The sequence below is a fragment of the Mesocricetus auratus genome, unplaced genomic scaffold (assembly GCF_017639785.1).
Source record: "Mesocricetus auratus isolate SY011 unplaced genomic scaffold, BCM_Maur_2.0 Super-Scaffold_6730, whole genome shotgun sequence".
In the NCBI taxonomy this organism is placed as follows: Eukaryota; Metazoa; Chordata; class Mammalia; order Rodentia; family Cricetidae; genus Mesocricetus; species Mesocricetus auratus.
In genome coordinates, this window is record NW_024429184.1 from 40,870,464 (window position 1) to 40,942,401 (window position 71,938).

Below are 71,938 nucleotides of genomic sequence, written 5' to 3' on the forward strand. Positions count from 1 at the left end.
CAGCTTGTGGGCCTGTTGGTTTGGCTTTCTCCTCTCGACTTGGGTACAGATCTTACTAATGGGCTTACAAACATTCAAGGCTCAATCCCCAGTACTAGTAAGCATGGAGGAAACAAATCACTTTAGCAACAATGGTATCAAATCATCCAAGATGTAACAATACATTTGAAACACAGCGTTGAAGAGAGTAACTACTGTAGACAGTGCTGTGCATACAGATATTAGTGTGGGTAAGAGCTGAAACATCAAATAAGTAAGGGGAGGGGAGAGAGAAAACAGAAAAAAACAGAGACAAATAGACTAAGAGGAAAAGAGCAGAGAAGAATATTATAGAAGATAAGTGAGCAAGAGAAAAGGAAATAAACAGGAAAAAGGAAGACACTGAAAGCATTGCAGCTCTAATGGAAAGGTTTCCTGGCAGCTGGAAGGCAAGGAATACCACAAAGTCACACCACACAACAAACCTCACGCAAGAGATTTATTGGGAGAGAAAAAGAAACAGAACTGTGGCTGCCTCTGCTCAAGTGAAAACTGAATAGGATAGAAGGCTCATATAGAATTTCTTGGGAAGGGAGTGGAATTTTTTGAGAGTAGAGCTTTCCAAGATGGAGATTGGTGAGATTTCATGACCAGAGATTGGGCTTTTTACTCTGTAGAATGGGGACAGGGTCCATCAGTTAGGGCAGTTACAGTATTCTGTGGGTGGGATCTGACAGGGTCCTGGGGTAGGAGCCTGGCCACTAGTGTGGCATGTGGCTTACAAACACTCCACGGAGTGAAAAGAAAACTTAAGGGATAAATGGGAGAACATAATTTGTGAAATATTTATATAACATGAAGTAATCTCCAAAATATATAAGCAACTCTTTAAGGTTTAGAGGTTGAGAGATGGCTCTGTCAGTAAAAGATCTACTGTGCAAGACAGAGGGGGCAGGGGACTTAAGGATGTCCCAGCACCCATGTAAAGAGTCGGGCACAGCAGCTTGCTTCTCCAATTCCTGTTCTGAGAAGGCAGACACAGGAGGATTCCTGGGGCTTCCTGGCTAGCTGCTCTAGACAATTCAGTGAGCATCATGGTCCCAAATACAAGGTGGAGAGCAGCTGAGGAAGACACCCAGCATCAACCTATGGCCTTCACATACATTCACACACCCATGCACCCACACGTAAACATGTAGACACAAAATGAATAAAGTAATAGAAAATGGTCTAAGCGACTTGTGTAGACATTTCTTATAAACAGGAAAAAGGAGACACGGAAAGCATTGCAGCTTCCATGCAAAATGTGGAAATCTGAGAATATTTTGTAGAGGAAAATGACTGGAAAGTCATAGATATATTCTCTACTGAAAGGGTTTCTTTGAGCCCCAGCAAGGATGACAGTGGCATTTCCTCTCTTATCCAGGTGGCACTTTCCTGAATGAGGACAGAATAGCTGCTTGTCATTGCACTGGAAAAGCTCCACAAACCTCCACGCAGCTCTAAAGGACAGACCACACTGAACACGCCAAAGAGAAGGGTCCCGCCCAGATGGGAGCTACACAGCCCTCTTCCATGTCACTTACAATGACTCGAAACCCTGATGATGTCACGCAACGGTGAGGAAGCAGAAGGGGCAGGCGGGGTCCTGATGTATGCCACATATGGAACAAGTTACTGTAGAGAGTGGTTCCGGCAGGGTCTGATAAAGCTTAGTTGGGGGCAGCACAGAAAAGATTGAGGGTGTGGTGGACAAAAATAGCAAAACAGGATTAAGATAAAACAAAGCAGAAGAGAAATATTGGGCCTGGTAACCTTTTACCTTCCCTACAATGATTGATGGACTTATAAAGAGCTATACTGGCCTTGATCTCTAGGGGTGAAGTTGCTGGTGAACCTGCATGAATCCATCATTTCTGCAGGAGTCCTGGGCAAAGCTGATATTCACTGGCAGTACCAATGGGATTCGGTGTTTAGGTGGGGCAAACCCCTGCTAACTCTTACGTGCCAGCACAGGACAGTGCATAGAAGGAAAGGAGAGGAACAGGAAGGGGAGGAGGAAGAGGGAAATACGCGGGGAAAGTGGCTCACTTTTCGCAATGCTCTGGTCTTTTATCTTTGGTTTAGAAAAAAACCACTGCGCTTGCCTCATCGTGGCTTGTTGGTATCAGAAGCCAAAGGAGAGTCAACTGTGGCTGTAAGCCCTGTGAGAACGAAGCAAGATCAAACTGACGTAGTTCATAATCATTTGGGCTAGAAAGGGTTGAGCAGCACAAAAAACAAGAAACAGTTTGTCAAGCCCATGTTGGCATATCTACTGAGAAAGGCAACTGCCAGGACCCTCCAGGAGATAAAGTGTAAAGTCATGTGTTGTGTAGCATGACTTTGCCTGGGAAATAAAAAATCATGTCTACATGGGGGAGGGCCTATGCCCTGCCTGGGATGATATGACAGACTTTGAAGATTCCCCATGGAAGGCCTCATCTTCCCTGGAGAGCGGAGTGGGGATGAGGTGGGGAGTTGGGAGGGGTTGGGAGAAAGGGTAGGGAGGGAGGGAGAGGGAGCTGGAGCTGGGATTGACAAGTCAAGCAAGCTTGTTTCTAATTTAAATAAAATAAATATTTTTTTAAAAAATCATGCCTATTCACCCTAGATCGGGAACCCACAGTCGAGCAAAGTATGAATACCACTTAAGTCCAGTTTGGTGAACCGTAATCTTCATTGGTGTTTCTTACAGGAATATAGGTTAGGGGTTACTTATAGGAGCAGAAATGACTCAAAGACAGCTGCATCTCCAAAGCCCATGCCATTGAGTGACAGCTCACAAAAGCCACTGGAGCACACTGCACAGCCTGCAGGCAGCTCTACAGGTTGGAGAGTGTCCTTTCCAAGTGACACAGTTGGTCTGAACCTCTTCCAGGCAGTTAGGCCAACCTCCTTCTTCCAGGCAGCTGGTCTGGGCTCAGCCTCTTCTCTGCACCGTAGCTTGTCTGAGAGTGAGTCTTGGAAGTCTACCGTTTACTCTTGGGAAGCAGGGGTCTAGTGAATCTGACCAGTCTCAGGGACTTCCGGACGCTGTTTTAGGTTGTTCACTTTCTGCCTTAAGGAGCTTCCCTGCAGGGTGGAATGTCTCAATCTCAGAGGACACTACTACAAAGGACCATGACATGTTGTTACTGCATTGTAGGCCGTGGAAGAGAAGGTCAAAGAAATGTAGGCTTGCCAAGTTCAAGGTCTAAAGAGACAGCCCAAGGTTAACCAGGAAGATTTTCCTAGAATTTCAGTTCCATGGAACAATTATGAAATTGAATTGTGTGGGTATTCTCCTGACTCTTTAGAAATAAAGTAATACAAGATGGGTTAAAATAGAATGTATATTCACTGTTAGGTGGTATAAGATAGATACTCTAGTTTGTATTTCTATACAAAAGTGTTATTTTATTAAGCTTTTAATTTGGACTGGATATACATGTGTGCTGGTTCATTATATAAAATATACATTTTCTTTGTTTCTTTATAGCAAGGTCTCACCATGAAACACAGCATAGCCCCAAATTTGTGATCCTCCTATCTCAGCCTTGCAAATGCTGAAATTGCAGGCATGTGCCACAACCTCTGTTTAAAATAGTTGTTTCAATCATGACTCAAAGGAACCAAAAAAAATAGGGCCAGATGGCGGCTCATTGAGTAAAAGTACTTGCCATACAAGCCTGATGACCTGAGTTCAGTTCCAGCACCCAAGTGGAAGGAAAGAATCAACTCCTGAAAGTTGTCCTCTGACCTACACACACAAACTTAATTTTTAAAATAATTATTAGCAAAGTAGCAAAATAAATAAATAATATGCCCGAGCATCTGGCATTCACCCTGCAGACACTGACACCTTTCCCTGGGGCCTTTTGCCCCACCTGGTAGGAGAAAGTGGGAGGGAAAGAACAGAAAGAGGAGGTCTGCAGATGATGCCGTTTCAGTTTTTGTCTTGGACCGGAACTACTTCCAAAGTCAGCGACAGAACTGGAATTACAACTCTCCACCCTGCCACCACCTAACAGGAGAGCTTGGACAGTTACTATCCTTCATAACCCTCGGCTTTTCCTTTGTAAATTAGCATCATCTATTTGGAGTGAAGACTGTTGAATGTTCCCAGTATCAGTTCTCCCTTGTGCTTCCCTAAGTCCCAACCTTGTTCATTCATCCACTCACGCCCCAGATGACCTAGTGAAAACTACTCCAGCCCTCACCGGGAGTAGATCCTGTCTGGTTATGCCAACCGCTGTATTCTCACTCTTCTGTGCCGGTAATTGGTTTGGTAACCACCCAGTTTCTGTGGGTTATTCCCTATGGGAGGGATAAGATACTTAAGCAGGAGAGACCTTTAGATGGAGTTGATGCCATTGATGGCAGGATGGGAAGAATTACCTGCATGCTTCTCAACCTGCTCGTTAATAGTCCTGAGACTCCTACACATCTGGAGTAGCTCTGAGACCGTTGTGACTTACTTTATTGTTTAGCACTGTTTGAATCAGGCTTCCTATTGCTTGCACCTGACTAAATAACTGCGCAGCAAGGCCAAGGTGAGGCTCAAACTAGATAATCTATCAGAAAACATTTTATAAACTATAGACAAAGCAAATGCAAAACGTTTCAACTAATTATAGAAAGAGATTTTTAATGACCATCCTTAAGTGTCATACGCTTCACCTTCTCTATGTTGGGATAAGCTAGTCCTCTCTCCTGTCCTCTGAGCTGAGATATGAATTCATGTAACATTTAGAGCATGATCAACACTTACTAAATGCAAATTACGCTGTGTTTACTAACAAATTGCCACCAGATGTTTAGAATTTTCAGGTGAAACTTGTCACATACAGTAGTAATTTAATGTCATCAGTTTATGTAATCCTGAGTATCTGTCTTGCAGTTGAAGTCTCATTAGACTGATGCTGCCCTGGTTAACAGGTTCTCCATACATCATCACCATCATTTATGTTGTTCAAAGGACAAAGTTCAACATCCAGAAACAAGATGTAAAAAAGATAAAGTTTCTGCAAATGACAACAAATGCTGGTGAGGATGTGGGGAAAGAGGAGCCCTTATCCACTGCTGTGGCCGTGGAAGCTGGAGTACCCATGATGGAAATCAGAGCGGAGGTATTTCAAAAGACTAAAGACAGAGCATCATATAACCTAGCTAGCCATGCCGCTCTTCCAAAACTGTCATGCAGACACTTGCACATCCACGTTGATTGGTGCTCTCTTCATAATAGCAGGAAAATAGGGTCAGCAGATGAATGGATAATTAAAGTGTGGTACATATATACAAATTGTCAGGAAATAGATGGAACTAGAAAACATTGTCTTAAGCAAGGCAACCCAGGCTCAGAAAAGCAAGCACTCACTGTATGCTCTGCCTCCTAGGTGGATCGCAGCTTCTAACCATTAAGTACGAATATCTAGGTAGGAGCAAAAGTGTGCACAATCCAGGAAACTGGAAGTAGAGGTGTGAGATAGGGAGGGAGGCTTCGATGGAGTGCTGTGGGAGGGCACACACGTGATATGACAACGGAAGGGGGAGTACTGGGACAAAAGGGGCTTAAGGATCAGAATGTGCATTTCCGCCACTCCCAAGCTATGCTGTGCAGTGTGTGTATGCTTTCTGTGACCTGAGCTCCAAACCGGCTACCTCTCCCCTTCTCAGCAGGGCCCCCTGGAGATCTCCACTGCTACTTCACTATTAGATCTAAGGACCCTCCCTAGGGTTCAAGCAAGCCTCTGGTATATGACTTCGTCCAGTGATTACAATTTCACTTTTTAGCAGACAAGAAAGTGACACAGAAGATAAATTATGCATTCAAGAGTCAACCTTCAGTTAGTAAATGGGGAAAACAAAATTGGAATCCAGCACCATACGACTTCTGAAGTCATTTGTCCACTACTGTTAGAGCACTTCCTTTTATTTATTATGTTTCCTTTAAAGTGTACAAGCTCGCTCTCTCTCTCTCTCTCCTCTCTCTCTCTCTCAATCTCTCTCTCTCTCTGTGTGTGTGTGTGTGTGTGTGTGTGTGTGTGTGTGTGTCTGTGTGCAGTTCTAGTCATAAAACCCACACCCTTGTACATGCTAAGCTGGGATACTTGCCCAACTCCAAGAAAACTATGTGGTTTTTTTGTTTGTTTGGTTAGTTTGGTTTGGTTTAGTTTTGGTTTTTCAAGATAGGGTTTCTCTGTATCGTTTTTGGAGGCTGTCCTGGAACTCTAGACCAGGCTGGCCTCAAACTCAAAGAGATCCACCTGCCTCTGCCTCCTGAGTGCTGGGATTTAAGGTGTGCACCACCAACGCCCAGCTGAAAACTAAGTTTTTTGGTTTTGGGTTTTTTTGGTTTTGTTTGTTTTTGGGGGTATTTCTCTGTAGCTTTGAAGCCTGTTCTGAAACTCATTCTGTAGACCAGAGTGGCTTCGAACTCACAGAGATATGCCTGCCTCTGCCTTCCGAGTGCTGGGACTAACGGTGTGCGCCATTAACACCCAGCCAATAACTATCTTTTCAAAATTCCTTTTCATTTAGGACCAGCAAGGTGGTTCAGAGGGGAAAGGTGCTTTCCAATCAATAAGGCTAATAACCTGAGTTTAATCCCCAGGGACCCACATTGTCAAGGGAGAGAAGTAACTCCGGCAAGTTGTCCTTTGACCTACATACAAACACACACCATAGCTTCCACATTCCTTATAAAAGAGTATATACCATGCATACCATGGTCTCCACATTTGTAAAAGAGTATACACACATACAAACATACATGCACACATATAAATGTAAAAAAAATAAAATGTATTTTCATTTGTTATACCACATAAGTCTAAAATACAAAAATCATGCCAAATGTTTAGTAGCCCGTTTCAGTTCAGGAAACTGAAAATCAAAAAGCTCTAGTGTCTCAGTGAATGGTGCAAAGGAAGCTCAAACGGAAACAAATAGAAAAGCCAATGACTCTAAGTCAGTCTAGGTTTGAGCATCTTAGTGTAAGTACTGAGGGCATGGCTATCCAATGAGGATCTGGACACTAGGGAGGGAAGTGTGAGACCAGTGGATGCCCCCTTCTTTGAAATGTGGACTTTAAGTCGTCCCCTGGATGTCTGAGCTGGCATTCTCCTTCATGCTCACATCTCGACATTCCTGTGTACGAGGTGACTGCTGGTCAGTGGCAGGGAGTCCAGGCTGATTCTGCATACAGAGCAGAGTGACAGCGAGTGTAGACCACGCAGGCTCTGTGTGTGTTAAAAACTCACATTCACTAAAACACCAAACTAGAAAGGTTCCCCACAGACAAGGTTCAAAAAGCTGTCTGGTTGAAGATATTTGTCTGCCAAATCCTCATAATTCGTTAGAAAATCAAATAATGCTAATTCCTACCTCGATTCGCTTTTGTTGGTTTGTTTAATGTATGAGAGCCAGTATTAACATAACTAACAATGACACTGTGTAGAGTGGCAAAATGAGTTTGAAGTTGGTAGTGAGTTTCCAGTTGGTAGTAAGGCACCTTGTAAACCAGTTGTAATGGTGAAATACAGAGAGTTCAGAATGTTGCAGTTATGTAATCAGTTACAGAATGGAGATGAGAACACCATCCCCAGAAGTTAATGCCATCAGACATGCAGAGATCTCAATGCCAGAGATCTCAGTGGAAAAGGGAGTGTGTCAGATTAAACCATGACATTTAATAGCAAGCTTGGGTCTAGTCCAGACCAGAACACATACACAGGGGTTAGAACTGGAGCCCTAAAATGGAAATAAGAATGTATGAGCTGTGGAGACAACCACAGCTAAGTAGGTAACAATTCGATTCCAGGTGGACTCCTTTATATTGAAACATAGCCTCCCCTAGGACCAAGAGAGAAAAAGAGACAATGTCCTAGAAGGAGAGGTCAGCAGAGGCCATAAGTTGGCCAGAGCTCTCATAGTACAGCAAAAATTCACCGCCACCCCAATGTATCCACACCAAGTCTTTGCAGCAGTGGTTACGGAATCTCAAGGGGTGAGCTTATCCTAAATGATCTGGATAAGCTCTAAATGTGATCACTTACATCCTTATAAAAGAGACACTTAGAAAAAGAAGGCAACATGAAGGCAGATCTTGGAGTGATGACGCTACAAGCCAAGCAACACTAGGAATTCTAACAGTCACCAAAAGCTGGGAGAGGCAAGGATCAAACTCTTCCTTACAGTCTTCAGAGGGAACACAGTCCTGCCATACCTGGATTTGGGACTTACAGTCTATAGAACTGAAAGAATAAACTTCCTGCTCTTTTCAATGGTGGTCTCTTTGGACAGCCTAGGAAACTGCTACAGCTCTGGACAAGAATTTACAGTTCAGACAAAGCTCCACAGTTACAGAGTTCTTCTGTGGGATAATGCTCTTGTACATGGTAGAGATTTGTCACTCATATTGGTTTAATAAAACACTGATTGGCCAGTAGCCAGGCAGGAAATATAGGTGGGACAACTAGACTAGGAGAAATCTGGGAAGAGGAAAGGCAGAAATGGAGCAACCAAACAGATGCAGAGGAAGCAAGATGAGAATGTCTTAGTCATGCAGCTAAACATAGATAAGAATTAAGAGCTAATTTAAGTTGTAAGAGTTTGTTAGTAATAAGCCTGAGCAATAGGTCAAACAGTTTATAATTAATATAAGCCTCTGTGTGTTTATTTGGGACTGAACAGCTGCAAGATCAGGTGAGACAGAAACTTCCATCTACAGAGTTCAATCTAAAACAAAGTGGTATTTTGCTCACTGGATACCAGATTTGGGCCATCCAGACTATTCCAAACCTTACCATGGAATAAGTCCTGGATTGACTCAGGAGTTGATGGGTTCATCACAGAACGGCAGGGGAAACAGAAATGACAAAGAATTCCATAACTTTTTTTGCAATAAATGACAAATGTCACCTAGAACTTGAACATATACAGTTACAGACAATGTCCAGTTTCAGAAAAACCAAAAGGTCATAAAACACACTGTTCCTGCTGTGGAAGAATCTGTCCCATGGTCTGGAATTTTAATTCCTTCATCCATTCATGTGCCAAACAAATGCCAGCACGTGGGAACAAGGACAAGACCAGGCTGTGCCACCCTGGAGCCCAGCAGCGGCTCTTGAACTCCTCTATAGCCCCAGATTCCTGCTGGAGCTCAGCCTCCTGAAGTAATCAGGAAGACCCTCCTTAGCCAGAGCCTCCGGGGCTCAAGAAGACCATCTTGTGCCCAAATCAATACAAAAGTAGAATGAGGGAAGAAAAACCTGATTCCTATGGCAAGTTCAAGAGTCAGCACAGAATGGGGGAGCTTCACCTACCCCAAAATAGTATGAAAATGGAATTTCAGTTTAGATATTCACAAAAGCCACATACATGTCGCTTATGTCTAGGTAGCACAATGCAGACATCAGTTACAGTTCCTGTCTTCTGGAAGCTTCTGTTCATGTTCATAATATGAGGTCTACGTAGTCCTTAACCTCCAGGGCTATGGGTATAGCTGAGTGACACAGACCATCAGACTTAAGAGAGAAAATTAATGTTTCAGTTCAGCCATGAAAATATTCTAACATGTGCCAATCTGGTATTAGATTGATGTAACCTACCTTGCAGCCACTGTAAGCCATCTTGTCCCAAGTAATCAGCATGATCCTTAAAATAAGAGGAGGCAATACATGGGCAGGGACAGTCCCCAGGGAGAAAAAGGAAGTCTCAAATATTCCATCTCTCCGGCCTTAGATCACTTCATTTGTAGGATGAAAGATATGTATGCATTATCACCTAAATTCCTTCCCAGCCCCCAAGTATCCCTTGAGTGATTCTCTGTAAAATATACAACATCTTCATTAAAGTATTAAGCTTGATCACCATACAAAAGGTGACTAAGAAGTAAGGTAAAATGGTTTGCTTAAAAGCTGGTGTTCCAACTGAGCTGAACTCCTGGAACCCAGTGACAGAGAGGGAGGACTGATGAGCAAAGGGGTCAAGACAGGGCTGGTGAAACCCACAGACAGCTGACCTGAACAAGGGGGAGATCTTGGACCCCAGACTGATGGCTGAGAGGCCAGCATGGGACTGATCCAGACCCCTGACTGTGGTTGTCAGTGAGGAGACCTAGGCAATCTATGGGGCTTTGGGAGTAGATCAGTATTTATCCCTGGAACACAAATGGACTTTGGGTGCCCATCCCACAATGAGAGATGTTCTCTCAATTTGACACTTGAAGGAGAGCCTGGGCCCTCCTCAGAATGAAATGACAGACTCTGGAGATCCCCCAGGGAGGGCCTTACCCTCCCTGGGAAATGCAGATGGGATTGGGTGGGGGGCTGGGGAGGCTGGGGGGGAGGAACGGGCGTGGAGGGGAGGGAGCTGGGGGAAGCAAGCTTGTTTCTAATTTAAATATATAATAAAAAGTGCTTTTTAAAAAAAGCTGGTGTTCCTCCATGGCAGACTGCATGACCTGTACAAGGAAACTGACAGTCCTCACTCCTAAGTTGAGGCCTCAGAGACATTTCCAGGCACCTCCACCAATACAGTTCTGTGATAGCTGGCTGGGATTCCTCTCTGGCTCCTGTATTTCTTGAATCAGATTAACTTTATAAAGGTTTAAAAAATAAAATAAAAACAAAAAGCAAAACCCAACATAAAGGCTGGGGGTACAACTCAGCAGTATATAGTTTGCCTAGCATACACGAGGCCCTAGTTATCCCCAACTCACACACACACACACACACACACACACACACACACACACACACACACACACACACACGCCATGGAGAAGGAACTATACTTGCAAAATGAACTGAAAAGAACACTTTAATGCAATTGTCTCAGAGAGAGGCCAGACTCACTTCTCAGACAGTTGATGTTTGAGCTACACGCTTACCTCCTGCCTCCTCAGGCTACTCTGTATGTTGCCTGCTTTGTGGTTGGTGCTAAAATGTTCATGTGGGTAGAGTAGGTACAGTGGAAATGATATTACACTCCTAGAACATCTGTGAAAGCTTGCCTTTTGAACAAATTACCAAAGCCCACCAGCCCATCTGTCAGGAGCTGCTGCTACCCAATGCCAACTGTGAACCTAGGCCTCCCAGACAGACGCATGGGGCAATGAAAAATGGTGTCTGAGGGGTCTCAGGCATGAGCAGGCCTAACAAAAGTGACAGCTAAGAGAAATACACTGAGACTAAGAGACTGCAGAGGTGCACGCCGTCACAACATGTCTGTGGATCAAAGCACACCCAGCTCCCTGACAGAGCTCCTGCAGGCCTGTTAACCTGGCATCGTTATCGTTAGGCAGCAAAGCTCATTTCTGGCATATAACACTAGACATACTGACAACAACAGGGCTGATGAAGGAAGAAAGAATCTGTTTTGCAGTTTAAAAAAAAAGAAAAAGAAGAAGCTCTTGGATTTCTCAAACCTTTTGAAATCTCGCCAGAGAAATACTTGATTTCAGCATTCTTCAGCTTTCTGCAATGATGCTGAAAGTGGTGTCCCCCTCATGTGAAGATGTATTTCAAAGCCAGAGTTTTCTCAAGATGTTCCAAGCCTGCAGGCTCCTGATTCTTTTTCAAATTACCAAGATGATAGTATCCCTGGGAGAATTGTGATTAGCCTAAACTCTCCACAGCTGTGAGAGATGAGTGTACAAATTCCAATAAAGATTCTGCATATTCTGGACTGAATTTACCTACATGACATCGCCTATAAGACATCCAGGACCACTTGAAAGAACTAGAACTGCTAAAATGCTGCCCCATGTCTTTCCTAGCATCAAAAGCTGGGAGGCTTGCCACAGTTCCAGGAGGATGCCTCTCTCAGCCAATGCCACCCAGCAGTGGCCATTTATTCAGCAGGACTGTGGTGTGTCAGGAAAACAGTGGGGCTGGGAAATTTAACCTAAGTTCATGGGAATTCAAAGAGGCCTTGCAATTCATTAAGTGAATAGTCAGGAGAATTATTAAACACCTTGTAACTGAAGGGGTTGGCCTGGAGCTCCAAGGGACAACAAAACCAGCTGCCTTGCCACCTCTAACTCATTGAATACATGCTCAGGGCATTCTTCAGTCACTTGAGAAAGTCCACAGAGCCTTGTTGTCCTAATCTGGACACCTTGCAAAAATACTTCCCTGGACACACGGCACAGACCTAGGACCCTCCTGAATCTACCTCTGCCACCACCCTCAGTAGTTCCTAGTACCCATCTCCATCCCTTTGGGATTCACCACTACCCTACTTGAGACCCTCAAAGTCACTCCCCTTACCCTAACACTGGCCTGTCACCCCACCACACACTGAGCTGGCTGGGACTGCTTTGAGTATGAACCAGAGTTCCAACCAGACCTTCAGACCAGAGACCATTCTGAGCTGGAACTCAGAATGGCACCAACATTGAAAATCAAACATTATTCAGCTGATCCACAACCTGACAGATTAGGATACCAGCAACCAAAAAACCAAATGCCCACCCAACAAAGGCAAAACCAGAAATGCCTACCGAGAAACAGCATGCATGGTTTGGAAGAAAATGCCCCCCAAAGGGAGGGCACTATTAAAAGGTGTGGCTTTGTTGGAGTGGGCATGGCCTTGTTGAAGGAAATGTATCACTGGGCAGGCTTTGAGGTCTCATATATGCTCAAGCACGCCCAGTGTCTCAGACCACTTCCTGTTGCCTGTGTGTCAAGATGTAGAACTCCCAGCTCCTTCTCCAGCACCGTGTCTGCCTGCATACTGCCTTGATTCCTGCCATGATGACAATGGACTAAACTGTAAGGAGCCTGAATCAAGACCATGAAATCAGAGTTGAATGAAATAATGAAAATAATTCCATATATAAAATAGAATTTAACAAGGAAATATAATAATGAAATAAGAGCAAACTAAAATAAAATGTTAAATGAAAAACTCAGGAAGTCAAATAAAAAGCCCAGAAGAAACACTCATCGTACTAGATGAAGTAGAAGAGATCATTTCAGGTCTTGAAGACAAGGTAGACAAAATGGATCACTCAGTCAAGAAAACGTTAAATCAAAAATAAATAACTACAGTCCAGGCACAAAACACCCAGGAAACCTGGGACACTATGAAAAGACCAAATCTAATAATATTAGGTATAGGGGAAGATTAAAAGCTTAGGTAAAAAGAATAGACTCACAAATCCTTAATTTAACCCTATCAATCAGAGATCAACTATTACTCCCCCTAGAACCAAGTTGCAAGGGTAGTTTGCTTTTCTTGTTTTTAACTTGCACACACATGTGAGCACCTGTGAGGGTCAGAAGACGTTGGATCCTCCTGGACCTGGAGTCACAGGCAGATGTGAGCCACTCAGGACTGGTGCTGGGAATCAAACCTGGGTCCTCTAAGGAGCAAGAGAGTTGTCATCTCAACAACCCAAGCACTGCCATTTTTGTTGTTGTTGGTTTCTTTGTTTGCTTGTTTTTTTTTTTTTTCCTGTTGTTGTTCTTGTTCTTGTTCTTTTTTGGTTTTTCGAGACAGGGTTTCTCTGTGTAGTTTTGGAGGCTGTCCTGGAACTCGCTCTGTAGACCAGGCTGGACTGGAACTCACAGAGATCCGCCTGTCTCTGCCTCCTGAGTGCTGGGATTAAAGCCTCTCCAAGTGGCTTCTTCCTGTGTTTCTACTGGAGTCCGCTCCAGGTACAATTATAAGGCGTTTGTACACAAAACACCTCTTCTTTCTTTTTATAACATTGAAGAGAAGACGTCCAAGACAGAGGCGGTTGTTCCAACTCCAGTCCTACTCCAAGCACACACTTGAGGCTCACCACTGCTGCTCCAGGCACATACTCACACACAGCCCGGGCACACATATACATAATTAGAACGAATAAAATATATCTTTAGTTTCATCAATTAAAAAAAGACTTCCAAGGTAAAATGGTGAATTAGAAGTCTCCTTGGTGTGACTGAGTAAGAAAAGACCAGTCTGAGAAAAGCGGCCAGGGAGCAATCAAGAAAAAGCCATCTAAAAAGCATGGAGAATAGAAGTGGATGTGGATGGACTGGAGAGATGGCTCAGAGGTTAAGAGCACTGGTTGCTCTTCCTACAAAGGTCCTGAGTTCAATTCCTAGCAACCACATGGTACTCACAACATCTGCAGTGGGATCTGGTGCCCTCTTCTGGCCTGTGGGCACACATGCAGGGAGGATATTATATACATAGTAAATAAATTTTAAAAATTAAAAATGCATTTTTTTAAAAAAAGAAATGGACATGGACAGTGTGTAAAAAATTGCCTACAGCTTCAGCCAACCCCAGGAGGATGAACCGGAAGCCAAAACCACAAATGAATCCATGGGGCCGTATTGATGACAACAGATCTCCAGGTCCAACCCCAGGAAACACACAGTTCTTACAAATTTTATGATGTAAGCAGCCTCAACAGCAACAAAACCATGCAGAGATACAGCTAGGATGTGCTAAACATTACCTTTGTCTTAATAAAGTTGCAAATTTATTTTATCTCACTTTAAATAATGGCTGCTCTTAACAGCAGGCTGCCAAAAAGACATCTGCCCAAAGGCCTCTGATGAGCTACTAGCTACCATTCACTGTAGCGCACCACCGCATGCCGCTCTCTGCAAAGTTAAAAATGTTTTGAACGAATTAAATAAACGAAACTAATACATCATCTGGCCCAAATGTCTCCGGAGTTCAGAGTGCCGGCTTCTTTGCTAATTCAACTTCTGAATGCAATGTGAGCTGGCTGTGTTGATGCAGTGGTGTTGCAATATAGGCCTATGATAACAGACAAACACCAGGTAGGCTGAGATAGGAGGAATTTCAAGTGCTAAGGCTAGCCTAGCCTATGTGGTGGGAGTGTCAAAAAAGAAAAGAAAAAAATAGAGAATGACGGTTCAAAGCATAAGAACTGAAAACACTAGGGATTTTTGCGCTGTGGTTTATATTCCTTTTCAAAGTCATGCTTTACAGTCTTACCATGCCCAACACATTTCAGCTGATGGGTAATACAATTTAACTGCTAACCGGAGGAGAGTGTCTAGGGAACTGTTTGTCAAAGAAGGGAGGTGGGAGGCTGGCCAGCGGCTGCAACTCCAGCTTCGCTCAAAACGCCTCCATCAATAAGCAAGGAAGTAGCCGGCTTCGGCTCTGGCCTCCCTCCCTCTCCTCTCCTCTCCATCCCTCAGACTCTAGCCTTGAAGACTCATCTACAACCCTTTTATGTGACGGAATAAAAAAGACGGGCAGATGGCTCTAAGAATTCTTCAAACCACAAAAACGACGTTCGAATATGCGTGTATCTAAGCGAACACGGGCCGTGTTTTGGGGTGATCCAAACTGGGGATGAGTGCGGCAAGAGCAGAGTCTACATAGAATCTTCCTGCCAAAATTAGCATTACCAGTAGTCGTGGCCGAGTGGTTAAGGCGATGGACTAGAAATCCATTGGGGTCTCCCCGCGCAGGTTCGAATCCTGCCGACTACGGGACAGGAGGATATTTTTGCCACAGGACGTCTGTTTTGTGGTCGCAGATTTCCCCGATCCTGCTGGAACAACGAAAGATATTTACAGACGCGGAAGCGACCCGGGTTGGGATAGGGTAGGAAGCGACGCCGCGTTTGCGGTCAAGCCCCGCCGCCGCCGCCACCGCGAGTGCCAGCCCGGCAGCGCCGCGGCTGCGTGCCCCGCCCCCTCAGGCCAAGGGCGGTTTGCGCACGCGCGGCTCTCGCGTTGCCGTGGAAACCACCCGCCAGACGCGCCGATTCAAGATGGCGAAGGACCTGGATGAGCTGCTGGACGAAGTCGAGACCAAATTCTGCAGACTCGACCCCCTGAGGCTGGGCCTGGGCGAGCAGCCCACGGGCGGCGGCGGCACGCACAGCGGCGACCGGACGCGAGCCCGGGAGGAAGAGAACCTCAGGTTAACGCGGGCGGGTGGACGTCCCGGCACAGCCCTGCTGGGCCCAAAGCCGCCCTCCGCCGCCGCGCGCTCCCGCGGCCTGGGCCCCCGCTGCCTTAGCTCTCGCCCTGGGCGGCCCCCCATCGCGGCTCACACCCCGCCCCCACCTGACAGGGCCCCGCAGCGGATCCCCCCTAAACGTTCCCCCCAGGGGTCCACGCGGACCCGGCCCAGCCGGGTTCTTATCCCGGGAGGTGCGAGACTGAAGCATCCTATTTCACCCCGTTACCAGGCAACCCTTAGGCCAATTGTTAGAAAACCATTCCGTGTTGTGGTTGTCTGACTCAAGCTCCAGGAGTTAGATGAGGTTAGACTTAAAGAAGTATCCTCTGGAAACACCTGAATTAAACTGCCCGGTTGCCTGCCATTCCCCATGGCTCCAAGTTAAGGGACCCAGCAGATGTCTGATATCCTGGTCGAAACTTGAGGACACTTAAGTCTTCGGGGATTTGAACAAACAACAAAAAAGAAAGCAACAGTGCATTGTCCTTTAAAGTGGGGACTTGGGATGGGCAATAACCCTTGCTAGAATCTTTTGGAAATATGTCGCTTGCCTAGACCCTTTGGGAAAAGCGGGTGGTATTACAGTGGCAGCTTTGCATCTCTGATCCGGGCCGTTGTGGTCCCCCAGTATTAGATCAACCTGAACCTGCCATGACATTTGTTAATAAAAATTAAATCTGGGGGCGAGAGAAGCGTTAAAAAAATTCTAATAGGCCGGGCGGTGGTGGTGCACGCCTTTAATCCCAGCACTCGGGAGGCAGAGGCAGGCGGATCTCTGTGAGTTCGAGGCCGGGCTCCAAAACAATACAGAGAAACCCTGTCTCGTAAAAAACAAACAAAAAAAAATTCTAATAGAAGTTCCAAAGCATTTTTAAAAAATAGACAACTAGCTGGGCTGTTGTGGTGCATGGCTTTACCTTTAACCAGCACAAAGGAGGCAGAGGCCAGCAGATCTTTTTAGTTAGAAGCTAGGTCTACAGAGAGAGTTCCAGGACTACACAGAGAAACCCTGTCTCAAAACACTAAAACTAAAAATAGACAAGTAAAGTGGCCGCTTTTAACTGGCCAACCCCCATTTGGCTGGATGTTTATAACCATACACTTCTGTTAACTTACATATTACTGTCTTCCGTGTCAGAGCTGCTTATGCAACTTGTGGCCAGCACGGTGCATCCCGTTCGTGTCTCACAGCAGAGTCACGTTGTAGGTGTTGCTCTTTAGTTGTCCCTTTATGGCTGGAGAGGATGTATCGCCTTAGAACCCGTATAGAGAAGCACAGGCTGTCTTGGAGAGGCAGCTCAGTACTGAAGAGATGGCCGTTTGTAAGGTCTCCCAGCCATTGGTTCTTTCATGCCTGTTTTGTACTACTAGAATCCATCCACATGCTCCTCAGGCCAAACACATTTATCAAGCCTCTAGTGAATCAAAACTGTCACCATTTGTGTTAAAAACACAAACACCAGCCAGGCGGTGGTGGCGCATGCCTTTAATCCCAGCACTCGGGAGGCAGAGGCAGGCAGATCTCTGTGAGTTCGAGGCTGGGCTGGACCGATAGCCTCCAAAACAATACAGAGAAACCCTATCTCAAAAAACAAACAAAAAACACACAAACACCAAGGAGGAATCTCATGAGGACATCTTCATAGCCTGGCCCCAGTGGTGCAATCTTAATCCCAGAAGCAAAGGCAGAGTGAGCTCTGAGTTCCAGGCCATAGTAAGACCCTGTCTCGCCTGGCATTAGTGGCGCACGCCTGTAATCCCAGCACTTGGGAAGCAGAGACAGTGAGTTTGAGGAGAGTGAGTTCCAGGACAGCCACATCTGTTACACAGAGAAGCCCTATCTCAAAAATAAATAAGTCCTTTTTCAAAAAAAAAATAAATAAGACGGTTAAAAACCTCATATACAACTGAGTCATGTGCTTCTGAAAGAGAGAGACCTAAATGTAGTGATCTGAGGTAAGTTCACTGTAGTTGAGAGAGGCAGGGATAAAGCCAGAGATAGAACATTAGATCTGCTAGCAGTTTGAAAGATACTGTTTCAATAGGAAAAGTATCAAAGTTCCAAGACATGAAGTCATTTCAGCTAGGTCAGTATCTCTAGACCAGTGAAGATTTGCAATGGCCAAGAAATTCTTTTGGTTATCACAACTGGAAGATGTATATGAACATCCTAGATAGGGACCCTGTAAAGCAGCCTAGAATGTCCAGTAGCGCCCCCTCTCAACATCCAGGAGTTATCTGATCCCAAATTTCAGTAGTTCTAAGATTGAGGCAACCATGTGGATTACAGATACTAAATCAAGTGACGTTAGTAAGAAAGAGTGGTAGCTTCAGGAGACCATTTTTTAGAGTGTTGGAGTCTTGCTGTTGTCATTGCTATTTGCTTAGAATAACAAGTCTTTCAGCATCCCTCTAAAGCAAAGGAAAATGCTATGAAAGGCATTAATGACAGAAGTGAGAGCAGGAACAGCTAAGGAGGCAAAGCCTGCAAGTAATTTTATTAACCATTTGGTACGAGAGATACATTCCTAGTGTTAAGTTTGAAAGTAAATACATTTCTAAAGAATTTGAATCAAAAATAATCTAAAATAAGTCATAAAATGGTCTAATGAACTCTTGAAATTGATTAAGTGTCCACAATATAAAAATTGTAAAAGCAGTTGTCTCGTAGGATGTAGGTATGTGAACTGCCCTTTGTCTATATGGCCTTGTACAAGCTGCTGGATCTCTGAGTGCCTTTCCCTCACCTAAAAATAGTAGTAGTGGATACTGTCTGCCTGACAGTTGGTAATGTTCATTTTGGGGGATGGCAGCAGGGCATTAGGACCCAGGACTGTGTCCATGCTAAACAGGTCCTCTACCAATGTGCTATATCCCCAGCCCAGGGTTCTCTTGAATAGATGTTCTGTGTGGCAGTACTTTACACTAATCATCCTGTGGTGGCTTCCCTTGAAGAATGTGGTGTAGTTGAGATATTCTGACACATAGCAATGGTTCTTTGGCTTTGAGGAAAGGTCTCCACTTTTTGGTCATTGCCGACATGAGCTTTGGCTCCTTTAGGAAAGAGATAGGGTTGTTTGACTTAAAATTGAACCTTTATGGTATTAGGATTTATTTATAATCTATATATTTTGTATTCTCTGTATAAGTGCATGACATAATTTAGAAAAGTACATTCCCATTTTTAATATAATATATAATCTTTTAAAAGATGTATTTATTATGTATACAGTGTTTTGCCTGCGTGTATATATGCCTACAGGCCAGAAGAGGGCACTCATTACAGATGATTGTGAGCCACCGTGTGGTTTCTGGGAATTGAACTCAGGACCTCTGGAAGAGCAGCCAGTGCTCTTATCCACTGAGCCATCTCTTCAGGCCCCCCCATAATCTTTTTTTGTTTGTTTGTTGTTTTTGTTTTTCGAGACAGGGTTTCTCTGTATTGTTTTGGAGCTTGTCCTGGAACTCGCTTGGTGGACCAGGCTTGGTCTTGAACTCACAGAGATCTGCCAGCCTCTGCCTCCCGAGTGCTGGGATTAAAGGCTTGTACCACCACCGCCCGGCTTTTTTTTTTAGGCCCCCCCCATAATCTTAAATATCTTAACTGCATAATAGTAAGATACATGTGTGAATTTGTATCAATGAACTATATTTCAACAAACAGCTTATTTCTGTATGTTTAATTCAAGTGTATTATTGACACAAGGTTGGCCATGTCAAGAATCCTAGTGCCTCAGACCCACAGGAATGGCACAGCCTTCCTGGCCAGGCTTGGTGACAAGCGGCTGATCTTTGGTTAGAGCAGTGCACACAGAAGCTATCCACAGCAGCCTCCTCCTTCCTCTTCATGCTGCCTGTAATAGACCCTGAGTTTCCCACATCGCTTTGCTGTGCGCCATCAGAGCGCAGCACCCACCAGATCCCGGCCTTTCTGTATGCAGCTCTGTCATTTCTTCACGCCCAGTTGCCTCGGTCAGGTCAGTGTCGAAGCCCTGCAGGCTGTGATGTTTCCATACCTGAAAAACACCCTTGTGCTGTCCCTGCAGCAGTGACATTTAAACTGTCTGAGCCATCTGTCTGGCAGGGCTTATTGTGTGTGTGCCTGTTTTCTTTGCAGATCAACAGAACCATGTAAAAAAGAAGATGACCTTGACAGTCTTATTAATGAGATATTTGAGGAGCCTAACTTTGATAACAAGTCTTTTGTAAGTCATGTTATAAGTGTACAGTAATTCTGTCATTATTTAAGGTACTCAGAATAGCCTCAGAAGTTAAGACACAGTAGCTACCCAATGTAATCCTTTGAACTCCACTTGAAAGAGTATAGAGGATAAGATATTAGAGTCTTTGTTAATGTCTCAGCAAGAGTGAGAAATCGGGAAAGCTGCAGTAGAGAAGTCAATCCACAGATCAAGTAGTCACTGAAATGTCTTGGGTAGTGTCTAAGGATACCTTTCTAAAAGGCCCCAAGCAGTCAGCTTTCAGTACAGGAATGTCTTTAGTGTCTACAGTATAATGACACTAATGTTAGTCCCCAAACCAGTGGATTTCACTAAATTGTAAATGTTTTAATGCTTTAAATGTTTAACAGTCAGGAGCTGGAGAGATGGCTCAGTGGTTAAGAGGACCCGAGTTCAATTCCCAACACACACATGGCCACTCACAGCTGTCTGTAACTCCAGTTCCAGCAGCTCTGGCATCCTCACACAGACATATGTGCAGGCAAAACATCAGTGCACATAAAATAAAAATGAATTACTTTAAAAAAAGAAATTCCTTTAAAAAGAAAAGTAACAGCTACCAATATACTGCTGTGTGAGACTCATCGCCATATCTACCCATTATAAACATGTCGATACTTTTCCATATTCTCTGAACTTTTTACATTGGCTAATCTGTCTTAATTGGCAGACAGAGAGACAGTTTTACATATGCCTTTTTCACACACTGTTTCTGTTAACCCTCCCTTGCTCTCCTCAGCTCCTCACCCCTGTACCACCCTATAACTTTCCACCTATAATAGCCCCCTTCTGTTTGTATACCACCTGTGTTCTAACATCCCCGCCGTTAAGGCGTCCCCGCGCCAATGACCAACCCTTCTCTTCTTTTCTGGCTTCTACAGACTCTCCAAGTGATTTTATTGTGACTCCAGGTGAATCATTAACAGTGTCTCACTAGTTAGCCCAAGATAGCCTTGAATTTGAATTAGTGATCCTCTTACATCAGCCTTTCAGTGGTGGCATTATAGGCATATGCCATTGGGTCAGCTGGACTTTTTAAAATAAATTTTAAATTATAATATAGACCTGGAAATCATACTGCACTGCCTTCCTTCCCAGACAGAACTGCTATCCTTTCCCTTCACACATAGGCTTAAATGTCTTAAGTATAGTAAGGTACATGTGTAAATTTGCACCAATAAACTATCTTTGTCTTAATGAACTTAGTGTATTTCTGTGGGTTTGGTAAGTCCTGAGTGAATGTGAATTTCTATATTAGTTTGCTTTTTCTTCCTTTCTTTCTTCATTTCTTCATTTCTTACCTTTTTTTTCCTGCTCCTTGCCCCACCTTCTGCTGACTCACTTACTGCATTTTTAAGCTGCACTTGAACCCAGATCTTAAACCCCAGGAAGCAACAGCAAATGTTAGTGCACCAGCTTAGCGCCACAGTTGTAACCCTACATTGTACAGGAGACATGCTTCCCAGATGAAAAGATACTCGTGTGCTCTATTGAAGTTTTACAGATGCAGCAAAGTATTTTCCTGTTTAACATCAAATAAAAATTTAGAGAGATGGTAAAGTGAAACATTTGTGCCTCTTAAACTTCCTCAGCCACTAGGTAAAATGAAGGCATGTCTGCAAAGTTTTAGATGCCTTTTCCCTGTCTTGCTTCCTCTTGCTGGCGGTGGTCCTAGGATGTGGTTGGTTTATGATGTTTGCTACTTTGTACCAGTTAACACTTAATAAATGCTCACTAATGACTACTGTGTGGCTGTGACTAGGTAGTTCAGCATTTTCCATGGTCATATATTGCTTGATACCATTATATTTGGTCAAAATTAATAACCCTGAGCTTGTACAGGAACTTACTTTCAGTTTAGATAAGTACCATTCAGAGCTTTAAAATTGGGCCTGGGGGTTTTCCCCTCCTCAATTGAATTTTTCCAGAATGAAGTTTTAAGTAGCAGGCCCTTCATGTTAAGTCATTGAACCCTGGTATTAACTGAAGAGGTATAAAGTGACTCTGAATCTTAGCCTGCATAGCAGCAGTAGATCAGTTTCTTAGGCCAAAAGCATTGTAATTTGCAAATTCCTCAGGGATCTCTCCTTCCCTCCTGCCTTTAAAAAGTTTTGATCACTGGTTTTGGGTACCTAGAAAGGATACCACCAAATGTTTTATTTACATCATTTCAAAATATTGTTGTCCTCTAAGCCTTTGGTTTTTTATTTTTGTTTTGTTTTTTAGCAAAAATTGAAATCCAAATCTTCAAGTAATACATCTGTCAGAGCTTCCATTCAAGGCCTCAGTAAGAGGTAAGCTGAGATGGCTTTGGTGAATTCTAGGCTGAGTGAGCAGAGGCCTCAAGGATAGGCCGTAGACTCTGTACCATTTCAACAACAGTGGCATTGGAGAACAAAGCACCGGTTGACCTTAAACAAAAGACCACTAGCAATGTCTGGAGTGTGCTTAGGATCTATGACCTCTTTAGTGGAAAGGAAATTAAATAGGAGATTATTGCTATTGTAAATAATTTTCTGCTGTCTTAAAAAAAGTGTTAATGGTCTCTAAAAATTAATGTTCTGTTACTTGCTTTAGTATTTACTTTATTCCTTACATTATTAGCCCACATTTTTCTGTGACTCATTTTAACTCCTTGAGTGTTTCTGGATGCAGGTTATATCCTATAGAGAGTGATTATGTAATAAATATCTCCTCCTTGAAATAGTTGGCCTGCTAGAGGAAAGCATATAATATGATCACAAGAACATAGACTCAGTGAGACCAAACTAACGTCTCATGTTTCTTTTTTTGTTGTGATTTCATTTTTCTCCATCTGCTGAACACATCTAGTTGCAGTCCAGTGTATCTCAGTGGAAGCACCATTCCATGTGGGATTGGAACAAATACTTCACAGAGGTAGGATATGGGAAATGTAGTCTACTTTCTTGCTGGGATGCCCGGTGTTAAAATACAGTTCTTACTGCCTTGGCATCAGTCTGCTTTACAATGAGAGCTGTGTATTGTATTAACCAGTCTAAGGATACTTTGCTGACTCATTTAATAGTCTTGGGAGGTAACTGTTAAAGGCTGAGTTGTACAGGTGGCACATGCCTGTAATCCCAGCATGTGGAGGATGGGGCTGGATGATTGCTATAAATTATAAATTCAAGGCCAAGCCAGCCTAAGCCAACACAACAAGACCTAGATTTGACAAAAAAAAAGTTGTGATGTTGAGTTTGTGTTGTTCATTGTATTGGAGCCCTTTTCTGAGCCCCACCCAGGTTTTCACAGAGCACCAGGAGAGTGTGCAGATGTGCTTTCTTCCACGCCATGGGAATAGTGGCCCGTGTAGATGCAGTGATACAGCTGTACAGCAGATGCGGTGCCTTGGCCTCACTGAGAAGCTAAAGGTCTTCCTTGTTAGCCAGAGTTCTCGGGCTTGACCTTACATGTTTCTAAAACAGAAACCTATTGCTTCTTGTCTCTTCTCACCCATGCTGTCTGTTTAGTTCTTTTTTAGGCAGTCTTAGAGCCAAGATGGCACTCACTGCAAACCCCTGTCACTTCTAGTACATTCCATTACTGTTTTCACGGGTTGGGAGAAAACTGACTGTAAGCAAATCTGTGTACTGCTCTGTTACTTTTGGTTTTTTGTTTGTTTGTTTGTTTGTTTGTTTGTTTTTGGCAGAGGCCCACTTACCTACATTATTCATATCTTCTCCCCTAGTTGTTTCTTTTTCTAAGATATATTTATTTATTATGTATATAGTGTCCTGTCTGCATATATGCTTGCACACCAGAAGAGGGCACCAGATCTCATTATAGATGGTTGTAAGCCACCATGTGGTTGCTGGGAATTGAAGTCAGGACGTCTGGAAGACCAGTCAGTGCTCTTAACCTCTGAGCCATCTCTTCAGCCCCCATAGTCATTTCTAAAATACTTTATTTTTGTTCATTTTTAATAAGAAAGGGCCATTATTACATATTGAACACACTTCTGAAGGGTTGTTATATTAATAATAGAAGAGGGGCCCAAAAAAGTAGGGGTTTGGGGTGGTGCCAGTTTGGATTTTAGGAATCCAGGAAGGAGAGGCCATAGGACCAAAGTGAAGTTGGGAGTCCAGGAAGCTGGATGCTGCCTGCTGGATATAAGAACTGATTTTCAGAGCTATGATATGTCTAAGGCGACTTTTGTCCAGGTAGCCGGAACTGTCGCAGCAATTTCTGCTGTCATCCACTTCCAGCTTCTCTAACCTCATCACGTCCAACTTTTCCAGATAGCGGTGCTGAAATGCCTCTCTCCTGTTCCAGTGGCAGCCAGGTCTCTCCCACTTTAACTCTAAACTCACTATAGTCCTGACTAAAGGGCTTGGTCTTCCTCTTTTCTCTGGTGTCTTCCCCTGAATAAACCCCGAAGCAGGTGCAGTTTGTACTAGAACACCTGTCTTTCCCCCACTGAAATGGTCCCGCCTCTGAGTGTCTGAGCATCTGTTCCCTGTGGAGAGCGGTGCTGCTTTCTCACACGCGTCCCCTCTTGTCCTGTGTGCTTTACCCACGTACTACAGTCTACTCTCTTACTCCATTGTAATTTCTCTTTTGTTCCTTCTTTTAAATGTTTGCAATGTACACCCAAAGCCCTGGGCTCGTTGACCAAAACCAAGTGACCAGTAAAGAAGCAGGTAAAAGATCCTGGAAGGAAAGAGTTCTGATGTCAGCATCCCTGTGTCATCCTGCCACTCATCCACCAACCCTCAGAAAGGAGTAATACCTTCTAAAGTCTCACCCAGTATGCTCACCTTTAAAAATCAAACATACTTTTTGCACTTGGGAGTATGAGGCAGGAAGCTTGCCACTAGTTTGAGAGCAGCCTGGACTATAGAATAAAACCAGGCCAGCCATACCTACATAGCAAAATCCTGTTCCTCCAACTAGCCCTGGACAAAAAAAAACTCCCAGGTAATATGTCCAGCATCAGTGGGTGCATTGTTACAGAACAAGGGCTCAAGTCATGAAAAAGGAAGCTCTTAGCTGCTTTCACTGCTACAGCTGCTGCTTTTTCTTTTGTTTTCATGTGAGGTATCTTGTGGCCCAGGCTATCCTCAGTCTCACCATATAGCCAAGGATAAATTTGAATTCCTGATCCTCCTGCCTCTACCTCCTAAGCACTGAGACTGCAGGCATGTGACTCCATCCCTAGCCGCCAATATTATTTTGAAACTGTCCAAGTATCAAGACTTTCTAGCCCTTTGTGTACATCTGATGGGATTTAACTAAGAACTACAGAGTCTTGGCAGTTACATGGGAGAACTATATCTTGAGTATTCCCACTATAAACATCCATAAAATGGTCAGTTCTGCTTATCAGCTGGATAAACATAAATACCTTCCTTAGTATAGCCCCTCTATATTTTACAGGGAAAAAACTTAGTTTATTCTTCATTGCAGTCATGATTTCATATAATTTTATGCTAACAGATATTTGACTTACAATAACTCCCATGTGGCTAACACATTCAGTATTAGCCATATTTCATTTTATTTTAATCTACTCCCAGACTAGCAGTATATAGTGTGCTGGGCAGGGATAGTGAGACACTCAGTCACAAGGTTAGCAACTAGTACACTGGCTTTGTATTGTGATGTGTGATAGATTAGATATGTTACACGCCATTTCAACTATGGAGGGCTTTGTTGGAACATGAACTTATCATAAAGTGAGGAGTCATGTATATATAATGATACAATTCTGAAAGAAATACTGATGGGTCCCGAACCTAAGTACTAAAGGAGGTCAGTTGTGTTTTGCCTATTTATTTTATTCATTTGATTCCTGGATTAGGCTCCAATGCAGGGGCAATGCAGGCTGTTTTAAAGTGTGAACATGACAGTCTTTTGCCCAGTTGGTAGAAGCAAGACGGAATAGTAATGGAACACAGTGTCATTAGCAAGTGGTGTAGACAAGACAAGACTCGGGCATCCTTCCCTGTCCTTCTGTCTTTCCTTCTCTCTTTCTCTCTCTTTCTGTATGCATTTGTTTGTGTGTTTGTGGTTTTTTGAGACAGAGTTTCTCTGTGTAGCCCTGGCTGTCCTAGAACTCACTGTGTAGACCAGGACTGGCCCTGAACTCAGAGATCTACCTGCCTCTGCCTCCGAGTGCTGGGATTATAGGTGGACACCATCACCTCTAGGTTGAGGCATCCTTTTAAGCTAAGCATTTTCTTTCTTAATGTACTTTTGAATTACTTACAAGGCTGGATTACCCCACTGGCTGACACTAGTTATGATCTAACAGTGAATCATAGCAGAATGATTTCTTAGTGCGCATTGGCTTTAGTTTTCTCGTAGAACAGTCTTTGTAAGAAAATATAGTAGTGTGAATAAACTTGATAAACTACTAAATTTTAAATTTAAAGTTATATTTAACATAGTGATTGAGATTTTACACACAAAATGTCATGAAAATGTAAATTATGGTCCCCACAATAGCAATAATTCAGCCAAATTGCACATCTGTATTAAGGCATTAAAGTTAACACTGTGTTGTAAGCATGTAATAAGCTACATCTGCATAAGAACACAAGTTGTGGGAGCCTTGGGAACCATCGTTTGAATTTCCTGACTTACATTCAGAATCCGATTTTAGTGTTGTGAGGGCAGCTGGGTTGCAGAGCCACAGGGACTCACACGTCAGCAACCACTAGCGGTTTAAAAGGAGTGGCTTGTGAAACATTACAAACGTTTGGTTGTAATTAATACTTTTAGAAATATTAAGCTTAAATTGGGAGCTTTAATCTCCCCTATGAGATTGATGGCTACCTTAAATGCAATCATAGAGCTTGTCATCCAGTAACTGATGGAAGCAGAAACGAAGATTCACAGCTAAGCACTGAGCCAAACTCCTGGAATCCAGTTGTAGAGAGGGAGAAAGGATAAGCAAAGGAGGCAAAACCATTCTGGGAAAACCCACAGAAACAGCTGACCTGGGCAGTCTATGGGGCCTCTGGCAGTGGAACCAGTATTTATCCCTAGTGCATGAAATGGCTTTTTGGAGTCCATTCCCTATGGAGGGATACTCTCTCATCCCAGATACAGGGGGAGGAGCCTTGGTCCTGCTCTAAATGATGAGATAGACTTTGTTGATTCCCCATGGGAGGCCTCACCCTCTCTGAGGAGTGGATGGGGTGGGATTGGGAGATGGGGAGATGGGGGAGTGTAAGAATGGGGAGGGAGAGGGAACTGGGATTGATATGGACAATAAGATTGTTTAAAAAATACATTAATCGCCGGGCGTTGGTGGCGCACGCCTTTAATCCCAGCACTCGGGAGACAGAGGCAAGCGGATCTCTGTGAGTTCGAGGCCAGCCTGGTCTACAGAGTGAGTTCCAGGACAGCCTCCAAAGCCACAGAGAAACCTTGTCTCGAAAAACCAAAAAAAAAAAAATACATTAATCATTAATTCTCAAGGAAACTTAGAGACCAGAAGTTTCCTAGTATTATTCCAGTTTTGAAGTACACATCTGAAGTTTGAGATAGTCTCATGCAGTCCAGGCTGGCCTTGGACTCATCATGGAGCCTGTGATGACCCCTCTGCCTCCATCTTAAAAGTACTGAGGTTACAAGCATGTGCTACTTTGCCTAGCCTATATTTTAATTTCAAAAGGAAAAATCTAATACTTGGTTTGTTTTATTTGTTGCAGAACTATTACTGAAAAAAGTATACTAGTAAAATATATTGAAACAGCACACTATTGAAAAGAACAAAAGCAAAATTGGAAAATATATAAAGAAAAGTTGAGTCACAAGGAAATTCCTTGACTAGAGCACTTTGTACTCTGGGCCAGTGTCAGTACTGCCCACTAGTCACATGGAAATTGTCTTGCTAGTTTTTTCACTTTGTTGTCACTTGTAAGTACTTTGCATAAAAGAATTGTGTTGTAAAGGTCTCTACACTATTACTGTGAATGTGCTCACTGCTCATACTTGTGCGTGTGCGCTCTCTCTCTCTCTCCTCTCCTCACCTCTCCTCTTCTCTCCTCGCCTCGCCTCTCCTCTTCTCTCATCTTCTCTCTCTTTCCTTTTCCTGTGTGTGTCTTAACAACTCATCAACTCTTAGTTTTTATTAAATATATCCATTATGTTTGTTTATTAAGTATTTCAAATAATGGAGAAGATTTTTGTTTCTGTTGCAGCAACAACAGTTCATAATTCTTTTTAAACTTGCTGTATATTATCACGTTTCTTACAGTTACCATGTTACACATAATGCCTCCACTACATGGTACCTACGGGAGACTTGCCTGTTACTTCAGCTTAAACCGTCACTGCGTGCCTCTCTGTCGGCCCTTGCTCTCCAACATCATCATAATCTTGCTCTTTGTGGGCCTTTGCACACAAGTATGATCCTTTCCTCCCTCAATGCCCACAACAGTTTCTAAAGAAAATGCTCAGAGACACCTTGTACCTGAGGCCGGTCCAGGCTGCCCTATTCAGAATTCCAACCCCGTACTCTCTTATCCCATTCTAAGCACACTAAAAACGTATTGACAGTGAACGCTGTCTAGTTCACCTGCCACTAGGATCTACGGCAAGCACATAGGTTCCAGCAATTTTTTTGTAGTGAGAAAATGAAAGCCCTGATGCCAGATACTTCGGAAACAAACAAGTGACGATTCCAGAAGTGGTAGTGTATGGAAGACAGTTTCATTTCAGTGTAGCAATTCACATTCTTTGATCTGCCACTCTTCACTTTATGTCCATATAATATCCGTTTGTATGTGTGTTCGGGTATTATGCAAAATCTTTATCAGATAGATGGGAAAATTAACCTGGAAGCTTTTTTTTTCTTTTTTTGAGACAGGGTCTTGCTGTGTAGCGTAGCCCTGGCTGGCTTAGAATTTACTATATAAAGACAAAGCTGGCTCTGAACTCACAGTGCTAGGATAGCTCCCATGTGCTGGGATTAAAGGAGTGCGCCACCACATCCAGTCAGAAAGCTTAAACATAAAACAGTCCTTTAATACAAACAATTAAAGTCATTAATCCATACTTTTCTGTTTCTTACTCAGTTATCTGGAGCCTGCTACTATATTTTGATATTTAAACATAGCCATCATCTTTAATGCATGTCTCTCTCCCTGACCAGAGCATGTGACCGTCTGCGTTGTGTGGCCTGTGACTTCCGGATAGTGAGCTACAATGACTATATGTGGGACAAGTCATGCGATTACCTGTTCTTCAGGTATGTTTCTGCAGAATGTTCACGCTTTGTCTTGGTTAGTATTTTATTGCTGTGAAGAGACACTATGACCACAGCAACTCTTATGAGGAAAACATTTAACTGAGAGGGCTCACTTACAGTTTCAGAGGTCAGTCATTTATCATCATGACGGGGAGCACAGTGACATGCATGAACAGTCACGTGTCCTACACCTTGCAGACAACAGAAAGTCAAACTGACAGTCACACTGAGGGACGCTTGAGTAAAGGAGACCCCAAAGCCCTCCCCCACAGTGACACACTTCCTCCAACAAGGCCACACCTCCTAACAGTGCCAGTCCCTTTGGGGCCATTTTCTTTCAAACCGCCACCTGTGAAAATATACGAAGGCTTTTCATTCCTCGTGTTGCTGCATTGTTGATCTGTTCAGTCATGTGGTCTCTGGCACTCCTCACCTTCTTTCACTCTGGTTGCTGTCAGCCTAAACAAGGGTGTGTTCTGAGTCAGAACACAGAGTTGCCGCACTGATTTTTGTGCCCATAACCTTTGCCTGCCCCACATGAGGGCAGAGCTCTGAGCATGCCGTTGTCCTGCCCAGGCTTCTTCTGCTCACAGAGAACTGTTGGGATTCCTTAGACGCCATCTTCAGGACCCCCATGGTCCAGCTGCTTCCCAGCCTGTCTTCCACACTGAACTCCACCTCTCCCGTAGCTGCATCGCAGTCCTCGGTGCCTCATTCTTTCCCAGGACTTTGCAGGTCCCCTCTCCTGACACATCTGACCCCATTTTCTGTCCCCAAACCCTCCCTGTCCTTCCAGGTACAGTTCATCATGCATAAACATATTTCAGAAGTTTCATAGTCCTGACCCCAAAAAAGTTAAGTGTAGCCCCAAAATCCCAGGCTCTTTTTTACTCTCAGAGTTGGAAAAGTAGATTTCAGTCCCCTTTGGAGTTTTTTTGTTTGTTTGTTTGTTTGTTTGTTTGTTTGTTTGTTTTTTGGTTGGTTAGTTGGTTGGTTAGCTGGTTGATTGGTTTGGGTTTTTGCTATTCACTCTTTTCTGGTTAATCTAACAAGTGTCTAAGTAATTCTGAGTCACCAACATGGGCATGCTTCAGAAACTGGGCCATAAGGTGACGGGCACCCAGTTCCTACTCTGAAGAAGCACACAGTTCTGCGAGGGAGACGGTGTGGAGAACATGACACTAAGTGACAGTAGAGCTAGATACAGGGAGGATGGGCACACTTCATCTGTAGCATAAACCAGGAAGCCTGCTTTATTAGTGGTTGGGTTTGAATCAGGACTTCATGCATGCTGGGCAAGCACTCTATGAACTGAGCTATGCCCCCAGCACTTGGAGGATATTTTTAAAGACACAGAGAGAGGTGAAACTTGCATAGCATGGTGGGGAGTCAGGAGTGGTTTAACAAGAGCAAGAGATGGCCTGGGCTGAAGTAGTGTAGAGAGGTCAGCAACAGTAAAGAGTTTAGATGTAATCCCTTCAACAGTGGCTCACAGGTGAATGCTTTTCAGTTAGAGAGAAACCTATACGGACTTTGGTTTGGTTTTGTATTGTGAGACAGGGTCTCACAATGTAGCTCTGGCTAGCCTGGAATTTGCTTAGCAGACCAGGATGTTCTTGAACTTGTGGTATCTTCCTGCCTGTGTCCTTGGTGCTCAGTTTGTAGTAATTCATCACTACACTCAGCTTCAGATCTTAACTTTTAAAGGATAATTATTCTGTTTTCCCCTAGCTCTTCATAACCCTATATAGGTCACTACTGGTAGGAGTGTCATTTTCCTAAACTCAGACACTTGGCCCAGAAAGTCTCTAGGGTTTTCTTAGATTCTGACCTACTAAATAGTGTCTGAATTTGCACACTGCAATTGTTGAGTGTGGTTATACATTGACCACCAGAGGGCAGTCTGAAAACTTCCCTCTCTTGCAGAGTAAGTAATGATGTTGACCACCAGGCCTCTTGAGCATGTACACACTGCATTTTATCATTTCTCTTTGGGGTCTTTTTCCCCCCAGTGTTTTATTTTTAGCTTCTCCAGTTTTATTTTACAAAGATATGTTCATAAATGTATTGCATGAATTATCATAAAGAGGATAATTGATTTTCTGTAATAACTAAACTTACAGTAACTTCTGTATTCTTATAATACAATCAAAACGAATGGTTTTCATTTTAATAATTGTCTTCTCATTTCTTTGGTTACTTTTTACATTATTAACACTTCAGGATAGGTACTTTGATGCTGATATAACAAATAAGCAGGTGATTTAAACAAAATGGAAGAAATAGCTGAGTTGAGCATAGAAAGCTCACCAACTTGTTTTCCTTGTAATAGAAGTATGTTGTAGCTAATGCACCTTTCTGCCACTTGTCATAGGCCTTTATGACACAGGTGAGTGTCTGAGGTTGGGTGAGCCTCCACACTTCCCATTCCGTCCCCGTTCATGTCATCTCTGACTAGTGACATCAATAATTTTCAGAACACACACATCTAGAAGATTATCATTAACAAGTATGATTGTCCAAGAAACACAGTCAGAACAGAACACCTAAGCATGACTTTTTCTTCTTTTGCATCATAAACACCAAACACAGACACTATGCTCAAGCCTGTCTGTTTTGTCACAGAAACAACATGCCGGAATTGCACAAACTGAAAGCAAAGTTGATCCAGAAGAAAGGAGCACGAGCGTATGCCTGCCAGTGTAGCTGGAGAACTGTTGAAGAACTGACCGACCTGCAGACGGATCGTCAGCTTCGCTGGGTCTGTGGTAAACACTGAGGACGCACACTGTTCACATTCCAGTAGCTGCCTCTGCGAGAGCCAGCCAGCTCCGCTCGCCACACTTGGGTAACAGCACATAGCAGGACTACGCCCTTGGACACAGGCAATGAATTTTATGCAACTACAAATTTTTGAAGACCAAATGGACTGGGAAGACATTGTACTGCGACACCTTGACATTATTCCTTTTAACATGGACATTTTACTTAGCAGGGTAAAAATGTCTGAATTTACTAGCCTATCTCCTGTTAGGGATTGAAATTGTAGCATTCGTGTAAATTTACAGCCGTTCCGTAGCAACTGTAGCACTGACTGCTAATGCTTTCTGACACACTCCTCCTGTGTTGTGGTAAACAAGCACCCAGTGGCCAGAGCAGAAAGGTTATTGTATGTGAGTGTTCATGGTCCCTGCTCTGATCCATGATTATCAGAGACTGTAAGTTAGACATGAGAAAGATGACCATTGATTAACTGGAGGGTTGTCAAGAGTACAGTATGTTGTAAACCCTGCCTTACATGTATCTCATCTTGTCTCACCAACTCAACTCAGTATTATGCACAATAATGATAGTAATAGTAAAGTTACCATTGTTAGCATATTCCCCTTCTGTGTTCATTGAAATATCAAAAGGTAGTTTTCTATTGGCAAATATCTATTTAAATATAAAAGAGTTTTGATGTAACTAAAATTACTAAAGTTTTTCAAGTATACTCCATAATCCCATCAAGTGAGCAGCAACCTTCTCAGGCGCTGTGGACTTTCTAGTACTGTTAGGTTGATACGTCATTTATTGGCACATAGCTAACCAGTGGGTAGCCTGTTGGGCTCCTGCCTAATATCACTGAGATGGGAAGAACTGTATCATAGTGACACGGTCAAGAAATGCATTATCTCAGTTTCACTTCCCAGTGCCAAAGACATTTTGGGACCTTTCTAGTCTGCCAAAATTCTACCCTGAACACCTACTTCCCGCGTGTCTATAACTTTTGGTTTAAGTGTGTGACACAGGGCACCCTGAAAGGACATAAATTTTAGCACAGATATGATCGGTTTTATGTTAACGTCATTCCAGCCACCTAGCAACACTCTGATCACTGAAAGCCTTTTCCTAGGCTGGGGTCTGACTCAGTGGTAGATTTGCTTGTAATAGCATATACAAGGCCCTAAGTTCATCCCCAGCAGTACAAAACCAGAGAAAAAAAGATAGAAAAGCAAGCTTTTCCTGCCCACAACACATTTATGTCCGTGTAAACATAATTGCAATAAAAGAAATCTTAAAGTGGCTGATGCTCACACTTTTGTATTAATATATGTTTACAAGTTTTATCTTTCAATAAATCTTTTTACTCCCCAAAATTATATCTCTAGGTAATTAATGTAAGAAACATGGAAAAGTTTTGATTGACAACATATACTCCAAAAAAAGCCTAACAGAGCAGCAGCATGCACATGTGTACTCAGAAACTCATGAGGGTTGAGCACAGATGCACACTTGTTACCCCAGCACCTGAGAGACTGAGGAAGGTTCACGGCCAGCCTGGGCCATGAAGTGAGGCCCCATCTCAAAATAAAAACAAAGAGTGAGAGAGTAAGAGAGAGAAAGCCTACCAGTTAAGCTAGTTAGCTGTCATGGTGGTGACTGCTTTTTATTCCAGTATGTACATTTATTAAGCCAATGGTTTGAAAATATTTTTTAGAGCTGGCCATGGCTACTCAGAAGGCAGATCTGTGAGTTCGAGGCCAGCCTGGTCTATAGAGTAAAAGTGGGGTGGTATCGTTAGTCTATTTTGCCTCTAAAAGGACAACCATTTCCTTTTTCATTTTTCCTTTTATTTCATTATAAATATTTGGATAATTGAACATATTACCCATTCTATACAGTCATAGTTGCAATTATCCAATGTCAAAAATGGGTATGTGTTTCCTTTTTGTTTTTTACTCTAGCTTACTTTATAAGATTTTGGCACATTTATTCTATGAGCTGAAAACTATATGCATACTTCAACTATAATCTTAAATGAAAAGCCTGTGAAATTTTCAAGATGTTTTATCTTTGTCAATGTTTTATCAATATTTATGACCCCTACCCTTAGCAAGTACCCATTGTTAAGCAAGACAACTTCTTTTTTTTGAACTATATTATATTCTCAGATGCTTATCCTACCTAGAGGTGAATGTATAATAGACTTCTCTGTGTTATTACTTTTAATTTTATAGGAAAGTATTTATCTGGACAGTAATAGGGAATCACCAAGTTTCCAATGATCCAATTTGAACAAAGAACTTCTTCACCCTGGGGTGGGGGGTGCGGAGATATGCTGTAAGTGAGAAAAAAAAGAGGTATGCTTGAACAAAACAGCATGACATTCAAGGGTTCAAAGGGCAGGCCCAAGCTGAAGAAAACAGCATGCTGATTGCTGACACACAGCCAGATGTCGGTGAGTTTAGCATTGTCCTTCCTGTAGGTCAAAGCTGAAGACAAGAAACTAAATATCAATTACTTTTCCACCTTATTTAAAAAAAACCCGTGACATTATGTACGGTACTATGTAAGACCTTGTTTTATAAATAAGGTTTTCAAAAGCATATGGGGTTTAGGTTGACATCTCTCCAGCTCCCTTTTTGATTAATGTTTTTAGGGTTGGCCTAGACTAAACAAATATATGCAAAATAAATGCAGTTACTTGGGGCTGAAAAGATGACTTGACAGTTAAGAGCACTGACTTCTTTCTTCCAAAGGACCCAGGCTTGAGTCCCAGCACCCACATAGAAGCTTAAAACCATCTGTAACTCGGGCATAGACATACAAGTGCCTATGCAAAGCATCCGTACCCATAAGATAAACATAAATAAACGCACTTACTGAGTAGCAAAAGAAATATTGCCCAAGTCCTAACAGAATGTTACAAACAGCTGTGTGCTCATTTATTTAGTTCTGCCAAGTGATACCAATTTTTAGTATTTTTATTTATGTGTGGGAGAGGGCAGTATGTATGCAGGTACCTGTGGCTTCCAGAAGAAGGCATCCAATCTGGGAACTGGAGTTAAGGTGTGTTAAGAGAAGCTTTTTCTTTGAGAGAAGCCTTCCCGCCCGCCTGGTTCCAGATCCGCATCAGTCCCAAATAAACACACAGGAGGCTATATTAATTATGAAGCTGTTGGCCTTGCTTGTTTCTTCCTGACTAGCTCTGCTTTAAGTAATTACCCCATAATTGTTAATCTAAGTATGTTTCTTACCGGAGAGGTTTCCGGGCTTCCTACCCCAATGGCAGTTACATCTCGAACTCTTGTGTTTCTCCTTCCCAGAGTCCTCCTGGACTCCTAGCCCCACCTATCTAGATTCCTATTGGCCAGCAGTAATTTATTAACATATACACAGGACTTCCCCAACAAGGTGACTGTGAGCCACACAATGTGGTCCTCCACAAAAGCTATGTGCTCTTAACCGCTGGCCAGTCCCTTCTGCTGTAGCGTGAGGAGGCTGAGCAATGGATTTCAAAGACTTATTTGCCTCCTTGTGTTTTAACAGGTGTCAGCCAGCACACTGCCTCCCAGGACTGAGCTGTGTCTGTTACCTAACATACTGGCTATCTTAAATGTCTGCTTAGAGACTGCACAGCATCTGTCTTTGGGTTGGTGACACATTTAAAAGACTGCATTGGTGTGAAGGTGGGGAGGGGACCGAGACAGAGTCATAGAATACCTGTGACATTAAAGCAGGAAGGGAACTGTTTGGAGAGAGGATGAATGGGGAAGGCAGGGGGTGAATAAGCAAAGGCACATATGTAGGAATGCCATAATGACGGCTGGAATGTTGCTCAGTTAGTGGACTGCTTGCCTAGCACACTCAGAACCCTGAGTCTGTTCCCATCACTACATAGAGTGGCACTGTAGCACACACCATGACTCCAGTATTTGGGAGGTAGACCCAGAGGATCAGCTGTATCCTGGGCTACAAGACCTGTCACAAAGAGAAGACGTAGAAATGTCTCAGCAATAAAGATGCTTGCTGCCAAATCTACCAACCTGAGATCCATCCTCAGGACCTACATCACAGAAGAGAACCAACTGCTACAAGTTGTCCTCTGACCTACACACACACACAAGCACGCACGCACACGCACGCACACACGTACACATGATGGCAAGTATACACCCATATACATGTATACACACACAAACATATGTAATGTTTTTTTAAATGCTGCAAATAGATTTTAAAGGTTTAAAAAAAGATTGCACAGGATATGTACATGCACATGTGCATGATAATTAACTTCCCCTTCCTTAAAGTGCTCTGCAATGACTAAATGACATATTCCAGAACCAGAGTTGAGTCATGTTCCCACGAACTACCTGAGTTTGGGCTTCATGCGGACAGTCTATGTGAATAGTGGCATCTCTACTGAAGGCTTGCTGTCAATCGCAGTGTTTGGTTACAGCATTCCTTTTCCTTCTGAAGTAAATTCTGTACGTTGAAGTCATGGTGCATCTTGTTCATGCCAGCAGACCTTGGACCAAGTGTGTGTTTGCTCCTCTGTTTTTGGTTTCGTCACTAATGAATATAAACATAGCCACCTAAACTTTATTTAACTTGTAGCTTTGGGGTTTTGTTAGCTTTGAGACAGGGCCTCACCATGTGACCTGAGGTCATAGCTCACAGAGATCACCTACCTCTGAGGCTGGAGTGAGTACTCTCATTAAAGGCACACACCACAACTGGGTGTGGTGGTGCCTGCCTTTAGGAAGCAGAAGCAGGAAGATCTCTGTGAGTTCAAAGCCTTCCTGGTCTACGTAGTGAATTCCAAGACAAACAGGACTACAGACCTTGTCACAGAAAAAAAAAGGGGGGGGGCGGTGGTGTACCAGCACACACAATTCACCTTTTTTGCAGAATTCTGTCGTGGCTTGCTTAGGGAGACCGAAGCCTCCAGAAACTACCATGAAGGTATTCCCAGTTCCAAGGTATCATTTGAGTTGCCTCAGCCTCTGTCTTTCCCTCCTCCTGCCCGTTTCTCAAGCACACATCACATTCTGCTGGGTTCCCTCATCTTAACCTGCCGTGACGCGGCTCATTTCCATGATGCTTCTTACATACAATCAATTCTCAAAGTGAAGTCCACTCTCAAGTCTCCAGGAATTTCTCAGGGTGTCAACAGGCCAAGTCTATTTTCATAACACTTGACATTAATTTACTTTTGCACCATTTACACTGATAACACAAATAACAACAACAAAAAAAAGACTGACACTTCGCATCATTGGAAGTAGTGACACCATGAAAAATAAAAGCTAATTGTGGGTGGGTGGGGTGGCCAGTGGATTAAAGCATTTACCAGCAAAGCCTGATAACCTGAGTTCAATCCACGGGATCCACATAATAGAGAAAAACCATTCCTGCAAGTTGTCCTCTGATGCCTGTACAGCAGTGTTCCCTAGACATAACACCCCTACATACACACACATACATATTCTCTCTCTCTCTCTCTCTCTCTCTCTCTCTCTCTCTCTCTCTCTCTCTCTCTCTCTCTCTCTCTCTCTCTCTCTCTCTCCCTCTCTTCCTCTGTCCCTCTCTCTCCCTCTGTCTCTCTTCCTCTCTGTCTCTCTCTTTCTCTCTCTCTCTTCCTCTCTGTCTCTCTCTTTCTCTCTCTCTCTGAAGAAATGGGTTATTTTTAATTTTAAAGCCAGTTTCACTTAACATTCTTGATAGGGACAGTAAAAATTAATTATGAACTTTATTAATCTCAGTTCTCAAAAGCACATTAATGTATTTTTCATTTATTTATGTGCATGGGTATTTTTGCTTGCTATCTACTCCTTTTGGGTGTGATTTCTTCTTTTTGGTTTAGAGATTTGAGGTATATTGTTAAGTTGCTAATAGGATGTTTCTCTAATTTTTTTATGTAGGCATTTAGTGTTGTTCTTTGCTACAGCTGCGCGTGATGAAACAGGATCTACCAAACTCAACAAACCCACACGGAGTTTGTTGGGAAAGGGAGCGAAACAGGAATGGATAGGAGAGAGAACAGGCAGGGGGCGCTTGCTTATACAGGGAACAGGAGCCGTTAGAACGAGTCTCAACAGCTGGGGCCACTAAAACAGGAGTCATGGAGCTGCCGTGGGCCCAGCTCCACGTGGTTCCTGCATGCAGAGTCCTTATGCAACCACCTAACGCATGCACGACGCAGCCATGCAACCTTTGACAGCTGTCAAAGAGGAGCGATCACCTGTCAAAGGTGGATCCCGGGGAGGTAGCCTGGAGAAGAGCAGAGCAATCCCAGGGCAGGGAGAGAGCCTGAGGATTAGAGAGACCCTGTGACCAGGAAAGGTTCCCTAAGGAGAAGGCACAGGCCCAGGAGAGGACAGGCGGGTGAGTGCTATGAACTTGCTATTTTAAACCACCTCCATTGTGTCCCATAAGTTTGGGTATGTTGTATTTTAATTTTCATTCAGTTCCAAAAAGTCTTTTGATTTCTTTCCTAGTATCTATCTTGATCCATTTTTCACTCGGTAGTGAATTGTTCAGTTTCTTTGAGTTTGTACACTCTGTTGTTTCTGTTGTTGATAGCAACTTTAATCTGTGATTTGATAGGATGCAGGATGTAATTTCAATTTTCTTGCATCTACTGAGACTTGCTTTGTGTTCAAGTTAGTGGTCAGTTTGGGGGAAAGTTCCATGAGGTATGAGAAGAAGGCATTTTCTTTTGTGTTCTGTGAAATACCTGTTAGGTTCATTTGGTTTATAAAATCAGTCAGCTCCAGCATTTCCCTGCTTAGTTTTTGTCTGGATGACTGCCCATTGGTGAGAGTGGGGTATTGAAGTCTTCCACTATTAGTATGTGAGGGTCAATGTGTAATTTAAGCTGTTGTAATGTTCATTTATGAACTTGGATGACTTTGTGTGTATACATGTTAAGAATTTCAGTGTCTTCATGGTGGATTTTTCCTTTGATGAGTATGTACCATCTCTCCCCACCAATTCTGGTTAGGTGTGGTTTGAAGTCATTTTGTTAGATATTAACATGGCTACTCCAGCTTGCTTCTTAGGTCCATTGCTTGGAATATCTTCTTCCACCCTTTTGTTGCTGATGTTAAGGTGTGTTTCTTGGATGCATGGATCCTGCCTTCACATCTGTTCTATTAGTCTGTGTCCTTTTATTGGGTAATTAAGTCCGTTGATGTTGAGAAATATCAATGAGCAGTGTTTGTTAATCCCTGCTATTTTGGTGGTGGTGGTGGTAGTGTGTGTGTGTGTGTGTGTATGTGTGTGTGTGTGTGTGTGTGTGCTTCCCATCTTTTGATTTTATTGGTTTGGGATTATTTATTCTGTGTTTTCTTGGGTATGTTAACCTCTTTGGGTTGGAGTTTTTCTTCTAGCACCTTCTATAAGGATGGATTTGTAGATAGATATTGCTTAAATTTGTTTCTGTTATGAACTATCTTATTTTCTCCATCTATGGTAATTGAAATTTTTGCTGGGTATAGTAGCCTGAGATGGTATCTGTGGCCTCTTAGAGTCTGCAGCACATCTGTCCAGGCCCTTCTGGCTTTTAAAGTCTTCGTTGAGATTGAGAAGTCAGGTGTAATTCCAGTAGATCTGCCTTTATATGTTACTAGGTGTTTTTTTTTCCCTTGAAACTTTTAATGTTCTTTGTCCTGTACATTCAATGTTTTGATTGTTATATGCCAAGGGAACTTTTGTTTCTGGTCTAGTCTTATTTGGTGTATTCTATGCTTTTGTACTTTGATAAGCATCTCCTTCTTTAGGTTAGGGAAATTTTCTTCTGTGATATTCTTAAAAATATTTTTTGTACCTGTGAGCTGAGTTTCTTCTTCCTCTATTCCTATTATTCTTAGATTTGGTCTTTTCATAGTATCCTAAATATCCTGGATGTTTTGTGCCAGGAGTTTTTTAGATTTAACATTTTCTTAGACAGAGGTATCCATTTGGTCTGTCATGTCTTCAATACCGGGGATTCTTTCTTCCATCTCTCGTAGTCTGTTGGTGAAGCTTGCCTCTGAGGTTCCTGTTCAAGTTCCTACATTTTTTATTTCCAGATTTCCCTCAGTTGGGATTTGCTTTACTGATTCTATCTCCACTTTTATGTATTGAACTATTTTATTTGTTTCCTGCCACTGTTTGTGTTTTCATAGACTTCTTTAAGAGATTTATTTAATTTCTTCCTTAAGTACCACTATCATATTCGTAAAGGCTATTTGAAGGTATTTTTCTTATTTTTAAGTTTTTATGCTGTGATATGCAGAGCCTGCTGTGGTAGGATTGCTGGGTTCTACTGGAGACATAATGTCCTGGCTGTAATTGACACTGGCGTCTAGGCATCTGGGTTTGAGAAGATCGTAATTCTGGGTGCTGATATCTGGTCTTGCCTTTATTGGGTGAGTGTTTTCGTTCCTTGGTTTCTGTTGTCCCCTCCAGTTCTTAGGAGAATATGGTGGCTGTGTATTGCCTGATGGGAAATTCTTCTGAGGTCCTGCTGGGTATGACCACAGCTTCCCTGGCCAGAGTCATATGTAGCTCACAAAGATGATACAAGTTCTGGAGAAATTGATGACACTTGTAGTGTTCAGGTATTTTTGAAATCACTCAAATTTTCTACGTGAGATCTATCAATTTTAGAAGTTGTTGCAACTACCTTACCTATAGTCAGTCTGCTATGGGGACTAGAGAGATGGCTCAGAGGTCCTGAGTTCAATTCCCAGCAATCACATGGTGGCTCACAACCATCTGTAATGAGATCTGGTGCCCTCTTCTGGTGTGAGACATACATGCAGACAGAACTGTACACATAATAAATGAATAAACCTTTGGGGCGGGGGAGAATGAGTCTCTATGGAATTCTATGTTCTTTCCAAAAATTCTTGGAAATCAGTCCCAGCACATTACTTGTTTTTGTTTTGTTTTGTTTTGAAGAAAAGGTTTCACTCTATAGCCCTGGCTGTTCTGGAACTCTCTCTGTAGACCAGGCTGGCCTTGAGCTCACAGAGATGTACCTCCTGAATGCTGCTATTAAAATCATGTGCCGCCACCACTTGGTAAGTCCCAGCACATTTCATGTGCTCAGATTTGTGTTAAGGTAAAATTTTCTTCAGAAACAGAAAAATAATAGGGAATATAGGGCATTCATAACTTTCATCTTTGTAATAAAAGAAGGCACATTAGAATAATTGTAATATCAGTTGCATAAACGCATCCAGGGTGCTACACAGTAAATAACTTTAGTGGGATTGATGCTTCAATTCCAAATTCATGGCTCAGTATTTGGTTTCCCTTCCATTCTCAGCATACTTTCACTGAGAAGAGTCACTCGAATCAATGTTTGAGGTCGTCCTACTGTGTTTTCCTTCCATTTATTGCCTCAGATCTAAGCAACTACTCAACCAATCTCAGCCTGTTAATGCAGTGAAAATAAGAAATCATTTCAAGGCTTTGTTTTGTTTTTTGTTTTTCGAGACAGGGTTTCTCTGTATTGTTTTGGAGGCTGTCCTGGAACTCACAGAGATCCGCCTGCCTCTGCCTCCCAAGTGCTGGGATTAAAGGCGTACACCACCAAGACCCGGCTTCAAGGCTTTTTATTAAGCCGAAAATCCACATAGACTTTAATTTTGTGAGTAAATGTTCACTAAGGAAAGAATGCATGAGGGGTAACAGGGAAGGGAAAGAGAAAAGAATCTGCAGAGGGTGTCACCAGATGATACAGAGAAGGCAACATGATCCCAGATTCCAATGCAGGTTCTCTCTGAAGCTGTGTCTGTACACCGTGTGCATGAAGTGCCAGTGGGGGCCAATAGAGGGCACAGAACCCTGGGACTGGGGTTACACACCACCATGTGAGCTACACACCACCATGTGAGCTACACACCACCATGTGAGCTACACACCATCATGTGAGCTACACACCACCATGTGAGCTACACACCATCATGTGAGCTACACACCATCATGTGAGTTACACACCATCATGTGAGCTACACATACACCATCATGTGAGTTACACACCACCATGTGAGCTACACACCACCATGTGAGCTACACACCACCATGTGAGCTACACACCACCATGTGAGTTACACACCATCATGTGAGCTACACACCATCATGTGAGCTACACACCATCATGTGAGCTACACACCATCATGTGAGCTACACACCATCATGTGAGTTACACACCACCATGTGAGCTACACTCCATCATGTGAGCTACACACCACCATGTGAGCTACACACCACCATGTGAGCTACACACACACCATGTGAGCTACACACCACCATATGAGTTACACACCATCATATGAACAGCTCTGTGGGTGCTGAGAACTTCTCTGGAAAAGCAACCAGTGTTCTGAACTGCTGAGGCGTTTCTGCATCCCAGAAAACCCTGTTTTTAATATGTGGCTAAAGGAAAGTATATATTAAGCTCTCTGTGACTGAGTTGTGAACTCTTTTCCATGGAACCAACCTTTGCTGGTTTCTAATGTTGCATTTCTGCAACCACAGCAAAGCTCTTGGGGTCCACATTCTTTTTTTCCCCCAAGCATGGGCCTGGGCTGTTCAGATTGATTTTTAAGTTTATATGGTGTGTATATATCCACTGTTCTCTTCTGGTTTCTAATGTCACATTTCTACAACCACAGCAAAACTCTTGGGGTTCACATTCTTTTTCTCCCCAAGACAGTGTTTCTCTGTGTAACCTTGGCTGTTCTTGACTGTCCTGGAGCTCGCTCTGTAGACCAGGCTGGCCTCAGACTCACAGAGATCTGCCTGCCTCTGCCTCCCGAGTGCTGGGATTAAGTGTACAACCCAGTGAAGTTCACATTCTTAAGAGTGTGATGCTGTTGAGAACCATCAGACAGCCCTGACCCCGCTACAGCATAGTGCTGTGGGCTCCTCCCCCTTCTGCTTTTCACTCAGGGGGCAGTACTATGAGTTCTTGTGAGTTCAGGGTCAGTCTCCGACACAAACTGAGACCCTGGGGGCTCTGGAAATGAATGGAGGTGCTTGTTACACAAGCCTAAGGACCTGGGTTCGGATCCCTGAAGCCAGCTGGAGCAGCACAAATCCATAACCCCAGCATTCCTGCAGTAAGATGGCTTTAGTCTGGGTCAACAGGAAAACATTGAGAAGTGTCTACACCTAGGCCCCAGGTCCAGGAAGCCGGATTCATTTGCCTACAGTGCGGCCATCAGTACTATTTTAAAATGTTCATTGTTCTAGTATATAGCTTGAGTGTTTTAGTTAGGGTTACTATTGTTGTGATGAAACACCATGACCAAGAGCAACTGTGGGAGTAAACGTTTATTCCGTTCACAGTTCCTAATAACAATTCATCATCCAAAGTAGTGAGAGCAGGAACCTGGAGGCAGGAGCTGAAGCAGAGGCCGTGGCGGGGTGCTGCTCACTGGCCTGCTCATCATGGCTTGCTCAACCTGTCCGCTCATAGAACTCAGGACCATAGCCCAAAGGAGGCACCACCCGCAATAGACTGGACCCTCCCCATCAATCACTAAGAAAACACCCTAGTGCTGGGTGGTGGTGGCCATAAAAATGCACGTACATAAGAAAACTTGCCGGGCGGTGGTGGCACACGCCTTTAATCCCAGCACTCGGGGGGCAGAGGCAGGCGGATCTCTGTGAGTTCAAGGCCAGCCTGGTCTACAGAGCGAGTTCCAGGACAGCCTCCAAAGCCACAGAGAAACCTTGTCTCGAAAAACCAAAAAAAAAAAAAAAAAAAAAAAAAAAAAAGAAAACTTTCTGTCAGTACAATAAGGTAGATATTCTCCTTTGACGTAATATTTTTGGTCCCACCAAGCTTCCATCTGATAGCAGGAAGCCATACATGACCCGTTGAAAGGAGCTATCAAAGTGGATGTGTTCAAACACTCACCATTCTGTGCCAGGTGTGCAGCGAGGACCCAGAGGCACGGGGGTCAGACAGAAGTAGGGCCAGTAAGACAGGCCAGTTCCAAAGGCATTATCATAATTGGCCAAGAGGGCCAGTGTCGCCGGGCGCTTTAATCCTGCCACTCCGGAGGCAGAGACAAGGCCAGCCTTGTCCAAAGAGTGAGTGCAAGGACAGGCTCCAAAGCTACAGAGAAACCCTGTATTAAAAAAAAAAAAAAGCCAGTGTGTCTGACTCAGTGGTAACCGGACATTAGAATACATAGGCAGACAAAAGACGAAGCATCACCTAGGGAGACAGCTGTGGACATCTCGTGTGACCAAAATGGAAACTGCCTTGCTACATGGCAATGCATGGGCTAGAAATACACACCGCTCCCAGACAGGAAAAGGAAAGCATGTCTCTTAAAGTTTCCCCTTTCATAGTCCAAATTCTTACCGCATTGGCTACGTGGTTGAGTTACCAGGCCATATTCCAAATCAAGGCAAAGGAGAGAGACCCTGAAGCTGTCTTACCTGGGGAAGAGGAGTCACCGTGAAAAAGAACAAGGGTGACATCAGGGACATAGATCCAACAGTCAAAGCCTTACAGTTAACCCAGTAAATTGAGAATCTGGCCCGTAGGGGGCAGACCTGCACCAAGGACCACATCTCCTTAGGTTAGGTCTCTTGGGAAGACAGCAAATGGAAAACATCTATTTTATTTTTTCATCAAATCCTGCCTGCTGTAATTAACAGTGGCTCTTGTTTTCCTCCGGGTAAAATGTCCTGTTCTGAGCCACAGAATTTTGTTTTCAGGCAAGAAGAATAAGCATCGCTTAGTTGAACCTTGCCAGGCGCTTTCTAGACAGATACACTTGTCGCCACCTTGGGAAGAATGTTGGGACACCTGATTCCCCTGATGAATCTGTTCCTGTAGGAATCTAGGGAGACCTAGATGGAGCCATAAAGTGATTCCTCAGTCACAAGAAACTATCGGAGACCAAGATGATGACATTGTGACAGTAAGGCACTTGCCAGGATTTTGAATTTGTGCTGGCGGGCATTTGAGGCCAGGAAACCATGTCTTTGTGACCTTTGAACATGAGTGTTCAGCACAAACTGATTTGGTTTTTTAAGATTTTATTACTGCAGAAAACAAAAAAATGCTTATCTGATACGTTTTTGTGCATAAAAATGCAATGCGTAAAAAAGTAGAAATTCTCCCTCTTCCCCAAAGATAGGCACTGTTTACCTGTTGTCTCTCCTAGATTTTACTGAAATTGGCACAAGCGCCTGACAGAAGTCCTGCAGGGCTCCAGAGGCTCTCCCTCCTGCCCAAGAGTCGCCCTTGGTGTTCTCGCCTAGCTGAGGGTTGGATGCCAGGAGCTACGTCTCTTTCAATCGTGCCGCCATACCCTGTGCCGGTGCTTACTGCATTTGCCATGACATCAGACTCTAAACTCAAAGCCCTTGCTGAATATTCCAAACCTAGAAACCCAGGACCATAGCCCAAAGGAGGTACCACCCACAATAGACTGGACCCTGGACCCGGGGACCACACACATCCTGCAGCCCCACAGACCAGCCTCCTGCCCTGCCATCACCCCACACCACCGGCGCCCTGTACCAAGCCTGGGTTCTGCATCCCCGTATGCTGCTGGTTTCCTTTGCTGCCCTGTGACCGTACAACAGCTCCTTAGGTGGGGGCCTGCCTGCCTTGTGAGAATCTCTAAGGTGCGGGCCCCCAGCCTCTCCCCAGACACAGCTGCAGTCCTGCCAAAGCCTCCAGCTGTGGAGGAGCATCAAGAGGAAGCAGTTTGTGAGTACAGCAAGGCAAGGGAAGGGCTCAGCTGCACACTGCGCTAACTCATTGCCTTCCATAGATGTCCTAAAGTGCGTATCTGTGGCTGGTGACATTTCTCGCCCTTTCTGGATGGGACTGGGGTTTCACAGAGGAACCAGGGAAAGTAGATGGCTTGGTTAAGAACAGCAGGAGTCACATTAACCAAGGTCGTGATTCCAGCTTCTCCATTTCACCTAAGAATCCATAGACTCAGAAGGCTGAAGGAGGAGTTCTAAACATAGTTGGTATATGACATGTAAGATAAACAGAGTCTTGGAAACTAAGGCCAGCCAAGGACAGGTGGGGCAGTGTTTCTTTGCTGCCATATCCTTGTTTTAAGCCTAATTCTATTCCTTTCTGCTTGTCGGGTATGACCTGCCCAAGGCAGATCCCTCCAGATAATCCCCTACCTCTGCACCCCTCTTTCCACATCTCTGTCAATCAACACCCCCAACAACCCACCCCAAAGGGAAACAGCTGGCATGTGCCCTCCCTCTGCTGTGAAGAGCTGATAATGTCTCTGAGTGGGGTTACACTCTTACAACTATTCTTTCTTACTTTTTCTTACTCATGTGTGTATTTAGTGAGTCTGTGTGTCTGTCTGTCTGCACGTGCATGCATGAAGACATGCTACAACACGAATGTGGAGGTAAGAGGATAGCTTGCCTGTTCCTCCCTTCTGCAGTGTCAGTTATCAGGCTTGGCAATGATTATCCTTACCTGCTGAGTCATCTGGCCAGACCCTTACCTGGCTTTTGAAAAGGGAATCTATTGGTGGGGCTCAAAAGTTTCCTTTTGCCTGCACTTCCTTGGGCCCCTTCCTATTGTTAATCCCACAGATAGAGAATAAAACCACTACCACAGTTTAAAGCCAAATGTGAAGCAAGTTTTAATTAAACAGTGGCCAGGTGGATGGGCTCTGACCAGGTTCATACTCAGGTTCCAGGGAAATGTCCCAGAATCATAGTTTGTAGCAGCTTAAGAAGGGAAACCCCAGCTGGGCAGTGGTGGTGCACAGCTTTAATCCCAGCACTTGGGAGGCAGAGGCAAGCAGATCTCTGAGTTCAAGGCCAGCCTGGTCTACAAAGAGAGTTCCAGGACAGTCAGGACTATTACCCAGAGAAACCCTTTCTTGAAAAATAGGGGTGGGGGGAGGAAAATCCATAATTCATTGCATTTCTCATCAGTTCCAGTCAGGGATAAGCATATATCCTGATTTACCTCCAACCTGTGAAACTCCTGCCCACATGTGAACAAGCACATCTGTCAAACAAAACTTGTTTAGGAAAGTGAAAACATGTAGGTTGTATCTTCCATAAACAATAATCTCCAGCACTTGAGGAACGATCTGTCCTCAAGGGGCTTGCAGATCAGAGGCATTTTTTGTTTTATAGATATCTTAGGCATAGTAATTCAAACTTAAAATGTAACTTTGACTCTCACACTATCCCAACAGTTTAGAGGTAATTTAGGTAGCTTTGTGTGTATCTTTTCATAGTTATTCTCTTATAAGGAAATGAAAGAGCGAGACAGAGAGAGAGAGAGAGAGAGAGAGAGAGAGAGAGAGAGAGAGAGAGAGAGAGAGAGAGAGAGTTCAGAACCATAAGACAAAGAATTTTAGGTGCTCTGAGAATTTCATGAGCCTCAAAGAGCCCCTTTGTGACAACTCTTCCCGGTAGCTAAAGTTCCTTAGTCTAAAGAAAGTTGGTTCCCAGGGGACTCTGTCACATGATTACCACCCAGAAACAGCCTCCACCAGTTGTCTCATCTCTAGGTCTAAGAGGAAAGGTGGCCGTCGGAGACCTCTCCATGTCTTCACTCATTTGTGGAGCATTCCTATATTCTGACAGGTCCTAGGCACAGATACAACTCTTGCACTTGTACTAAAAGGGAAGACAACATAGGCCAAGGCCCCAAACAGTTCTCTGCTTAACAACTGGCTGAGTCCTGTACCCAGAATATGCAAGGATGGTGTGGTGGTTAAGTAAGAATGGCCCCATAAGCTTGTGTATTTGAAAGCTTAGTCACCAGGAAGTGGAACTCTTTGATAAAATTAGAAGGATTAGGAGGCGTGGTCTTGTTGGAGGAGGTGTGTCACTGGGAGGTGGGCTTTGGGGTTTCAAAAGCCCAGGCCAGGCCCAGGTTCTCTCTGAGTCTGCAGATGAGGTTGTAGATCTGTGCTACAGTCCCCATGTCATGCATGCAGCCATGCTCCCTGCCGGGGTGGGGATGGACTAAACCGCTGAAACTGTAAGCCAGCCCCCAGTTAAGTGCTTTCTTCTGTAAGTGTTGTCTTGACCTTGGTGTCTCTTCACAGCAGTAGAGCAGTGACTGAGACAGGCTGATTTTGCCTCACGGCTTAAATTATGTCACCATGAGCCACTGTTCGGTCCTGCACCTCTTGAGTACTTGTGGTAACCCAAGCTTTCACTGTCAGCAGTTTAGACTTGTAGGAGTGAGTCAGTAATGCCACGCCAGTCACGTGTCCTTTACCTTGAATGACCATGTATGCCACCTGCCCATTCCTGAACCAATCATCATAACCACTGGCCTAGCCTGGGCCACATGATCCACTCTCAGAGCCCAGGGCTTAGATCACTGTTACCGCTCACATAGACTGAGCGGTGAAGATGAGTGACACCTCAAACCAAAATTACTGTAACCACACAGTGGCTGCTGGGCCACCCCACACATGTAATTAAAAGTGAGATCAATGAGTTGATTCAACTGCAAAGTGTCAAGGATCCCTGGCCCAAAAAGAGGCGTTAGAATGATTCCCAAGGAAGGGGCAGGCAGGGTGGAGAAGCCAGAAGAAAGCTTTTTGTAGCCATGGGCAGAGACGGGAGAGGAGGAACCTTAAGGACCCTAAAGAGTTACATTGGGCCTAGAGAGATGACTGAAGAGCATGTGCTGCTTTTACAGAATACCAGGGTTCTGTTCCTAGCACCCACCCTGGAGAACTCAAAACCTCCTGTGACTCCAGTTCCAGGGGCTCCAACACCCACAGGCACCTGCATATAGGCAATGTACACATAGGCAAGCAGACATATGTGCATACATGTAGTTTTTGTTGTTGCTACAGTTCAGACAGGCATGCATAGTGGCTCATACCTGGAATACCAGCGCTCAGGAACCAGATGCAAGAAGACTGCTAGTTTCAGGCCAGCCTGAACTGCTCGGTGGGACCCTCTCTTTTAAAATAATAATATAATAATATAATGAGCCCAGAGACCAGAGGGATGACATGAGTGGGACAGGCAGCCTAAATGGGCGAGGAGCCCACAAGATGGATCTGCCTTGATGAATCTCCACAGTCCTGCCAATATCCGCCCATAATGGATTTCCTGGTGGACTCAGTGTTCAGAAGATGATTAAGTCTGACCAGGTCCCCTCCCTACCTGACCCCCCCCCCCACCCCACCCCTTGTGCTCGATTGCTCCACTGACCCCACACCCTGGAGCCTCCAAGTGCTCCCCCTCAAGCCACAGGCACTGAAGAGGCCCGACAGAAAGGCTCTGTGAGAGAAGCCACAGGCATCTGTGCTCTTGTCTTGCAGACAGTCGAGCGGGAGACTGGACAGGAAGCTGAGGCTTGTTGTGACATCATCTACAGGACCTAAATTTAGAAACAATACTCTTCCTCTTGATCCATCTCACTGTGTACAGAGAGGCCAGCTAACCCTGGATGCCCAGCATGTGAGGTACAGCCAAGACAGGGCCTTTCACAGCTTACGTCAGGAGCAAGCATGGAGAAAGCAAGGACCTTCCCCGGGCCAGGAGAGAAGACAGGCCTGGGCAGCTCTGGAAGCAACCGGACTCCCCCCAGACTCCAGCTGTGACCTCCTGGGGAAAGGTGTGGTAACTTCTTTAGGGAGGCCGGGGCAGGTACCTAACTCACCCCCAGCACACAGACATGGGAAGGCAGGAAAGCAAGCTGAGAGTGTGGGAACCACATTCCCTTTTACAGCCAGGTCTGGGAGGACCTTGTTCTGCATCCTCTCCTGAACTCTGCTCCCTGGGTCCTGACATTGACGCTGTCTGGCTTGTGTGTGTGTCCTCTAACAGTTGCTTTCATGTCGTCCGGAAGAGGGTCCAGGAACAAAGGAAGCAGAGGTCACCAGTGTTTTCTGGTTCCCCAGAGGCTCCATTGAGCCCGACTGCTCCCGATCAGCCCCCGACCTCGGATGCCAAGTGCTCCCTTTATCTCCTGTCTCTCCGGTCAGAGGAGCAGCCCAGGCCCTGCTGGGGAGGCAGCTTCCTCTGCTTACCCAGCTGCTCCTTAGACACGGGGTCCAGGTTCCTCCTTCCAACCCCAGTGCAGGACAACCGCAAGCACACATCTGTACCATCCTGGTAGGCCCTCCAGGCTCACGCCCATCACCTCTTTTGTGCAAAAAAGACCAGCAGAAAGGGGACAAAGCCTCAGAGGAGCTCCAACGGCCTCTGCAAAGTCCCTTATGTACGGTCATTGCCATCTGCCATTTTTCTTTTCTCAGCTGAAAAACCGGACCTCACCGATTCTACTCAGACTCTCCCATGAGAGAGCAGCCATTCCCACCCCTGTGGCCTAACCTCCCACTACAGCTCAGGACTCTAGAACAACTTCCCCTTTGTTTGGGTTAATTTAGTGAGCCTCAGACTTCTAACTCTTCGCAAGAGCCATGTGTGGCCAGCCCCGGGCTTCTTGCTCCCTGTAGCCCACGGAACACGGTACGGAAGCCACCCCAACCAACGGCAAACCCATGTGGGACTCCAGCTGGGAGTCACTCAGCATGGACGTCAGTCCCTTTCTTTACCATCTACTGTCTGTTTCTGTTTCTTCAGATGTCTGGTCATATGGTGGAGATGACACGTCCGTGTGACGATTGTTTGTGAAAGTCAAGGGACTGAAGTAGCCCTCCTCTATCCACCTTCTCCCATTGGAACTGAAAAGGCACAGGGACAGACAGAAGACGGCGGCCTCCTCCTCACTGAGCTTCTCCCGACAAGCCAGTGGGTGGGCCAGGAAGCGCTGGCCCCTAAGCTCCCTCTCAATAGCTAATCGAGTCACAACAAAGGGTCCCCCAGGTGACAATGGCCACATGGAGGCTGTACCTATCTCAGCCCCCTTCCTCACTAAACATCAGACCATTATGGCATTCTTAAAAACAAGCCCTGGGTGACTCACCTCCCAGGTCCCACACAGCCTCTGGGTGTTTCCTGGATAAAAGGTCAACCCTCCTGAGAGCATGATGTCTTCTCCCCTCCTCCTTCACAAGCAGCATCTCCAGCTGTTGCCTCACCCCAGCAGGCTTCCCCTGCCCTTCAGAAAGTTGCCTGGCAGCCAGTGGCATGCATGGGTGTGGAGACATTCAGATAGGAAAATACAGCAAGGAGATGGGGATGTCCGTGGGGTTGAGGAGGCAGAGGGGGAGGAGCTGTTCGGAGCCTTGTCACGCAAGCTATCTGGGCACCCTCTGGAAACTTGTTAGAAATGTAGGTTCTGGGGTCTACCGTGTCAACCTGCAGGTCACATTCCCTGGGTGATTCTGACAGGAGACCGGAAAGCTGAGAAACGTGCTTAGAGCTACGAAAAGCCTTCAGTCTTCCCACACAGCTGCTGTGAGGAACCAAGACAAGTGTGCAGTTCTTTCTTGTCAGAGTTCTGTAGCAGTCCTGTAAGCTAAAAGGACTTTGTCAGAATAGTTATTTTTATCACAGAAAACTAAGATAACCTCCAAACTCACCTGCTTAGGGCGAGAATTACAGCTTCTACATTGGCTGAGTTAGTACACACCTGTGTACCAGCACTCAGAGGCAAGAGGACCATGAGCTTCAGGCCAAGAAGCTATATAGTAAGATTCTGGAAACCAGAGAGAGAGACAGAGAGAAGAAAGGGAGGGAAGGAAGGGAGGGAGGGAAGGAAGGGAGGGAGGGAAGGGAGGGAGGGAGGGAATGAGTGATTTTTATAAAGAGGGAAGAAAAAAAGGGGGGAGGGCAAGTGTTACATCTCTGAGGGGAAGACTTACCCAATGGAATTGTTGCAGCTCTGAGGTGAAAGGTGTCCTGGCAGTTGGGAGCCAAGAATTACCACAAAGTCACGCCACGCCACACAGCAAACCTCATGCAGGACATTTACTGGGAAAGGCACAGGGGGGTGGCTGCCTCTACTCTGGGGAGAAGCCACAGGGAACTGAGCAAGAGGCAGGCTTTATATAGGGATTCTTGGAAGTCGGGTTTCCCAGGGTAGGGGTTGTGGGATTTCAAGCTAAGCCCCGATGTTGGTGGGAATTTGAGCTCAGGGATTGGTGGGTTTTCAGGTTCAGGGATTGGTAGGTTTAGGTTGGCCTTTTTCAGATTTAGAAGTGGCCTCAGACATTTTGCCCTATAGAAATACAGGAGGGAAGGGGTTAGGGAGGAAGGCAGAAGGGTGATCTGCAGCTTCTTTGCTTGGGGGTTGCAGGCTGGAACAAACCACCAAGTAAAGAATATCCACTCTCTCACTGAGCTGGAACAAACTTGTTCTGAGGTTCCTGGGGACCTCCCTTGAAGGTCTCTGAGTCACTCCCGTGAAATGCAGCTGGACATGGTAGCATCCAAGCAAAGCCTTGTCCAGGCTTGTTCTCCAAGCTGATCAACAGCTCTGTGGGCTGGGCACAGCTCTGGGGCAAGAGGTGAACACCTCAGACGTCAAAGCACTGATCCCCTCAGGGAAGCTTCTCCACGGTACAGCTCCCAGCTCTGGCCCCAGGAGCTTGGCTCCAGCACCCTCTCCAGAAGCACGCTTTCCAGAAGCTTCCACTGGATCCAGTGCCAGCCTAGCTCCTCTGTGACGTTTGCCTAACAGCTCCCAGGAAACTCAAAGGCCCCAGGCTCTGAGCACAAAACAGGGCACCTTTGTCTCTGCAGCCGTCTACAGCACATGCCCAGTGGCCACCGGATGCTTTACACACTGTGTGGCCTTTGTTCTTAACCCGCCAGAAAGCACCTGTCCATTGACAGCTGTGAATCCAGAGACTCACCCCTGATGGAGCCGAGAGTCAACTTGGGGCTTGAGTCCCAGGTGACACTTGCGTAGTTTTGCATTTTCAGATGAGGTTAATCTCCAATTCTGATCCCTGTGCCTCGGTCTCCTGAACACTGGGACATCAGGTGTGTGGCTGCAGGCTGCTCCTAAAGTATGCATGGGCAGCCGCCCTCATCCGTTTGCTGTAGAGCTTGAGGTGCCTGAGGATAGCGTTGACTGCAAGTGGGCCCTTTCCACTCTGCCTGTCCCCTCCAGCAATTCTGCTTGTCGGGTCCAAACGAAACTCAGGACAAATGGCTAACCATGGTGCGTATGAGCATACCAAAGCCCATGCTGGCCTCCAGGCTCACTCAGTTCCTGGGGCTCCTTCAGCTCTCCCCACTCCACCCCTACCCTAAACTTGTGCAGCCTGTGGGCTTCCTTTCCCCCAGCTTCTCATTCCTATAATACCCAGCCGTCTCAGCCATGCTCTGGCTCCCCTCTTTCCCCTCTTCCCCTCTTTCCCGCCTCTCTCGCTTGGTTCTCCTAGCTCTCCCCCCATATGGCCCAGCTCAGTCTGCTCGCCACGTTTATTTACTACCGTCTCCCTGCTCTGGATTCTCCCAGACGCCTCTGGCTGTGCTCTCCCTCACATCTACAATAAAAACCTCCTCACCAGTCATGTCCTCACTTTATAACCTGACTCTCCTCATACCTTGTTCTCTCGTATCTCACAAGACACGGTGCCTGGAACAGAACAGAAGCCGAATGCAATGTGTTGAATTACCCAACAAACATTTACCAAAATACCGTGCGCCAGATCTGGTATGAGGTGCAAAGACCACCAAGGTGAAAAGGCACCGCTCACGAAAGACAAAACCTGCGCACACACACAGAGCTGTTGCATTAATTCCGTGCTGTGACGGGAGGCATGCTGCTCCTCTCCTGTCTCAGCAGCCACGGTCCTAACCTGCCTCCAGGACATCAAGATCATCACCAGTGTCACCACTACCGCTATGCTTTGAAGCTCCCTCTCAAACGCACTTTGGCAGTTAATTGCCATGTGACAGTTTAAGAAGTAGCACTGTTGTCAGGTCATGAGGACTGTGAACCATCGCCGTTGTCACAGGAGAGGGCTCCTGATAAAGAGCGTCTGGTCCCATGTTCTCCCCACTCCCCTATCCACTGTGCACTGACAAGACATGAAGTTGGTGGCATGCTCTTCTACTTCACAGCTTCTAGAACCACAAGCCAAAAAATGTTTGTGCTTTGTGTATTATTCAACCTCAGATACTCTTATAGAAACAGGAGAGCAAGGTAAGTTCCAGCCCTAACTCCACCCCGACTGCTGCCAACACCAACAGTAATGCCATCTTCACAAATGTCCTCAGCATCTCCACAGCCAGAGAGACCCTGGCTCCAGTCCAAACCTGTCTCTCTTTCTACCCAGGACCAGCATCTTTCAACACTGACTGATACTGAAAACACTAATTCCTGTCAGGGGGTAAGAATTACTCACCAGGCCCATAGTGCCTAGTCCAAGCAGACAGCAGTGCCCAGACTCTGGGTATTTACCTGTATACCCACCGTTAGCAAACTGCTTGTGCTGCCTTGAAAGGGTGGCAGAGCCTGGCCTATCCTGCCATCTCCATTTTCCTCAACGCAGACACAACCGCCATTGTCTCTTGCCTGAATTGTTGCCATAGATCGTCTGTCTCTGCCTTTGGACTATTCTTAACATGAAAGGCTGCATGTAGTTTTAAAACATTGATCAAGCCAAGTCAACACACACACACACACACACACACACACACACACACACACAGAGAGAGAGAGAGAGAGAGAGAGAGAGAGAGAGAGAGAGAGAGAGTGAGAGAGAGACTTTACTCTGAATTCATTTATGCCCACTCCCTGTTCATGATGCTTCCTTCTGTCCTCATGGGAAGGATCTATGCTGGACTGCCAAACATAAATTTCATGCATTTAACCAAAAATGTAATTGGCTTTTATTAGTGATTAATGAATCCAGCAGCATCCTGTGTCAAGACTTAGCAAAAGTACTCAGTAAGTAGAACCAAGTAGGATTCTGAGGGGAAGAAGGGGACCAAGGAAGCAGAAATAGGAAAGAAAAAAAGGTGACCATTTCATCTATTTTTTAAAGATTTATTTATTTTTACTTTAAGATAAGTGGATATTTTACTTGCATCTACGTTCGTGCACCATATATGCCTGCAGTGCTCACAGAGCCCAGAAGAAGGTATTAGATTCCCCGGAGCTGAAGCAGCAGGTGCTTGTTAGCAGTCATGTGGTGCTGGGAACCGAACTCAGGTCCTCTGGGGTATTAACAAGTGCTCTTAACTTCTCAGCCATTGCTCCAGCCCAGCTACTTTCTTTTTGTTTTGTTTTAAATATTTATTTTTTCTTGGGCAATTTCATACATACACAATGTATCACACACACACACACACACACACACACACACACACACACCTCTCACCTCCAGCTCCTCTTTCTTTCTTTTGTTTTATAATCTGAAAGTCCAATTTTAAGTAAGCTCCACACAAACTGAATAGGGTAGTGCTCACCTGTAATCTCAGCACTTGGGAGACAGAAATAGAATTAAGAAGTCAAATTCATCCTTTCCAATGGGGAAATTTCTAGGCCATCTTGGGCTACACGAGATCTGTCTCAAAAGAAGGGGGGCATAGGGTGGGGGGTGTCCAAAGCAAGTGATGGCTTGCCCAGTAGTTAGAGCACTGGCTGTTCCTACAGGCCATATGGCTTTGAGTCCCAGCACCCACATGGCAGCTCACAACCATGCCCAACTCCAGTTCCAGAGGATATGATGCCCACTTCTGGCTTCTGAGGGTACCACACATGTAGGGAAAAGGGACCAGTCAAAGAAACACACCCTGAGCAGAGCCAAAGAAACACACTTTGGCCCTGCAACCAGAACCAAAGAAATGTACCCTGACCCTAAAACCAGTGCCAAAGGAACACACTTTGTCCCTGGAATCAGAGTCAGTGAAAGAAATGTACCCTGGCCCTAAAATTGGAGCCAAAAGGCTAAAAAGGACCAGAGAAAGAAACACACTTTGGCCCTGAAACCAGAGCCAAATCTGACCCTAATCCTGTGTAAAAAAGTAACCAATCCTGGAGCAGAGCTCTAGCCAATCTGAGCTCAGCACTGAAATCGGACCAATCCCTACCCTGGAAAAACTTCCCCAACCCCAGGAACCCCTATATAAACCCTGTGTATGTTCAGCTTGGCTGGTCCAGCTGTCTTCCAACAAACACCTTTGGATGAGCTTCGGGTGAAGATCTTCTTTTGCGGCTGCGACAGAGCAAAGGCGACCCTGGGCAGAGCAGAGCAGAGCGAGCAGAGCAGAGCAGAGCAGAGCAGAGCAGAGCAGAGCGAGCAGCGCTGTAACACTTGCCCGGGAAACCTTCCTTGGCAGAGTGGAGTTGTTACACTCTGCTCCCGCCCGGCTCCCTGCTCTCCGCTCTCGGCTCTCCAGGAGCAGAGCTGAACTGTAGCAACTTCGCCCGAGAAACCTCCTGCGGAGCAAAACTGCTACACTAGGCGAACATCCCCAGCTGGAAGACCCTGTCCTGCCTGCTGACACACCGGAGAAGCCTTTCTCTGAGGCAAGGCTGTAAGCTGCCAAGCTTACTGCAACCCGTGGTGGTCCTTGGCTCCCGAGCTCCAGGATACCTTTCTACCTGAGCTGTGTAACACTCAGTATCCTTGGCTCCCGAGCTCCAGGATACCTTTCCACCTGAGCTGTGTAACACTGGGTATTCTGTGACTCCCGAGTGCCAGAATACCTGACCCACTAACTCCTGTTCCATCCTGTCCTGACCCATCCCGACGAAACGCTTACAACACACACAGCAGATACACATACATACAAACATACAGGCAAACACTCATACACATATGATAAAAATAAATAACTTTTTAGTTGGATCTGCTCACATGGCACCTGGGGGCTTGGCCTCATGTGTTAGCAGGGTACAAAGCGTCCACAAATTCACTTACCAGGATCTGCGCACACACTGCTCCTCAATCTGGAACACACACCAGACCTTCAGCTTCCTCTCTCTCCGTCTGTTCTGGTTTCATACTGTTGCTGTGATAAAACATTGTGACCACAAATCAGCTTGGGGGAGAAAAGGGTTTGCAGCTTGCACTTCAGGGCCCAGCCCATCACCGAGGGAAATCAGAACAGAAACCCAAGTCATAGAGGAAGGCTGCTTGCCCGCTGTCTCTCAGCCTTGCTTCCTGGATCATGCAAGCTTTCTTTTAGAGCCCAGGACACTTGCCTAGGATGCTGCTGCCCATAGCAGGCTGGGCACTCACACATCAGTCAAAATAATCCCCCATAGACAGGGGTACAGGTCAATATGATCTGGGCAATACATTAAGATCCCCTCAGATGACGCAAGGCTGTGTCAGGCTGAGACCTAAAGCCAGCTAAGACACTATCTCAGTGATTGTCCTGTACAATATGTCAACTCTGGACCGCACACAAATTTTCTATCCTTTGCCTCCTTTATTCTCCTCTGGACTGTTCATGTGGGTCTTACCTTCTACCTGCAGAATTTTGTCTGGGTCCCTGCCCCATGCACATCAGGGAGTTCATTTGATGTGACTGTGAGGTGGTAATGAAACCACGCCTAGAACCTTCTCCCTGACAGATGGGTTTGGGCAAGGCTGTCCACCAGGCCCCCAAATATGCCTAAAGATACCTAAGGACTGTGTAGTCAAGTCAGGAAGTCTTGCTGGGATGCAGCTTCGGGATGCAGGCAGCTGCTAAAATCCTGGGTATGAAAAGTCACAGGGAAGCAAAGCCCGGCATTCCCCAGACACTCAGAGGAAAAGCAGCTGCCAAGGGAGACTGGACATTAATTATAGAGAAATAAAGTTAGAGGAGCAGAGAATTTCCAGGGCTGGTCATGTATTCCACCCCCCCCCCCCCCGTGGAGTCCATGACAGTAGAAACCTTGCCTAGTATGGTATGGGTATTGTTTTTCATTTATTGATACAAATTCAAGGTCAATTTTGTGATATGTATATTTCTCCTCTTGATTAAGTATTGTATTTATACTGATCTTTTAAAATGTAATGCGTAATTAAATACAGATTATAGATAGTTACTTATAATAGTCAGAATTTATAGTTAGGTAAGTTAGGTTTTCTAGATATATAGAGATGTATTTGAGACAGATAGTCTTCAAACCTTTCAAAGACCTTCAGAAAATGGCATTTAAAATGGTTTAGGGTTTTTCTTGACAATGAGAAATGTCTGCTCAGCCTGGCAGCACCAATTACGTCTGAGAGGAAGATGGGCATCGAAGAAACTTGTTATGGAGTTTACTTTCAACATGGCAAGATTAGCCATTTGGGCAAGAAACTGCTCTTGCCTAGACTGTTTGACTGTTGCTGTATAAACTGGACATGCAGGACCCACAGGAAAGTGACTGCTGAACTCAGTCTTACAGGGTTCCTGCTTCATGAGTCTACGAGACTTTCTACAGGACAAAGAAAAATGACAGACTGCTGATGCAGATGGACAGTTTGAAATTTCCTGCTTTGCTGAGAAATCTTCTGGACACATTGTGGCCTATGGGCTGAAGATGGATGCCCCAACGTTACAGAGGAACTTCGCGTGACTGTCCAGGCAGTAAGATGTCTCTGTCAATCCTAGTGTTTATATATTATCCTTCTGTGGTCTTTGATGGAGTTGAAGACAGATAGTTATAGTTACAGTTTTCCTTAGTTATGATAAAAGATAAGCTACATAGAACTTTGGACTCACAAGGATGAGATGGATGATATTTTCTTTAAATCTTGCTAAAATATTGTAACTATGTTCTTATTTGATAACTGTTCTGTTACATACAATTTGACTATGTTAAAGTTAAGACCTTTCTTTTTGTTTAAACAGAAAAGAGGAGATGTTCAGGGGAAGTCCTGTGCATTTGTCAATAAAGCACTGCTGGCCAATAGGAATCTAGATAGGTGGGACTAGGAGTCCAGGAGAACTCTGGGAAGGAGAAACACAAGAGTTGAGATGTAACGCCATGGGGTAGGAAGCCCGGAACTTCTACGGTAAGAGACATACTTAGATTAACAATTATGGGGTAATTACTTAAGTCAGAGCTAGCCAGTAAGAAACAAGCAAGGCCAACAGCTTCATAATTAATATAGCCTCCTGTGTGTTTATTTGGGACTGATGCGGCTCTAGAACCAGGCTGGCGGGAAGGCTTCTCTCAACAAAAAGGGCTTCCCTTTACAGCCTAGTTTCCAGGAAATAGTGAGATCATGCTCCAGACAGGAAAGGACAGAAGCCCCCAGGAAGGGCGTGAGGAAGTGGGTACAGGGTGCAGCAGCTTTCTCCTCAAACTTGGCTGTAGAAGGGTACAAGAAGGAAATTTGGGGTGAGTGGTGGAAGAAGGGGTTGCAGGGTCTCACTGGTACCCCCAGACTGAAGTGAAACTATGTATCCCTGTCTTAGTTAGAGTTCCTATTGCTGTAATGAAACTCCATGACCAAAGCAACCTCGGGAGAAAAGGGTTTATTGGCTCACACTTCCACATCATAGTACATCATTGAAGGAAGTCAGGACAGGAACTCAAGCAGAGCAGGATCCTGGAGGCAGGAGCTGATGCAGAGGCCATGAAGGGTGCGGCTCACTGGCTTGCTCAGCCTGCTTTCTTACAGATCCCAGAACTACCTGCCCAGGGATGGCCCCACCCTCCGTGGGCTGGGCTCTCCCCCCATTGATCACTAATTAAGAAAAATGTCCTATAGTTGGATATTATGGAATCATTTTCTTTTTTATTTAATTTTTTACATACTTATCCCAGTTCCTCTTCCCTCTCTTGCTCACAATCCCCCCACCTTCCTCTCACCCCACCCCCTTTTGCTCCTCAGAGAGGGTGAGGCCTCCCATGGGGAGTCAAAGTCTGCCCTATCAACACATTGAGGCAGGACCAAGCCCCCCCTCCCCCCGCCGTGTCTAGGCTGAGCAAGTCATCCCTCCATAGGAAATGGGCTCAAAAAAGCCAGTTCAAGCACTAGGGATAGATCCTGGTCCTATTGCCAGTGGCCCCACAAACTGCCCAAGCCACCCACTGTCACCTGCATTCAGAGGACCTCGTTCAGTCCTATGCAGGTTCCCCAGCTGTCAGTCCAGAGTCGGTGAACTCCCACTAGCTTGGGTCAGCTATTTCTATGGGTTTCCCCATCATGGTCTTGACCCCTTTGCTCCTATAATCTTTCCTCCCTCTCTTCAACTGGACTTGGGAGCTTGGCCCAGTGGTTAGTTAAGGATCACTGCTTCTGTTTCCATCAGTTACAGGATGAAGGTTCTGTGATGACAATTATGAAAGACATCAATCTGATTACAGGGGAAGGCCAGTTCAGGCACTGTCTCCACTATTGCTTAGAGTTTTATCTAGGGTCATCCTTGTGTACTCTTGGAGTCATTTTCTTAATTGCAGTTACCTCCTCTCAAATGACTTTAGCTTGTGTCAAGTTGACATAAAACCAGCCAGCACACCTCTGCCTGCCCTGGCACTCACGCTCAAGAGTCTCCTGCCTCAGCTTTCACAGTGCTAGAATTACAGGCTTGAGTCACCACCCCCAGAACAGTGGAAGCTTCGACAACTTAGACAAGATGCTTGTATTTGTGTCCAGGGAGGAAGCCACCAGTGAAAAGGTTTGGGGGACAGGAAAGTGAAAGGACACTCCAAAGTAATGAACCAGAGAAAGCAGGAAGGTGAGAAGTTCAGTCAGCGCAGTGAGGGGAGCATGCTCCCTCCACCGGCATGCCTGAGACACTCATGGGGGTGGGTGCTCAGGAGGAGAAGGAGCCACAGCTGAGATCAGGCGAGGTACTCTTCTAAGTCACCGATATCGTCTAAGTTACCCCGTAGTGCAGACAACAGTGGCTTTCCACTCCTCGTCTCACTCTGGGAAACCCCATTTTGAGTGAGAAGGATGATTGCAGACCTTGGGCAACCTAGAAACCGCCACCCATCAGACACCACCATCCAGCAGAGACTGAGGAGTGACTTGCTCCTGAGAACAGAAAGGGAGTCATCCTATAATTTTATCTGGGAGAGACTGTGGGGGTACATAGGGACATTAAAATAATCAGAAAAGGCAGGTGGACCCCATAAATGATGACCACCTAACGCTACGAGGGCAACCATCCCAGTCTGTCATCTGATACGGTGTTGAGCATCAGGGACTCAGGACTCCGGATTTGGCTCTGTCCCCTTTGCTGCTGCCCATCCACCTGTTCTCCAGGCTGTCTCAGGTGAGGAAGAAGCTGGCCACCTTGGAAGTTCATCATGTTTGTTTCCTAATCTCCCTTCCTCTCCCTACCTGTCTGTCTGGTTATCTGTCCGACTTCTAGTCCCTCGTTCCTTTCTCAGAGGACATCCATGGCAATTTGAATGAGAATGCCACCCCCACACCATACATTCAGATGTTTGGTTCTATTAGGAAGGATTGGGAGACTATTTAGGAAGGATTAGGAGGTGTGGACTTGTTGGAGGACTCAGGTCACTGGGGATGGGCTTTGTGGTTTCAAAACACTCCAGGACCAGTCTCCCTCCCTCCCTCTCCCTCTCATTTTCCCTCTCCCTCTCCCCCCCTCTCTGTCTCTCTCTGTGTCTCTGTCTCTGTCTCTCTCTCTCTCCATCTTTGGAATAACAAGTAAGCTCAGCTACCGCTGTATCACCACACCTGCGGGCTGTCATGCTCCCAGCATTATGATCATGGACTCTCTCTCTGAAACTTAATTGAGACCCAATTAAATGCTTTCTTTCATGAGTTGCCTTGGTCATTGTACCTGTAATAGAACAGCAACGAGGGCATGCCCTAAATGCTGTTAAGGGTTTGGGATTACACCACTCTAACTTCTTCTAGGCTGGCAAGAAGGTCAGTGTAGAAATGGCAGGAGTTGCAGCACATCAGAGCAGGGTCTATCTAGGGCCCACAATAAAACATGGCAGAACATGAGACAGCCATGTGATGACACTCTGCATCCTTGGCATGTGCTATGTGAATGAGGCGGCATCTGTGACATACGAAGAGTGAGACTGTTAGTACTGTTGCAATTGTTACTGAGAGGTTAGGCAAGAAAACAGTTGGGAGAGTGTTGCTCTTATTCAAGGACGAGAACAGGAAAGAAACCATGTAAAGAATCCATGGCAGGCTTTGTCTATTACAAGATGTAAGGCCATTGATTTGGTGGAAGAGCTTGAGACATTTTTCTCTGGCCAGCATCGGTTCTGAATTGACGACCAGGTTTCCTCCGTTACAACCTTGAGAGGAACATTGGGAGACAAGGTCAATTAGAAAAAAGTATTTCAACATAATGATTAACATAGGTTTTAACTAGTAAGGCAGAATGTAATCATACAAGTGGCTGGACCACATTCTTCTTCTTATTACGGTTGTGAGCCGTCATGTGGTTGTTGGGAATTGAACTCAGGACCTCTGGAAGACCAGCCTACTGTTGTTAACCTCTGAGCCATCTCTCCAGCTTGGACCATGCCCTTGAGCATGTAACTATGTAATCAGCTGTTTGACACCTCAGACTCACACAAGGACTGCACCTGGAAGCTTTGTGAATGAAGTCAGTTAAAATCAGCATCCATTAACAATTTAAGAGAGAAATAGGATCTTATTGAAACCTTTTGTAGGATTGTTCAGCACAACCGAAAGATACCACCCAAGATTATTCTGAATAATTTCTCAGTACCTGTGAGTTTGATGGCAGGAAACATGTTACGGACCTAAAACGCTGTTAGCACCACAGAGACAGGGACTAGTGAGATGTTTCAACAGTTAGGAAGTGACCTTGCTGCTCTTGTGGAGACCCGGATTCAGTTCCCAACACCCGTGTCAGGATGCTCACAGCCACCTATAACTCCAGCACCAGGGGGATCCAACATCTCTGTCCTCCTAATACACATGCATACATACAATTGTGAATAATGACAATAAATCTAAAAAAGATCTGTAAGCTACCGGGATGTTGTCCCCATGCCCCCTGAGAGCACAGGCCTTGTCACCTCCTTTCCTGAACTGCCACTGCCTAGCCCGAGGTGAGGCATGATTGCACTTAGAGGGTTCATGGAGAATGTCCACCTCAGTCTCCTGGTCTTGTAGCACCCTGTCCCTGCGCCTCTGCACGTGGGTATCAGAACTCCCTCTGTCTCCTTTCTTGCACAAAGACACCCACCCTCAAGGGTGGTTGGGCTCACATGGAGATTCTTATATACCTGCAAAGCCACCTTTATCAACTACAGTCATATCCATAGGAACCGGGTGTTAGAACACGGATGTGTTTTTCTGAATGACTCATACCAACCCACTGCAGTAGCTTTGCACTAGTAAATGTCAGTGATCGTCCCCACTCCCACACTCAGACACACCTTCCCTCAGTCAAACCTTTTAATACATAAAGCCAAGAATCCTCCGAGCAAGCGACAGGGACAAGACCGCTCTGGTGTCAGTTGAGGCTCAATATAGGCCTCCCCTCCAGAGCTTGGAGCAGAAGGGACAAAAGGAGTCAAGAGAGGCAAGACACCTTGAGCCTCAACAAAAACAGTAAAACAAGCACCAAGCTGTGTCCAGACATTATCAGGTCACTGTGTCCTATTTGCCCCTGGTGTCCCAGAGGTACAGCTCAGGGCAGGGCCCAGACTTGAGGCCTCCCGTTACCATTGACTCAGCCAGTCACCCGTGAGGGACATGATCCACTGGAATGCAGCCTGTCCATTCCACAGGTCACCCACATCTTCAGAGACAGCCGTGCTGTACACCAGCTGCGGACTTGTCCTCAAACCCCTCACCCACTTTTTCTGCACCCTAACCTTGAGCTGTTCATTCTAGTTCTTTGAATCTCACAATAAAATTAGACAGATAATGACACCCATAGACTTAAATTCCTTCTCCAGCCAGGCCAGCTGTGAATAAGCAAACGAAGCCTTTCTCCTGGGTTTACGGAAAGGGCTCAGAGAAGGGGAGTGTTGGGGTCCAGGCCCTCAGTGAGCATTCCACAGCATGCTTTCACAAGAGCTGCAGGATCAAGGGCACAGCCCACCCTTCCACCCCCCAGCCTGGGGAGTTCCCAGGTTTTTGAAACCTCAACTAAGGTAAAACTGCAATGTTGGCTTCTACACAAAAAAAAGGTCTTTTAGAACTAGCCAGTATAAAACAGAGTTGAGGTTTATTTGAGATGTTTTAATATAGAGTCCCAGTGTAAGGTTAAGTTAACGAGAGCCCTTGGGAAGCAAGTGATATACCGAGCACAGGTGAGGGCTTCTCAAGGACATTTCACAGTCTTTGTCACAGTTGTAGAACTTCAGTGGGGTTTGCTTTCTCGTGCCCCTGTCTTTCTAGCCCTCCCTGATTTTGTTTCTATTTTTACTTTATCTTTATTTTTTGTATTTTTCATTTTGTGGGGTGGGGGGTGGGGGATTTCTGCCTGCCTGCTTGTCTGTGACCCACATGTTAGGGGTGCCTGCAGAAAGAGGATGTTGGATCCCCTGGGGCTGGAGTCACAGATGGTGGTTAGCCACCATGTAGATGCTGGAAATGAAACCTTCTCTGCAAGAGGCAAGGGCTCTTAATCTCTGGGCCATCTCTCACCTCAGTTTTCATTGAGCAGGTGGATGTCTCAGCATTCACCAGGGGGAAGCAAACTCCTCCCTGTCTTTGCTTAGTCACACTTGCACAGGGCCTTTTGCATGCAGACAACCTCTAAAACTTTATTGTTCTGCTGCTCGCGACTGCCCAGCCCATCAGTGTCCATGGTCAAACTCTCCCCTCCTCACGCGCCCCTCTTCCTGCGATGTCTGTCTACATGAGCCACACCTCCACACCAAGCACCCCAACACAGCTCTGATTACTGCAGGACTGCATAGAGAAGCCTTTAGGCAAAAATGCAAACCTCTTCGAATGACTGCAAGGCCATTGCGGCAAACGCTAGCCTACTTCTCCAGCTCGCTCTACCCCATCCTCCCAGCAAACTAGAACCGGTCTGAAATACTTACACTATCTAACCTTGTGCCCCACCCCCTCATTTCTATACGACTGCTAAGCTGTTCCCATTGCCCAGAACATTCTTTTGTTCATTCCTCATATTATTTACTCAGCCTTCCAGACTTAGCCCTTCAGAACTGTCAACATTCTCCTTCCAGACCCCTGTAGCGTCTCGTCAGACCTCTCACCACACACATCGTCAATACCTGTTACTCTCTGTCCACCCCACCTGTCACATGCCATACACACACCCCAGAAGCAGCTTTTTGAAGTTTGGGGCTGTCTCCTCTCTCTGTATTTGCAGAGCCTGGCCTGGTTAGTATCTATCCATCCATACCAGTGCCTTAAGAACTGTTTACTGACATCTTCAAATACATGGCATTTCAAGATGCACATAGTTCATTCATGAACACTCACAAGAAACATTTTATATGATGAAAGAAACATGGGCAACAGCCCTAGTCATTTTTCCATGGAGCTTGCCAGAGTGCTCTTTATGTGGTCACTCCTTCCATGGGCTTTCCATGATACCCAAGCCACGCAGGCAATGGCTAGGACACTGGATTAATGTAGTTATATAGAAGTTTCCAGCAGTCGATCGGTGGGAATTTAAAAATCATCACCATTGAAAACAGTAGCCAAGCAGCTCACCTTGGGGAAGCCAAGACTCTGGTAGCATCTCAGTTGCTATTGGTTCAGGATTAAATTCCCTGGGAAGAGGTGAGGGCTCACACATCTTCTGAGGTTGATAAGAGCTGTGAATATCTTGGCTAGCAAACCTATGAGTGCAAGTGTGCATTGGAGGTGTGTCTCTATTGGGAGACTGTGTAGTTTATTAAAGAGACAAGACCCCTTTGGTTGTAGGGTTGGACAGAGAGATGTCAAAGTCACCAAGAATAGTTTTAGAGGTTACCAAGGATTTGCTTAAAAGCATTTTCATGTCTGACTGCCAATTCTGACCTTTAGAGATAGACAAGAAAATGTGAATATTTAAGACCATGTTTTCTTTTCAGAAATAAAAATGATGAGACCTCCCTAGAGCCACCCATAGGCGGGTCACAGCCCCTACACACACCCTATTCTCCAGCAATGCTGGGTGGTCCTCTGCTCCAAATACATCTTGCACCTTCCTTACCTCTGCTATTATTTCTTCTTCTTCTTCTTCTTCTTCTTCTTCTTCTTCTTCTTCTTCTTCTTCTTCTTCTTCTTCTTCTTCTTCTTCTTTTAATTTTGTGAACAAGAGTGGTGGTGGGGGGCGATTGGGAGCAGAGTTTTTGTGTGCCACAGTGTTTGTGGAAATGAGATCTCTCCTTCCATTTTTCCATTGTTTGCTTGCCAAGGCCCAAGTCTTTATGACTGGGAAATGGAGATAATACCCCTATCACTTCTGCCCATGTTAAACTTCTTTCAACCTGGCCTTGAGCTATCTTTTTTGGCCTCCTTTGTTTTTGTTTCCTGAGGTAGAGTCTCACTATGCAGTCCAGGCTAATCTCAAACTCTTACAGATCTGCCTGCTCCTGCCTCAGGTGCTAAAAGCAACCACCACCACACCTGGCTCTGGAGTTTTTTGTAACCAGAAATTGCCACATAACAAAAAAACCAGCCAAGAGGACATCTATGTCTATGATGTGTGCTCCTCAAACCTGTTATCACCCTTTCCACTATCCAGAGTGTCAAGTGGCCATGACAACTTCTACAGAACAGTGGGACAAAGCAACAAGACCGAGAGACCCGGTGACCTTGTGACACTGAGCTGTGCCACCGGCCTCCATTTCCCTCTGTGTGTGAGCTGCCACATAACAGAGAAAGAAAAATCACACCTGATAGCTATCCCTGCACCCTGACATACCTACCCTCTGCCATCTGCCTTCATGAAACTTCCCCAAGAGCTCCAGAGTGTGAGCCTTGGTGACAATGCCTACGCTACACTAGTTGCCTTGTAGGACCTGTGTGCATTGGACTGTTGGTAGAGGACTGTCAAGACTCCCTTGGGAAGAACACCCTGAATTTGTCCCCACAGCAGTGAGTGTCCCCACATCAGTGAGTCGGTGGAAAGGCGCGAAACAGCAGCACTTCCCACACACTCTCTTTTTAGAGCCGACACAAAGACAGCAGCCATGAGTGAAGTCAATACACAACATATTTACAGAGAAACCAGAGAGACTGCAGCTGCCAACTGAGAGACCTGGTGTGCTCCACTGAGACCAGTAGTTCTCCAACAGCAAATGTGTCGTGGTCACAGAGTGTGCAGAGAGTTCATGCAAGACACAGGTGGCTACTGAAACCCTGGCTAAAGTCTCTCATGACACCACAACCCTCAGGAGATCCCGGGGGTGATGGCCACATGTTTCTAGGCCCCAGACAGTCACTTCTGCAGTCTAGATGGCCTCTACTGGGTAGTTAAGTTGTTCATAGAGCTGGACCTGTGAATATTGTTTCTCGGAGATACTTACCCCAAAGACGGATACTAATGTTATTCTACCAGCCCATAGGGAGTGTTGTGCCCAAATTCTGAACCCCAAAATCACCAAGATACCCATTCTGATGCAAAAGCAAAGTCTCTTATTATTAACAGGTTAACTGCATTAACTCAGGACACTTCACCTGTCCAACACAGAGGCTGGTGAGAGAAGTGTCCCAAGGGGCCCACAAGGTGGGGAGTTTATTGGGCAGCATAAGGGGGGTGTCTAGGGGTACACAACAGCCTCAGGACTGGTGCGTTTCCAGGCTTGGATGACCTGTCCTGTGTTGATTGGTCAACTGGTTGTTATGGCCTCCAGGCCCTCCCAGGGTGGTTGCTATGCTCTGCACACCAACGTTACACCACTTTTGCCATGAAGCACCATAAAGCATGCCCAAAGCACGCCAGCTAACTTCTGGTTGGTTCCTTGCCACCTGGAGGGCATCGGATCTCCTGTGACCGGGAGGAGGGGCAAGGCCAGGCGAGTACATGTGGCTGAGTCAGGGGCCTTTGCCTTGTTAGGTCTTCTCTGCGCCTGGCATGGCTGCCAAAGCAGGGGGCTGGGTGAGGGTCTGATCCCTTCAGAAGGAGAGACTATGTCACAGGTCCTAGAAAAACACGTATACCATGTGGGCTCTGGGACTAGGCCAGTGAGCTTGAACGGCAGCTTTGTCACTTAGCTGCTCTGTAGCGCACTTCCTCCCTATAAAACAGACGTGACACAGTCACCTCACTAACATGATTATCCTCAGAGTCACCTCACTAACATGATTATCCTCAGAGTCACCTCACTAACATGATTATCCTCCTTGCTCTCCCCACACAGCACTCTGGACAACAGGGAGAGAAACTGCTTCTGACCAAAATAATAATAATAGCCTTCCGGTAAGGGGTGTACATGCGGGGTCCAAGAGCTCGGGAAGCTAAACAGGAAAGGCATTCGAGTCAAGAAGGCAGACACAAAGAAAGAATGGAGGGAGGAAAAAGAAAGCATATTGGTCATTTTTCTCATTGGGGTGACAAGAGCCACTGAAGGAAGGAAGGGTTCCCTTTGGCTCAGTTTGAGAGGACAGCATATCCCAGTGTGGACACTACCCAGCCCCAAAGGCTTACTCTTTACCCGGTGAAGGAGGAAGCTAAGGGAACAGATGGGATAAAGATGCAAGTCAGGGAACAAACAGACTCATCAAATAATACACTCCCCATTTAAAAATTTTAAAATGTGAATGCCAGTGAGCAATCTGCTTCAGACAGATTCTAGCATGATGGAACTTGAGCAACCATTGCTCAGGTCAAATGGAGACATCCATGCACTAGACAGTGGAAAAGACCCTAATTTTGGATCAAGGGCATGTTTGTGTTTTCTTGCAGGAAAAGAATAAAGCTTCGGCAGCTGTCAGACCATTTGGTGAGATGCATGGAGCAGAGAAAAACTGGACCTGAGACCATAGGGAGCCTACCTAAGCCACTTTGAGTGAGATCTCCTAAATCAGTGTTCCTGACCCTTGATGTCATCGAATCTACAGCCCGAGAAAGAAGGAAAACAGTCAGTTCGAGATTTCCAGTTTCTCAACAGACCTGCCGCATCAACCTTCCGGACCCGTGAGTTTTCATCCCGAAGCCAACAGAGAACTGGAAAGACTAACTGTCTGCCCTTGACACACCTTGAAACAACAGAATTCATTTTGCCAGTTTTTCCCTTTGGGGGAAAAAAGGACCCATTTAAAACATTTGGACATTGGTATGGACTGTGATGAGTGGCAAAAGCCTCTTTTCAGTATTTGAACAGGACATGGTCACTTGAAATATCAGACTTGGTGGTTCCTGTTTCTGGAATCGTGCTTATGCCAGTGTACTTATCTGGAGAAATGCAACTTGTCCTAATGTGACAAAAAGGAGACTTTTGGCTCAAGTTGCATATTCAGCTGAGGCTAGTGACGTTAAATCAACAAACTGCATCACCACAGGAACAAATTGGTGCTCTGTGGATAGTGCAACAAGCCTATTCATATTTTTTATAATGCTACATGTGTAACATCAATGATTGTACCTAATGTATCTGTGTAAGTGCACTTTCTAAATGCTTTCCTGAGCAGATCTTGGAACAATTGTAAACTTTATCCAATTGTAAATGTAAATCACATGCGGGTTACCCTTGTAACAGACGAAGGCTGGTAGAATGTTATGGCCCAGATCTGGGGATGGGTACAGTGATGGAGAGGCGCTATGTCAATGGGGGTCCTGGAAATGGTGGCAGTGTCGGTAAGCATTCTGGCTTTATGCCAAGCTCAAACGTGCCTTGTTCCAGAGGCAAGAGATCCGTAACCAAGTATTGCTTAGCTTAGCCCATGGCAATCCCGATAGCCATGAAGTTTGGTTACAGATGATTTAAAGATGAGGTTCTTCCGTTGACGGGCAACCTGTGGGGAAGACACCTCCCACTTAAGACAGGGGTTCAAGATCCCCCAAAGATGGGCAAGGGAGGGTGACCCTACTTGACCTAAGCCAGGAGTGCCTCATTAGACAATAAAAAGGGGGAATTGTGGGGACACTAGACCTTCAGCAGAGACCCACTTCCCTATCAGCCTGGGAGTAGGCAGCTGTAAGACAATGTTTATTAAAAACATGTTTACTAAAAACAATACAATGCCTGAGGCAATAAGTCCCTGAAAAGGGCTTGCCCACGGGAACCACCCTGTCTCGACCTTTTCCAAAGACTAACCGCATCTTCAGAACCACCCGTCACCACCTCTGGTGTCAGGGTATATAATAACCAGCCAGAGTAGGAATAAAGGAGAGCCTTCTTGAGGAGCCTTCTGGTCTGTGTGTCAATCCCCAACACCCTCCGCACATTCTCGGACACAGGCTGCGCAGCAGGCGTGGGGGGGGGAGCAGACTTGGCCTTGAGGGTCACATTACTCTTAATAGATCTGTGACCTTGAGGAATTTGCTGAATTCATTCAACTATTTTATTTTATTTCACTTGAGACAGAAGTTGGTCTGGAACCTGCTATGTAGACCAAGCTGGCCTTCAGCTTGTGGCAATCCTCCTGTCTTTACCTCCTGAGTGGGATCACAGGCATGCACCACCATGCCTAGCTCAAGCATTTATGGAGCACCTTCTGTGTACTCAGAGGCTAATGTGATCCAGATTCCTTGTCTGTACAGACCAGGAAACTGTAATGAGTGTGGTGTGGGCGGTGCTTAATATGGTACCTGAAACATAGTAAGCAGGCATTCTAGCTGTTACTATTGCAACACAGCAAGCGTTCAGGGGACAGAATTTGACCTTTTTTTTTTTTAGCTATTGTTTATTTTGTATGAGCACGTAGCACGTATTGGAGTGCACACACGCCAGAAGGAATGTGTGGAGATTAAGGGACAATTTATGCAAGTCAGTCAGTAATCTTCCATCACATGGGTCATTAGACGTGGTTCCTCTACCCACCTGAGTCATCTCACGGGCCCGGGATTTATTCTTCACATGGAAGCCACAAGCCATGGAAAGCCCAAGTCTTCCTTCCTTCATTCCCTCCACCACCTTTCCAGTCTGGTGGTGTTTTTGTTTTTTATTTTACAAAGAAGTAAGTACAGAAAGAGCAAGGCCCAGGCTGGGGATGTCGCACATCTAGCAGAGCGTTTCCCTAGCACGCATAAGGCTCTGGACTTGAGCCCCAATGTTACAAAAAGTGGCCATGGTGACACTGAAGTCCCGTACTCTGAAGGGAGGAGCGTCAGGAAGATCAGAAGCTCGACATCATCTTGAGCCCCACAGTAAATCGCAGTCCAGTCTCCAGGTTCCTGCCATGATTGGATTTCATGGATGACAGGCTACAACTGTGAGATGAATTAAGCCCTTTCCTCCCTTCCTGGTCAGGGTGTTTTATCATAGTGATAAAAACTCTAATTAACATATAGCCTAAAGCTGAGTCTACTCATCTGACCTTTTCAATATCTAACCCCTGATCTTTTCAGACTATCTCTCACTTCCTTATTTCCCCACAAGTCCATAGGGTTTTTCTGCTTCATCAGCAAGAATGGGGAGTGGTCAAGGTGGTTGCCTAAGGGAAGTCACTCACCCACACTTTTAGAAAGAGGTGGGCCCCCCGAAAGTGCTGTTGGTGCCCTGTGAGCAGCAAGCAGGCAAGAATGTCTTTGCCCGACTCTCCTTCACATCATGAACACAGTGGGTAGACCGGAGTCTGCGGAGAGCCCTGGTGCCAGGTCAGGGAGCCCCTTCTGCTTCTTCTGCTTTTCCCTGTTGTGATGCCTTTCCTCAGGACAGCAATGCGTGTTGGAGCATGCAAAGCCCAAAACAAGCACAGCTGAGGCCTGAAAAAGTGGAGAAGGGGTGATTGCCTGCAACACGTAAAGAATTAGTTCCAAAGCCCTGCTGTCCTTGGACAATGTAAGGGACTTTCTTCAGGAAGTCCAAACATAGTCATAGAGGAGGGGCCCATTCCTGAGCAAGCTCTGCAAGTCA

The 71,938-nt window shown here is 45.3% G+C and overlaps 1 protein-coding gene, 1 long non-coding RNA gene and 1 other non-coding gene across 3 annotated transcripts; 2 read left to right on the top strand and 1 right to left on the bottom strand.

Annotated features, from left to right (window-relative positions):
- Positions 1-15,241: 15,241 nt before the first annotated feature.
- Positions 15,242-15,800, bottom strand: LOC121138052. The gene is made up of 2 exons (XR_005875274.1): positions 15,709-15,800; positions 15,242-15,535 (listed from the first exon to the last, which is right to left on the bottom strand). It is a non-coding gene; the product is annotated as an uncharacterized LOC121138052 (long non-coding RNA).
- On the top strand, positions 15,395-15,476 carry Trnas-aga. The gene has a single exon. It is a non-coding gene; the product is annotated as a tRNA-Ser (tRNA).
- Positions 15,734-33,554, top strand: CUNH8orf37 (chromosome unknown C8orf37 homolog). The gene is made up of 6 exons (XM_005066211.4): positions 15,734-15,912; positions 20,072-20,159; positions 22,422-22,489; positions 23,028-23,093; positions 29,320-29,415; positions 32,041-33,554. Exons 1-6 carry the CDS (start codon positions 15,761-15,763, stop codon positions 32,192-32,194), a joined length of 624 nt encoding a protein of 207 aa, XP_005066268.1. The 5' UTR covers positions 15,734-15,760; the 3' UTR covers positions 32,195-33,554.
- Positions 33,555-71,938: the final 38,384 nt, after the last annotated feature.

Bases quoted from the DNA above. Each gene is read 5' to 3' on its own strand.
- CUNH8orf37 (XM_005066211.4), top strand. From the start codon at position 15,761: ATGGCGAAGGACCTGGATGAGCTGCTGGACGAAGTCGAGACCAAATTC. The intron at 23,094-29,319 runs GTAGGATATGGG...CTCCCTGACCAG, and splicing joins GGAACAAATACTTCACAGAG to AGCATGTGACCGTCTGCGTT. The intron at 29,416-32,040 runs GTATGTTTCTGC...GTTTTGTCACAG, and splicing joins TGCGATTACCTGTTCTTCAG to AAACAACATGCCGGAATTGC.